The sequence below is a fragment of the Vitis vinifera genome, chromosome 4 (genome assembly GCF_030704535.1).
Source record: "Vitis vinifera cultivar Pinot Noir 40024 chromosome 4, ASM3070453v1".
Taxonomy (NCBI): domain Eukaryota; kingdom Viridiplantae; phylum Streptophyta; class Magnoliopsida; order Vitales; family Vitaceae; genus Vitis; species Vitis vinifera.
The window spans coordinates 8,485,062-8,557,150 of NC_081808.1; the positions used below are offsets into that span (position 1 = coordinate 8,485,062).

At 34.1% G+C, this 72,089-nt stretch overlaps 4 protein-coding genes across 4 annotated transcripts; 3 read left to right on the top strand and 1 right to left on the bottom strand.

The window, feature by feature from the left end:
• Positions 1-2,668: 2,668 nt before the first annotated feature.
• LOC100243515 (glutamate receptor 2.7) lies at positions 2,669-7,452 on the bottom strand. The gene is made up of 4 exons (XM_002270900.5): positions 7,043-7,452; positions 3,843-5,158; positions 3,391-3,703; positions 2,669-3,169 (listed from the first exon to the last, which is right to left on the bottom strand). Exons 1-4 carry the CDS (start codon positions 7,311-7,313, stop codon positions 2,946-2,948), a joined length of 2,124 nt encoding a protein of 707 aa, XP_002270936.2. The 5' UTR covers positions 7,314-7,452; the 3' UTR covers positions 2,669-2,945.
• A 5,717-nt stretch (positions 7,453-13,169) lies between these two features.
• On the top strand, positions 13,170-17,620 carry LOC100265839 (glutamate receptor 2.7). The gene is made up of 5 exons (XM_002270939.4): positions 13,170-13,367; positions 14,347-15,665; positions 15,841-16,153; positions 16,419-16,825; positions 16,895-17,620. The coding sequence occupies exons 1-5, from the start codon at positions 13,175-13,177 to the stop codon at positions 17,441-17,443; spliced, it is 2,781 nt and encodes a 926-aa protein (XP_002270975.3). The 5' UTR covers positions 13,170-13,174; the 3' UTR covers positions 17,444-17,620.
• Positions 17,621-38,010: 20,390 nt separating this feature from the next.
• LOC100260624 (glutamate receptor 2.8-like) lies at positions 38,011-42,085 on the top strand. Its single transcript, XM_019219290.2, has 5 exons — positions 38,011-38,221; positions 39,043-40,358; positions 40,553-40,865; positions 41,156-41,565; positions 41,633-42,085. The coding sequence occupies exons 1-5, from the start codon at positions 38,023-38,025 to the stop codon at positions 42,083-42,085; spliced, it is 2,691 nt and encodes an 896-aa protein (XP_019074835.1). The 5' UTR covers positions 38,011-38,022.
• Positions 42,086-42,311: 226 nt separating this feature from the next.
• On the top strand, positions 42,312-43,155 carry LOC109122492 (uncharacterized). The gene is made up of 2 exons (XM_019219361.2): positions 42,312-42,538; positions 42,611-43,155. The coding sequence occupies exons 1-2, from the start codon at positions 42,397-42,399 to the stop codon at positions 42,886-42,888; spliced, it is 420 nt and encodes a 139-aa protein (XP_019074906.1). The 5' UTR covers positions 42,312-42,396; the 3' UTR covers positions 42,889-43,155.
• Positions 43,156-72,089: the final 28,934 nt, after the last annotated feature.

Genomic DNA, 72,089 nt, shown 5'->3' on the forward strand with positions numbered 1-72,089 from the left:
GCATCCAATAGCTCAACTAGTAGAATGGTGCATCCAACACCCTTGGAAAAATTTTGGTGCTCGAGCGTTCATGACGATTGATGTTGTAAGGAACCCCATAGCTCTCCATTCCCTATCCAAGATTAAGTTATGTACATGAAAATTTTTGGTGCATGAAAATCTTCCTAAGGCTTTCTAAATCCTATTCACAACGGAAAAATAACATTTTTTAAAAACTAAATAGGATTTAGAATGTGCAACAGAAAACGATAACTTAGATTTGGATATTTCCAAATTTGTCAAAAATAAACTTGAATCCAAAGGTTTCTAAATATTAAAATTTAATTTAGATTTTAAAATTTTAATTAAAATATTTTTTTTTTAAGTGATTGATTTAATTTTTATATTTAAATAGCTAAATGTAAAATGTTTCTACATTTTTGCTATCAAAAACTTTATTTTGTTAGGTGTGGCTATATGGGAAAAATTAGTCACCAAATTTAGATTTGTCTTAGATAAATATAATGCAGAAAATGCTACTTATATTTACTTGTTCCATAATTTATTTTTTTCCATACTGTTATTCCATAGTTTATTTTTTTTCCCATATTGTTACGGAACAAATTAGTGAATGCCATTAACTTTTTTGTATTAATAATGTAAGTTATTAAATTGCAAAATATTATAAAAACATACTTGCCCCAAGAAATATAATGATTAAATTTTATTTTTTTCAATAATATAAACTTTGGGCCCAAAAATTTTAAATAACCAGTTTACTAGAAATATATATATATATATATATATATCCTACTTAAAAGTGATTTTGATTTAAAAAAAAATATATATTTACTACAAATGTATGTGACTGTTAAATGCCATCTATTTGCTATGAACAACAATTCATCACTGAAAAATTGTTTTCCTATGAAATAAAATGTTATTGCAAAAAGCCATTTCCTCCTATAAAAATATCTTCTTGGCTTAAAGCGTTACGGAAAATGGAGAAAATTGTTTTAATGAATTATCGAAAAGCTTGCCGGATCAGTTTGATCCAAGATCGGATTGAAAAGGATGATCGATTTTTTTTACAGGACATAGGTGACTACCTTAAATTCCGTCAAATTCACGAATTTATTGCTGCCTAACACAACAGGTCAACTTCCTGTGTCTTATCTGTATATTTAACATGATAAATATACCTTATCATGTTAAAACAAACACACACCTTAAATTGTTATTATCATTATTCTTCCGTATATTAATAATACTCTTAAGAGTCTAACTCTTATTTGAAGTTGAATCATGGTGTTGATTGCATCCCTGAAAATGTTGAAGAGTTCACCATGGACTATGAGGTACTGTATCGTGGATGTGAAGATGATGTGGGTGTTGATTATTGCAAGACCTTTGGGAGAAGCATCTAGCCCAGGTAAATCTCTGTACTTATTCTTTTAGAATTAATAAATTTATTCTATGATCAATTAAATGCAAGAATTTTACATTCATAGAGTTTCTAGTATATTCTATATGCGGTTTTCCATGTACATCACATGGGCATGTATGATTGAATTTTATTTTGATATTTGATTATCGCATATTCATTACAAAAATTTATAAATAGGAAAAGAAAAATAAAAATTTTGGGTTTAAATCTTAAGACTTCTTATTTACCACTCTATAAGTAGTTTCAAGATTCAAGATATATAAGAAGTTTCAAATTACATTGATTAATCCATTGATTAAAAGTAAACTTCCATACAACTTTCAAATGGTAGAATTCACTTGATATGGACTAAGGAGGTCATTGTCTACAAACGCAAGTAGCACTGGTCACTGTTCATATGCTCTCTCTTTTAATACTTTTTTCTTTTGAAAGAGAAATACTTCTAATTATTGCTATTATTTTAACTTCAATTTGGTATTTGAGTGATACAAGCAGCTAGCTTTTTAGGTACTAGAGGTAACAATTCCATCTCAGCAATTACAATTGATTAATGAAATTCATGTAAAAAAAAGCATTCAAAGAAACTTATCAAGCATTCTTTACTAGAAAATGTTCAACACAAAAAGGCCCTTTTCCCCCTCATTTTTCTTAATTTTGCTATGTTTCTCATTTTATAGATTTTGTCTTAAACCTATATTTTTACTTTTCTATCTATATATACACAATACTCAAAATAAAAAATTAATATGGGAATTTGAGGAAACAAACAAACTTCCTCTTTGGGGTGGTAAATTGCTCACTTGTTTTGGACACAGGCTTATCTGTATCTATCATAAAAAAACTTCTGTTTGAAAAAAGAATCATTTCCACTAGGTTTGAAAGAAGATAACGGAAAAGGGCAAAAACCGAATCTTTTTTCTTCCTTACTTGTACTTAAGAGAGTTCTTCATATGTGAGGGAGGATTTTTGATAGGGTTGTTTCTATCATTTGAAAATTTATAAAATTTTTGAAGCTATCTTGGTAATAAACTTTAATTGGATTATGGGGGCGATCTTTTTGGGCTTAATAAATAAATCTTCGGCCATAACTTTTGGGCCGGGTCAAAAGAGGAGTGCGCTCTCTTCAATAGTTTTTTTTTTTTTTTTTTTTAAATATAAATGTAAGATATTTTAAATTGTCTGTGCCAGTGTCATAGCTTGGGATTATACCATGGGGGCACTAAAAAACCAAAATTCTGGGAAAATAATAATAATAATTGGGCTACGAATATATGAATATGATGTATTGGTATCAGCACATCAGTACCGGCCATCATCCTTAAGTAATTTTTTCCCTTGATCATCTACGTTAAGTCATACAGGCACAGATCCTTTATAAGATGCACATGGAGTTGACGTCAATTCAACACGTCAACTGAATTGGGCCAGAGTCATGGTGCTACTTTTCTATGAAATACAGAGTTGGGTATAATCAGTTATTCACATCAACTACTTCAGGTGCTCCTTTCGGCTCTTGATTTCAATTGGCAAGCTCGATACCAAATGCTGTCTCAGGAGATGTCTGCCCATTTGGACTCATTGGATCACCATATTCGGTAACAGGTCTGGAGAAAGCAAAATTACTCTGTGTTTGGACTGAAAGGCTTGATGGACTCGGCGGGTAGTTTGTGGCTGGAGAGGCAGTCACCACAAAAAACCATATGATCATCACGAACCGAGCCAAGTTGCTGACAATTCTCTCCCCTATAAATATGATTTAATTAATTTAGAATGCAAAAGAAAATCAACAAGAAAACATCAATTTTAAGATTGGCATACGTATGGAGTGTTTTCCAAAATTGAAGGAATTGGTTCAGTTATGTTTTCCAATCTTATTATAAAATTCCAAAATCTAATTGGCATTTCTCAACATGCTACATATATATATTGTGCATTTAAATTCAAGGAGGTGGAAGAGAAATTACTCTGAGCAAACACCAATGTTGAGAAGGAGAACCAGAAGATTGTGCCAACTTGATGTGAACGAGGCCCTCTGAAATCTTCATTTATTCGATGTTCAAGAGTCCAAATCACAAAGCCAATGAAGACAAAGAAACAAGCGCTTGTCACCCAAAGGTCCCAAGTTAATGGCTTCAGAAAGACCCATGCATTTTTACTTCTGTTATTGATGATGGGCACGATCATTGATACGCCAGACTCGGTGTAAGGTAGTGTAAAGTCTACATAGAAGGACCTGTTCGCTAGAATAGTAATATCTCCCACCACAGCGTCATACTTCTGTTCATGATAAAAGTAGAGCTAAAATTGGTGAGATATTTCATTGCAAAAGGATGGCAGTTTCCCTCTATTTGACAGTTGATGACCATAGTTGAATGAAAATCGTTGTGTATTAAGGAATCTAAAAGTCATGGCTAACCTGAAAATATACTTGAGATATCAATTCATCATAGCTACCAGCAGCCTTTCCATCAGGTGTCTCGAAGGGAACGTATTCGTAAGGAACAGCATATGGTAATGTTTCCATTACGTTTTCGAAGATAGCGATAGAGTAACCAGTGATCTTTGTTGTATTAGTGATAGGATCTCGCGTCACCTTCACAAATTCACTAAAACCCTCCTTCACTGGAACTCCTATCTTCAACTTCTTTCCGTTGGTAGGAAGCACCCAACCTTTAGGAACAGAAGGAGATTCTCCTGGCCATGTAATGGCTCTTAGATTGGCCTTAGAAGTAGAATTCGATCTTCTTACAATTCCATTCTCTGGTGTCCAAAATCCAACCCCTCTTTCCCCTTCACCAATCACATTAACTATATGGAAAGCTGATGTGCGTAGTTGCCCATCTCCAATTTGAAAATCTCCGCTAAGGCCTCTAAATCGAGTACTTAATAGTGAATGGAGAATATTTGGACCAACCGGGGAAACTCTAATACTCTCAAAACCGGTTGAATCTCTGGAAATGTTAGTCTTTTGGAGGCTGAAGTTTCCCGCGCCAAGTTTTTCAACTGCCATGGCTAGTGCACAAGCAGCATCGTAGGCCCAGAGTCCAAAAATATTCAGCTCAGAGATTTCATTGGTTGGATATTCTTCTTGTATTTTCTTTTTCCATCTGATTTTAAAACTTTCAAGCTCTTTGGTTCTTGGAACATGGGGCTTGACGCCCAACACCCCTTGCATCGAATCAATGGCTGAAGCGTTCAAAGTACTCAAGAAGTCGGTTATCCCATCAGTTAGTATCCAAACATAGCCTTCTTCCATCATTCCAGCCTCATTTGCTTTGGTAAAAAGCCGGTAGCCAAGAGGCGTAAGCATATGCACAATGAAAACTCTAGTTGGTATCCTCATCAACTTGTGAAGTTCTTCAACAAGTTGATCGTCAGTTACTGATGGATGAATGGGGCTCCAGTAGGTCACATGGGCGTCCACCTCCAGGAAGGCACTAGTCAGAGACGGTATGACTCCATTGCCATACTCGTTGTCAACGTAAATAAGCACAACTTCTCTCCATCCAAAGGTCTGGACTATTGCCCTAATTGCCGGTACTTGAGCTGAGTCATTTAGGGTAGCTCGGATAAAATATTGACTCTGAAGCGAAGAAAGAGAGGGACTTGTTGCAGAAAATGAAATGATGGGCACCCGAGCTTTACTTCCAAGACCGATCATGAAGTTGGCCTGCATCGATGATCCCGGCCCTATTATGGCTTCCACTTCCTCATTTTGCAAGAGGTCAACAGCTGAGTTCAGGAGCATGCATGTTCAAACGATAAACAAGCATTAAAATGAATTAATAAATTTTTACACTAAAGTGAGCAATCAAACTTTAACCAACTGCAATCAACTGTATAGATATTGTCCATTATAGACCAAAAAGGGTGTTTGTCCGTTTGGTCTCGTAATCTCATGAGAAAAGGCTGTTTGTGATATCTCATATTGAATAAAGGAGAAAGTTTTTGACATTGTATATGTATAAGTTCTTTAATCATATAGACGTATTTTAAAGTCATGAGAGTTTTTTGGGCTTAAAATTGATAATATTTACACGGTTGGATATGAATAATTACACAAATAGGGTACAAAAACCTTGTTTATCATATTTTTTGTCCTAATATAATAGTAAAATATGATATGATATTATAATTTAAGATGAAAATGACCCATTTATTGTATGCTCAACAAGATATATACAACTTTCAATCATTTAATAAAATAGGATCATTTGGGTTAGAAGTCATCAATAATCCATTTAATCCCTGTTATCACCTACTTTAACACAATTAAGGTTTATTTAAATTATTTTAAATTTTAAATTTATCTTAATTATATGTTAGCTTATTTTTGAAAATAATTTGCCAAAAGTATAATACAGTTATTATAATTTATTAATAAAAGTCCCATTAAAAAAATTAAAATCTATAAATCAGCATGAATATGAAAACAAGCACTCACCGTTAACCTAATTCCACTAATTTCATATCGTTTTCGACTTATGTTCACAAATAATGTCAAAATTGACGCCATTATAGTTTTTTAACACTGTTTACTACCCCTTAAATATCATGTGGTGAATATGAAAACCTCTTGGTCATTTCCCCAAGATATGTTATCTAGTTGAAACAATAAAACAAATAAACATGGCACAATTAATTGAGACTCTTTTGCAATAATTCTTGGTCATATCTGTTCTCGTTGAGATATTTTCTTAATTAATAAATCACGAGTGTAGTACTATAATCACAAGTGTAATACCATATATCTTGTGGGTTCTAAATTTTCAATTTTTTTTCTTTTTTTTTTAATTTTTTTTGGATCACTCTAAGTTGATATAAACAATGTTTTGAAAATCAGATATCAAACTATTGATGGAAGCTTGGTCCAACCTTTAGATTGGAGAACCCGTTGAGCCGACCTTGAAACGGACAGACCATTGAGCTGGTGAAATATGCTATCAGTTCTAGGTTGGCCAAACTTTTTTTTTTTCTCTCAACAAAAGCCTAGCCCACAGTGGAGGGGTGGAAGCCCAACTCAAAGTCAAGGAGTGGCTCTGTTGTGGGCCTTGTGGCAATTATGATTGACGAGGATGAAAGAAATTGAGTTATTGAAAAATCCAAAATTCTTAGAATTTGGGGATTTGAGCCATGGACCATCAGCTCGTGGATGGGCTATAACCACTCATTTAATAAAATTTAAAATATTAAAATATTTATATTTATTTTTATAATATTAAATATGAAAAATAAATATTATTATTTTTAATTTTACTTTTAATTTTATATATATATTAAAATTTTATAATTACTTTTAATTGTAATAATATATTCATTATATATTTATAATATTATCAGTAAATTAATAACTTTTCTGATTTATGTACCGGTTACGAAAATATTGAGGAAACATAAAAAATAAACTCTAATATTTTAGAGTATTCTTGCGCTTTCCTGAGAGAATACTGAAAGCAAATATCTTTTACTGTGCTAGTTAAACTGCTCTCAATTAAGTTTATTAGTTCTAAGAGAGATAAGACCAGCGAACTTCCTCGAAACCCAAATGGCTTGACTTCTAAAATTATTTAGACTGATGAGTTTAACACTTAAAGAAGAAGATCTAAGGGATAGTACCTGCTGCAGCTGCACCAACAACATCTCTTTTGGAATCTCTGACTTTTGTAACCACCCTGGTTTTGTAGTGGCCATGAGAGGCATAGAAGTCTGAGAGGGCCATGGAGATGCAGCTCAACCCCATCTTCCCAACCCATGTATCCAAGTCCAGAACCACTCCCACTTTAACTGGTATTGTTGTGTTCTGTGCCATGCCCTTTTCTATGAAGAAAATCGTGGGAAAGAGAAAGAACAAGAGAGAGGCAAGGAGTTGGGTAGGGTGCCTTCTCATCTTTGAACTCGTTGGAAGCTATGGTAGTCATAATATTGGAGAGAAACTAAGAGATTATTTATAGGACTTAGAATTTTGAATTTTGAAACCAGAAGCCAGCTGGAATCAGGACTACTCTGCAGTCAACTTGAGAAGGACGCCCAACTGGACTCTCGTCTCTTTATCGACAGCATGCAAGGAAACTGCTGTCGATATATTCTATGTTTTGAGAGATATTTAGTTTTTAATTAACTTCTTACTTTGTAATATAATTTATATTTTATGGTATTAAAATAATCATTTCATTTACTCTTTTTATTTTTTAACCCATAAAAACTCTTCTATGTGGATTTGACATGACTTGGAAATTCCTTTCCTGAACTTGATCATATTGTATTTAAGACCAGATATATTAATAGATGGATTTAATATGAATTGCTTTACATCTCATCCAAGTGTATTGTTACTTAAAAATATGAACCTCAATGTGTATAAAACCCACATAGTGGTGAAAAAAAAACATTTAGGAAACAAAATGATGATTTTAATAAATCTTTTAATAACTATTTTTTCACACTATTATTATTAAGAGTGTATTTGAAAGTGATTTTAAAAAACGTTTTTAACATTTTTAAGACTTATTACTTGCAAATCTCATTATAATGTTGAATAAACATACATTGGAAAGCGAGATTAATTAAATAGATCATATCACACACATAGACACCATCATATATATATTTGTAGACCCGCATTTTTCTTATGCATCCCCACTCGATGACGAAACTCGTTTTTTATTTATTTGTGAAATTTTGATTTTTAGAAAAAGACTTGGAGTCACCATTATTTTTGTTTTATTTTTTAAATATATTTGTAGACCCGCATTTTTCTTATGCATCCCCACTCGATGACGAAACTCGTTTTTTATTTATTTGTGAAATTTTGATTTTTAGAAAAAAACTTGGAGTCACCATTTATTTTTGTTTTATTTTTTAAAGTGAAAATAAAATAAGAAAAAAAAACTCTGTGTGACTTCTTATTTGAAAAAAAACATGTCTGCAAAAATCAAGTCTGAATTTGGAGTCAGGTTACCTATTGAGAAAATATAATGGTGAGCTGTAGCACCCCTCTAAACTTGTATACCTACTATCTCTACTAAACGAATCAAGAGAATTGTGACAATTAATTAATTAATAATGTATATTAAGATTAAAAGAACAAATTAATACACAAAAATTGGGATAAAATCTAATTACAAGAATTCACAAAATAAATGACAAGAGAATGATGCAAAATGATTTATTGAACTAAATAAAATAAAATAAAAAATTCAAAAGAATTAGTTCTCGAGAAATTTTAAAGGATTTTATTAAAAACAATTTTGAATTAATGATTTCAATTTATTTATTTACCAAAAAGAGTCAATTTATTTTCTCAATTTTATTTGTATTCAATTTTCAAAAAAGTTATTTACACTTATTGTATGAAAAGAATTTATTACAAAATTTCAATTTGGGCATAAAAATTATTTTTACTTACTTTTACTAAAAATGAATAAATTTTTACAATTTTATTTAAAAGGTATTTTGATTTATTTTCATTTAAGAAAAGTGACTTATACAAATTAAAAAAAAACTTTATTTGCAAAATAATAATAATACTAATAATAATAATAATTAAAAAGAAAAAATTAAATCCCCTATTTTTAAAAATTACTTTTAATCCCATTTTAATTAAGAAAAAATAATTTATTTTAAAAAAAAACATTTTTTTTGACAATTTTATTAAAAATTAATTTTTGGGACAACTTTATTTACAAAACGATTTTTGGACAATTTTTATTAAACAAAGAAAATTTTGGACAATTATTATTAAAAAATAAAATTTCAAATTCTATTAAAAACAATTTTTTTCGATTTTTCTAAAAGAATTTTTCTAAATTTTTATTAATAAAAAACTTTATTTTATTAAGAATAATATTTTCTAAACTATTATTTTGTTAAAACATGTTTACTGAATTGTTCCTCTTATTCAAATAAAATTTCTTATTTGTTCGATATTCAATTATGTACACAACAAGTAAGTATATATAAACAAATATTTATAGAAACCAATAAAAATAAAACAAAATAGTAGTAGGAAATAAAATGTATACCCAATAAGCTTACAACAATCTTAATATCTTCCTACAATTTTTCGAGTCTTACTTTCTTTCATGAAATTTCATACTCCACATGTCATACTTCACATGTCATGAATCCATACTCAGCCAATAAAATTATAGAATGGGTCCATACAAAAACAAAAATAGTCCAAATGTAAATATCCAGAATTACACAAAGTTCAAAACAAATATTCAAGTCCAAATTCAAACTTCAAATTAATCTAATAAATTTCATTAATCAAAATGAGTCCAAATTATCAATATATACTCCAACAAAAATATCTCATATGTCATAGCCCTATTCAAAATTTTCAAATTAATAACCAAAGTATAAGTTCAATTAATCAAACCCAAAATATGATAAATTAAAATCAATTTCATTAGGCCTAAACTTAATATCCCATAATTCCAACCTAATTTAATATGCAAATTTAAATCCACAATCAAAATAAAACCTGATTTATACTAATCCCAATTTACAATTAAAATCAAATACAATTTAATAAATAAATAACTAAATAAATTAAGCAAACTTAAAACATCCAAACCACTAAATCAAACAATAATAAAAATAAAAATTTTAACTCGCGTTTTAGAGCCGATTTGAGTGTTGTAGGAAAAAAAGAAAATGGGAGAAAAGTGGGAGATGAGGGAGATGGTCACCGGCTAGTAGTGGCTGGACGAAGATGATTGGTCGGTGGTCCTGTCAGTGGCAATAAGGAGTGATAGATTTTTGGAAAACAAAAATTAAATAAATAAATAAAAAAGAAAAAGAAAAGGAAGAGTAGAAATGTGCGCAAAAATAATGGGAGAAGATAAGAGGGAGAGAAGGTTGTGGGGCAATGTGGAGGAAAAAGAGGAAGAGCGGTTGGGAGAAGAAAATGGAGAAAAAAAAAAGGGTCGGTTGGTGTGTGCTCTCTGAGGTGTGGTGAGTGGGAAAGAAAAAAAATGGAGCTAAAAAAAATGGGACCGACCACCAAAATGGGAAGAAAAACTAAAAGAAAAAGGGAAATGAGAAGAAAGAGAAGAGACCTGCAAAAACATATTTTTCTCAAAATTTCCTCCACTTTCCTGCAAAAACATGAAAAGAAAAAAAATAGAAAGAAAATTGCCCATCATCCTCTTCCTTCATTTTCCTATACTTTTTTAGGTTAAAATTAACTAAGCTAAGTATTGATTTATACTCTAACAATGAGTCAATGCCCCTGCATCTCATAATATGAGACCTGCAACTTCCTTCCAACACTAAATTAAGCTTCTGTTCAATTTCTTCTTGAGAAAGGAATTCAAATTCAATTCCAGACGTCATGCCGTGGCTTTGCCTCCAGTTATCTCAAATTCGTATGTTTGGAAGACCATATGCTCCATCATCTGGACTTCTTATTCAAATATTCTTGCTGCACCACAATACTAGAATTCAAAGGCATTGACTTCTCAATTCCATGTTTATTATTTAGAGGTCAATTTGTGTTGTACAAAAGAAAAATAAAAAGAAATCAATTTTCCTATTGTTGACTCAGTCTGCCCTAAGCGCCTACTCTTCATCAAAGCCAAAATTAAGGAAATGCAGGGAAACACCTCTGAATATTTGCTGCCAACTAACATACAGATGTCATGGCGGAAGCTGGGGACTGGGTTTGACTGTATGGTATAGAGGTAAGCACCTCCACCGGGTATGAAGATCGAAGACACAGTCAATCCTTGAAGCAACAAGGAAGCTAGGACATATTTTACCATGAAGGACTGATGCTCTTGATGTATCCTTGTAAGTTATCCTGTGATTCTTAATAATTGGAAAAACAATAGCCAATATTTTATCCTATAATATCTTTTAATGACTAAGATAAGATGGCTTTGGAACTTAGCTAGGTTTTCGCAAAATTAAAAAGATTTGATTGGCTAAGATGGAAGATTTGATTGGCTAAGATGGCTTAATTTGAGTTTCATTGATAAATAAGCCCGCTTGAAAAATGAAGTGCTGACTGAGATATATTTCTTATTTTTTGTTTTTAAAAAATATAAAATTAGTTTTTAAATAAAATATAATGATGTATATTATATCTTTAAAAATTATTTTTAAAATTTGAATATCTTGTCTTTTTTTAAAAAAAAAAATTTAAATAGTTATTTTTTGAAGGTAAGTTTCAAAAAAAATTTTATATTTTAAACAAAAGAGTTTTGGAGTATTTTGAATTCATACAAATAATTTTTTGAACTTTTTATGTAAAGATAAGCAAATCTTTTAAAAAGGAAAAATACTTTAATAATTTTTTTTAAAAAAGAAATGTTATCACACGAATGAATTGCTCTTATAAAATTGTTGAATTATTATTATTATTATTATTATTTTAAAAAAGTCAACTGATGTTGCTGCATACTCTCTCGTTAAAAATGTAAATTATTTGGAGAATCAACTCAAAAGAAGAATTTTGCCATTATTTAGTGGTAATACGTGTACTTGGCAAGTGGTGGAATAGTTTATTGTCAAATCCTTTATTAAAGGTTACAAGATCCATTATTTAATTACAAGTTCGTTTGACAGGATCCATTGTGAGTTTCTTGAGGAGTTTGATGTTGCAAGAAGCATAATCTTTAATAGAGTGACACAACGTGAAACCCAGTGGTTGGGTCAGGATGATAGTCTCTCAACCTCAATCAAAGAATCACATCTATCATTATCACCCTAGTTGAACTTCATTTATATAATTCAAGTTGTCAATTTATGCTTGAACTAATATTTTTTTAACAAGCTCGAATTGAAATTTAGTTAAGTTTAGGTTGGTTAAGTTATATATATAAAAAAAAATGAACAGATTAAGCTTGACTTGAACAGGTTTAGTGATCATATCAAAGTTTGGTTAACTCAAATTAGAAAAAAATAAAAAGTGTTAAAACTCGGGTTGAATTAGATTAGGTTAAATTAGAGGAAAAATAACATATTAGCACATCAAAATGAGTTTTGTTCGTGAAAGTTTTCATCTTACCATATGCACGAATAAACCATATTTATTACTTTCATCAACATTAAATCCATTAACTTAATACAACAATTTGGTATAAGATAAACAATATAGTTTTAATAGATAAGAAGTTGATCTATCTAATTCTACATAAGAATTTAATTAATATTTAAATATCAATAATTAAAGAATATAGCATAAAATTTAATTATTTATTATATGCAATATAATTTCTAATTAAAATTATTAAATACTCGGTTCAAGTCATATTGTTTGGCAATTTGAATTAGGTACTCAACCCAAATTAAATTAGAAAAGGGGCTGTCCAAACCAGCACAAATTCGGGTTAGCTTCCTTGGGATTGGGTTGGAATGTGTTTAATCCGTACAAGTTGCAGTCCTAAGAGTGGGTCTGGCTCCACCAAACTATTTTGATTTGGTCAAGGTAAACAAATTAAATAAGAAAAATGCTGTCACAAAGAGTGATGCAACCCTATAAACAAGACTAAATATTATATAGCTGCGTTGCTTTCTCAAAAGTCCAGTTGGGTCCTTTTTGCTTACCCTGCAGAGGAGTCTTTCTTCAAGGCTGCTGATTCCTACCTCACAGTCTAAATCCTATAAATAATCTCTCTCTCGCCACGTTATGAATCTTAAAGCGTCCCCAGAAAAGGTTGAAAGATGAGAAAGAACCTTACCCAACTCGCTTTATATCTCTTCTGCTGTCTCTCTCTCTGGATTTTCTTCATAGAAACGGCCATGCCACAGAACACAAAGATTCCAGTTAAAGTGGGAGTGGTTCTCGACATGGATACCTGGCTAGGGAAGATGGGATTGAGCTGCATCTCCATGGCACTCTCAGACTTCTATGCCTCTCATGGGCACTACAAGACTAGGCTGGTTCCGGAAATTAGAAACTCCAAACGAGATGTCGTTGGTGCAGCTGCAGCTGGTACTCTCTCCCTCTCTCTCTCTCTCTCTCAATACTCTCACACATAATGATTAGATTATTAATCTATTTAGAAAATTGAATTGTATTACCGAGAAAACTGTAAGCACATATTGAATCTATGGTTAACTTAACTTAACATGCCGTACTAATTTTAAAATAAGAGATGCTATTTTATCATTTTCTATTTTTTTTATGCTTATTTTGAGTGTATCTCTCAAACAACAGATCAATGTATGATATTTGGGTTCTTTTTCTTTTAGAGATCCCATAATTGAGACCTATAACTGGACTAATTACCAATAAAAATACGATTGTCTTTAGCTAATTTGGATTTTTTTTTAATTATCACCTTATTGGCAGATGGTGATTAAAAGAGACAAAATATGTATCTATGTTTTTTATTTACATTTCTTCTTCTGTCTGTTGACATTTACAGCCTTTCTAACATGGTAAAAGAAGTAGTAAAGCTATTAATTAAGCAAAGTTGTTGATGGAAAAGAGTCCTCATGTTTAACCACACTGTCATATCCATTAAAGATGGCAAATTAAGAGTCTCTATAAATTGGAATCAAAGATTATGCAAAAGGTCTTCATAAGTTTTCCTGTTTTTTTTATAAAAGTCAACTCCGGTATTGTGGCCAAGAGCCATGAGAATATTCGAGTTGGAGTTAATAAATATGTGTCTATTTTTAGGGGAGAATGGGAAGTAGTTACCGAAATGAGATGCCAGTTGCTTGGGATTATGATTATCAGCGGCTGTTTGGTAGAAAAGCTAGTTCGTCATGAAAATATGTACTATTATGTCTCAATTAATACAATATCAACTAAGTTCTTTTATTCATGCAACCAAGGATGATTTTTATTTCTATTTCTACCTTGTTTAATTGCTAATAATATACTCCAAAGATATAATGAAATTTTGGAATCTTTAAATCTGATAAAGTATTTGATTATGTTTCGAACCTCCTGTGAAATTCAGCTCTAGACTTGTTGCAAAATGAGGACGTTCAAGCCATCATAGGACCAGCATCTTCCATGCAGGCCAACTTCCTGATTGGTCTCGGAGACAAAACTCATGTGCCCATCATTTCATTTTCTGCAACAAGCCCTTCTCTTTCTTCACTTCAGAGTCAATATTTTATCCGAGCCACCCTAAATGACTCAGCTCAAGTACCAGCAATAAGGGCAATTGTCCAAGCCTTTGGATGGAGAGAAGTTGTGCTTATTTACGTGGGCAATGAGTATGGGAATGGCGTTATACCATATCTTACCGATGCCTTGCAAGAGATTGACACCCGTATCGCCTACAGGTACGTCATTCCTCCATTAGCCACTGATGATCAAATTGTCAAAGAACTTTACAAGCTGATGACAATGTCAACCAGAGTTTTCATTGTACACATGTCTACACCTCTTGGGCCTCGGCTTTTCACCAAAGCAAATAAGGTGGGAATGATGGATGAAGGCTATGTTTGGATACTGACTGATGGGATGGCTGATATGTTGAGTACTTTGGATGAGTCGGTCATTGATTCGATGCAAGGAGTGTTGGGTGTAAAGCCTCATGTTCCTAGATCTAAAGAGCTTAAAAGTTTTGAAATCAGATGGAAAAGAAAAATCCAGCAAGAATATCCAACCAATGAAAGCTATGAGTTGAACATATTTGGCCTCTGGGCTTATGATGCTGCTTCTGGGTTAGCCATGGCAGTTGAACAACTTGGGACAACAAACTTCAGCTTCCAAAATTCTAATATTTCCAGAAATTCAACCGGTCTTGGGACTATACAAGTCTCCAAAACTGGTCCATATCTTCTCCAATCACTTCTAAGTACTAAATTCAGAGGCCTCAGTGGAGATTTTCAAATTGTTGATGGGCAACTACGTTCATCAGCCTTTCAGATAGTCAATGTGATCGGTAAAGGGGAAAGAGGGGTGGCACTTTGGACACCGGAGAATGGGATTGTAAGAAATTCAAATCCTACTTATAAGGCTGATCTAAGAACCATCATATGGCCGGGAGACTCTCCTTCGGTTCCTAAAGGTTGGGTGCTTCCCACAAACGGCATGAAGTCCTTGAGAATAGGAGTACCAGTGAAAGAGGGGTTTAGTGAATTTGTAAAGGTGACACGAGATCCTATCACTAACATTACAAAGGTCACTGGATACTGCATAGCTATCTTCGATGCTGTGATGGCAGCATTGCCATATTCTGTTCCTTACGAGTACATTCCGTTCGAGACCTCTGATGGCAAGCCTGCTGGCAATTACAATGATTTGATATATCAAGTATATCTTCAGGTTAGTTCATGAACTCCTTGACTTTCCAAGCAGATAGAACTAACTCTAGCTTAACTCCAGTTATAAAACCAACTGCAATCCTTTCATGTTATTCTTTGTGTGCATAGAAGACGAGCAAACCAGAAATTCCAACCAAATGTATTAACAGATTGGTCCAAAATTCTATTGTGAACAGAAGTATGATGCTGTTGTGGGAGATACTACTATCGTAGCGAACAGGTCCTTATATGTAGACTTTACGCTGCCTTACACGGAATCTGGGGTGTCAATGATTGTGCCCGTCATAGATAAAAGAAGTAAAAATGCATGGGTTTTCTTGAAGCCACTGACTTGGGACCTTTGGGTGACAAGCGCTTGTTTCTTTGTCTTCATTGGTTTTGTGATTTGGGTTCTGGAACATCGTATAAATGAAGATTTTAGAGGACCTCGTTCAAATCAAGTTGGCACGATCCTCTGGTTTTCATTCTCGACCATGGTGTTTGCCCAGAGTAATTGCTCTTCCACCTCCTCGAATATACGTGGCAATGAAAAAACTACATGATAGTAATTTAGAACACTGCATATTTCCATGCTGTCAGAACCTTAATATGATAACACTCAAAACACAACTGAAACCAACTATTAATATATGGACATTCCATACAATATGCAAGTAAAGTTCAGGATATATTTTTATGTTTCAAAATTTATATTTGACTTGATATTGATGTTCTGAAGCTGATCTTCCTTTCCATTCTTAAATTATGTTTATAGAGGAGAGAGTTGTGAGTAACTTGGCTCGGTTCGTGGTGATCATATGGTTTTTCGTGGTGCTGATTCTTACTCAAAGTTATACTGCCAGCTTGACTTCAATGTTAACAGTTCAACAGCTGAAGCCGACTATCACAGACATAAATGAGCTCATAAAGAATGGGGAGCGTGTGGGTTACCAGACGGGCTCTTTTGTTCATGAATTCTTGAAGTGGATGAAATTTGATGAAACCAAGCTTGTAATCTATGAGTCTCCAGAAGGGCTGGATGAATTATTTTCAAACAGGAGTTCAGATGGTGGAATTGCTGCTGCTTTTGAGGAAATCCCTTACATGAAGCTTTTCCTTGCAAAATATTGCTCCAAATACACTGCAGTTCAACCAACTTACAAGTTTGATGGGTTTGGATTTGTGAGTCTCTCTCACGTACTTGTGCATAAATTTCAAACTGTATTTGGTTTCTTATTTTGTAATTTTCAGGTCTTCCCAAAGCGATCACCTCTCATACCTGATGTTTCAATGCAAGTCTTAAATGTGACTGAGGGAGCTAAAATGGTTCAATTTGAGAAAGCATGGTTTGGGCAGACACCCAGTTGTCCAGAGCTCACCAGCTCAGTTTCTTCAAACAGCATCGGCCTTAATAGCTTTTGGGGCCTATTCCTCATTGCTGGAGTCGCTTCATTTGTAGCTCTCATCATATGCATCACCACTTTCTTGTATGAAAATAGAGATACTTTAGTACACTTGGATCCCCCAGCTTCAGTATGGAGAAAAATTAAAGCCATGGCGACACGCTTTGATCACAAAGACCTCAGCTCGCATACTTTCAGGAAAAGTGAAATGGTAGATAGAAGTGGCATCAATGGTATGGATGCAGTTACAGCCTCGCCAGCTACCAACTGCCCCCCAAGTCCATCAAGCCTTTCCATCCAAACAGAGAGTAATTTTGCTTTCTTCAGAGACCAAGAAACGCCTTCTTCTGAATATGGCGATCCATTCAGTCCAAATAGGCAGACATCTCCACAGTAGTATTTGATATTAATTAATCTTACTAATACAAATCAAGTGCAAATGATTCCGCCTCAAGTAGCAGCTGCGAATGACTGATTCATTTTCCTTTTGTAATTTAAGCCAGTGGAACCATTATCCACAAATGTGGAATATTTCATGAAAAAGTAGCACTGTAGCTATAGCAAATTTGGTTAAAATATTTGAGGATATATCTCAATGATGAACTACACCGAGAGGAGGAGAGGGGCTGAATAGGTGTTTTTAAATAAATTCGAAAAGTTCTCCCAACATATATATATTGCTTTCTTCCAACGTCTATTCAACAAAGAATAAAATACGCAAGCAAACAACCTCCTATAAGGCCACTAAACAAATTTACTGACTTCATAGTGGATAGAGCAATGCAGGATTACTTCTTAGTCCACCAAGTAATAGTGACACCATTGAGTAAAAAACATATCTCATAGTGGATTTGCACTCATCTCAATCACTAACCCAATCTGTATTATAATATCCTCTTAATCTCAAGTCTCCACCTCGATAGCAAAGGACAAAATCTCTACATCCTTGGAGGTGGCGAAAAATCCTCTTAATTGCTCGCCAATGAATGGGGTATGGGTTACTTTGGTAACGATTGACCAATTGAACTACGAAGCATATGTAGGGTCAAGTACACAACATAACATATATCATACTTCCAATTGCACTCACATAAGGAACTCTTACCATATGTTTCCTTTCTTCATCATTCTTAGGGCATTGATCAAGGCTTAGGCTGTAACCCTTCTCAATAGGGGTGTTAATAGGTTTGCAATTTTGCATTCAAAACTACTCTAGAATATTCTTAATATAAGTCTCTCTTGAGACAAACCAAGAAGTCTTCTTGAGTGATCCCTTAGGATCTTAACTCCGAGCAAAAAATTTGCTTCCCCATGTCCTTCATATCAAACGTGGAGGACAACCATCCTTTGGTAGCAACAATTATGTCCATGTCACTTCTAGTTAATAGAATGTTATTGACATACAAAGATAAAATGAGGAAGTCTTTCCCTAATCATTTGACATATACACAATGGTTCTCTAAATAATATTTCAAAACCATTAGACATAATTGTCTCATGAAATCTAAAGTACTACTATCTAAATGACTATTTTAGGCCATAAATGGAATGCTTGAGATGACATACTTTGCACTCTTGTCCCTCAACCTCAAAATGAATAAGTTGATCCATATAGATCTCCTCATTTAGTTTTCCATTGAGAAATATAGTCTTCACATCTATTTGGAAGATCTCTAAGTTCAAATGTTCAACTATAGCTGGAATAAGGCAAATAGATGCAAATCTCACCACTAAGGAGAATGTCTCTTCATAATATATATCCTTTCTTTGGGTATATCCTTTCACCATTAAATGAGCCTTAGATTTGTTGATTGAACCATTTGTCTTGTGTTTAATTTCAAACCCATTTATTTCCAATGCTCTTATGCTCGGGTGTAAGATCAACTAACTCCCAAAGATAATTCATTGCCATGGAATTCATTTCTTTCCTCATAGTAGCCATCCATTATACTGATTTAGATAAAGTCAAAGCTTCTTCCCAAGAAGCAGATTTATCAAGATCTAACTATGTACACATGTAGGTTTCCCTTTTAACCTCAAAATGATGTTGGGGAATTTGACCACGTTTGCTTCTTTGTAACTCAAGACCTTGTGAAGATCGTCTAGTGACACATTCCCACCAGGAGATAAGCACTCCCACTATCTTTGGTGATTTCAAGATGGGCTTGTAATTCCCTAGCCTCACTCAAATATTATGTTGCTTCCTCTTGCAACTCATAGAGTTCAAGACTCTTCTTTACTTCACCAACAGTAGGAAAATCATTTTCTATAAAATCAACATTGTGTGACTTTGTTTCAGTCAACATTGTGTGACTCTATTTCAGTCAATCCTCTAACCCTTTAAGTAGTCAAAGTATCTTATAAAGACATTTTTATTTGCTCTAGGGTCTAACTTCTTACATCTATGAGAAGTGTTATGAACATAACCTATACAACCCCAAGGTCATAAATTCTCCAAATTTGGTTTTGCATCATCCCATAGCACATATGGAGTTGGAGGGACTGATTTAGAAGACACTCGGTTAAGGATTAAGGTAGTAATCAAAAGAGCATCCCCCTAAAAAGATATTGGGAGGTTAGCTTGCACCAACTGTGGACCCACATTTCTCATGTGCGCCTCCACTCAATCGGCGAGACTTACTTTTATTTGGTGAAAAGTTAGTTTTAAAAAAGTTGAAGTTGTGACTTATTTTATTTTTATTTTAAAGGGAAAATAAAACAAGAAAGAAAACCCTAAAAAGTGACTCCACAATTTTTGAAAAACCCGAATCTAGGTCTGGGGATCAGGTTACTTATTGGAAAGGTAGCTCTAGGAGGTAGCACCCCTCTAAGCCCTATAAAGGTCTCTACTGACTAAGTTGAGGGAATTGAGGCAATTAATTGGTTAATTATAGATACCTAAGTAGGTTAGGTGATTTAAAAAATAAGCATGTCTAACAAGAAGGTTTGATCATAAGAGAGAGTCATAGTGCGTACCTAAACGACTTCTTAAGCGCTATCATGAAACATAAAAGTTAGTATAGAAATATATCACACAACATGTGTTTTATCCACGCAAATCAAGTATACACCTAAGCACACAAGAATCACATCAAGTATGGATATAGTTATCAGTAGCATATGTGTCCATAGAATTCTCAAGGGTAGGTGTGGAGGAGCGTACCTGGATAGCAAGCTAGTACTCCTCTATGGGAAACAGAGTTAGTCCAATAACAAATTCAAAGTAGTCTCAAAACCAATTCTCAAACCTGATCCATGTATTAGTGGATACTCATCCGTAAAACTGACTGCATAACTAAAACCGACAAACCTCTATCAAACAATTGGGAACAAATTGGGGACCTTCATCATATATAAAACTCCAAATGCTTCCTCAAAATTGGTAATGGAGAAATATGGGCAGAATCAGGTGGAGAATCGGAGGGATTACATCTCAAAGTATTCACACAACTTTAATTTCCAGTCTTCAGGGACTTACAAGAGATAGTATACTAAATAACCAGAAAATGGCATAAAAAATTTGGATAGTTAGATATGGGAATTCCATCCAAACTCATCGTTCGAATGTAAGCAATTCTGCTGGGATCATCCCTAGCAAAACCATGTCACAAGGAATTGTCTCATTTGCACAGATCTTCACCACTTCGCCAACTTGTATCTTTTTTCATTTTTTTTTTCTGAAAGTGACCAGCATAAAGCACTATAGCCTCATGACAACCCGACTCTTGGTAGCTTGGCATGTAAGGGTATCAACAAAATTTATACCTAACGTCCTTACACTAAAGTAGCAAAGCTACTATAGCATAGTGGCTCTAGGATCGAACACTGGGAAGGGTTTTTACTTTAACTGATGAAGTTCGGAGGATGGAGTGAACTTTTCTTAATAAAGATTAGGTTAAGATGAAAACATAAAAAGATGAAGGTGTTGTAAACTAAACTAACATGAAAATAGGTTAAAAGATGGAAAAAGAAGTTTCTCAAAGCTTTGGATAGCCATGCTTAACTCACTGTGTAAAAATGGAGATTTTGGAACTTTTCACCTCGAGTTGGGGAAGCAACTAAGGTGATGCTTACTTCCCGAACCGGTATGAGTTTAACAACTGAGTTTTAGTCCTTGAAAACTTACAAAAGGGTAGCTGAACCTCATAAATGCCCTTTTAATGATATAGGTCATCTCCTCGACTTGCAATACAATGGCTCGTAGGAGATAACTAATGAACGTCAGTGGATCTAACAATAAGAATCCACTGAGACCAAAAGATTATCAAGTATTGGCCATTCAAAGCAAGTCAGAGGGATTAAAAGCTTTACTTTGAATGAAAACATTTATGACGCTCAGCTACTTACATTCATGGCTTGGAAATCTCCATCTTGACACGGGAGCTTCACATGGCATCCATTACTTCAAGAAACTAAAAGGTTTTAGCCTCTCATCCTTGGGGATTTCATCCTCCAAGGATGTTTGGCTACTAAGAAAATAGAAAATAGAAGAGAGAAAAAGAAAGCAAAAGATACTCTGTATTTAGCTAAGTGTAAAATTTACATAAGTTCGTCTCCTGGGGAAAGTTCCCCGACGTCATAAAATGAAAATTACAAAACAATATATAACAGGTTGTTTACCCCTGTATTCTTGCTTAACAACTAAGGAATCATCTAATTGGTGGATTACAAGGAGAGAATTGGGATTTAGACAACAAATATCTGAAGAAAAATATCAAAAAACGTTGGTCGCAAATATCTGGAAGCACTCAGGAGAATTTCGCAGGCGCACAAAATGGCTGCGAAATTTCGCAGCCAAAGGCTGATTTCGCAGCCCTGCGAAATTGGCCTTCAGCTTGGAGTGATCTGCTTCCATTGGCTCTAACTTCTTCATTTCAACTCTGATTTGCGAACCGTTTGAAGCATTGGATTGTTGACTTCCCGATCTTCGAAACGACATAAAGCATGCATAAATTGGACTTTAGGAAGTACTCCAAAAGTGGCTGAAATTACTGTCATCAAGGATGCTTCAAGGTAGATTCTCTCTTTACTTCTCCTCCTTGCATTCCGGATTGGTTATGGCAAAGGACTTTAAGGCTTCAAAGCTCTGATTCTTCATGTTTCTGAGCTTTCCATTGCTTTGCCATGGATTCCAAATAACTCTCCTCCATCTTGGATTGCCTTGGTGATCAAATTACTAACAAAAACACCAAAACTTACACAAAGTGATTAGAAGTGATTGCAAAGGTCCTTAATATGTTAATTGGGTTAAAAGGCAATAATTACTACTCAAAAGTGTTTAAAAGAGTTAATTACAAGCTATCAAATAGCCCTTTTTGAGTAGTAATCACTCCCCCCAACCGACATATTGCTAGTCCCTTAGCAATGAAGGAGAGAAAAATAAAAATAAACATTACTATAATTTACAACATCATGCTGATCAAAAAACAATTCTCAAGTGGCATGATGATCTAACTCTCACATGGAACATTAAAGAAATAAAACTCAAACTTCAACAAGAGTTATCAAATAACTTGTCTAATCACAATTCATAAAGAGAAGGCATTATGCAAATTTAAGCTTTTGAAAGAGTTTCCACTCCCAAAGGGTCAAACCTTACTCTTCCACAAAAATCTAAGTGTTACTTATTAGTTTCCGAATATAGTATGTTGAACTAATCTCTCCCCCCAACCTAGTTATTTTTCAAAGCTTAGCAAACTGATCAACCTCCAATAGGTTAAGAACGCACCTCTTTTTTCACAATTTTTTCATTGTAGGAGTACAAGGCTTAAAGGTATTATTTTTTAAATTGTCCATGTAACGGGGGTCCATCGATGACTCCCAACCAATTAAGGTTTAGGGCATCAAGCTTTAAGGATCTTTCAACCACTAACTCCTCGGATTTTACCCCGGACTTTTGAGAATATATTTTTAATACCCAAGCACCTACAGTATGTTAAACTCCACCTATTCACCCTTGTAACGAGCATTGAGGTCGGTGACTCCCAACCAATTAAGGCTTAGGGCACCAGGTTTTAAAGATTTGCACCATATACCCCTTAGACCTTGCTCGGGTTTCAAGGCAAGCAAACATTTTTTTTTTTTTTTTTTTTTTTTTTTTTCTTTTTTCCAAAGACTCATTAGCCTTTTACAAGGTGTCTCAACACTATTAAATAAGGTCAAAGGTACCAAGTCTAAAATTTTCCTAAGTCAAGAGGGAAATAGTTTTTCATCTTATAATCGGAACCTATTGTGCACAGTGTGTGAATAGCTTAAAGTGGAAGACATAAGCTTGAATTCAATAGAAACTTCAACAATTCATCAACTTTAATAAACATAATACAAACTCTAAGTCAAGTAAAAAGACAAAAATTCAATTTCTCCCTTTTCATTTATTGAGAATTTTTCCTTAATAACCATGGAGAGTAGAGAAAAAAAAACTAAAAAAATTTAAAAATTAAGCGAAAAGCAACTAAATTACCAAAATAACTTATCATTATTAACAATACTTACTTCCTCAACTCTCCCCCCAACCAAGCTGAACATTGTCCTCAATGTGACAAAAGCGATTGAAAAATAGGGGGGAAGTGATACCTCCTGAGTGACATGGAGTTTGAGTCGTATAGGAGAAACCACATGTTTCAAAGAAAACATAAGAGTTAGTGAGTAGAGGAAATAGAAAAATGCTAAGTTTAAACAAAAATGATGTCTATATATGATGTATCATCAGTAATACATCCAATCCCAGAATATAAGACATCAAAATATGAAATTATTTACACTAATATAATATGTAAATACAAAAAATAAAAAGATGATCAAGTAGTGGTAGGGTCATGTGGAGCTGATGCGTCAGTGGTGGCCTCTTGAATGGGTTGGATCAGGACTTTGGCCTCTATTCTGGTAGTCTCCTTGGGTAGCATAGTCTCCTCAGCTGAAGCTATGGGCTCTGATGGTTTAAGGAGGTCAGAAATAGAGTGAGAGGCTTTGTGTGTGATCTCAGTGAAAGGGCTCTCCTCTTTAGATGCATGGTTGCGGGGCTCTCTTTGCATTTTCACAACTTCCCTTGGCTTTGCAAAGTGTTTTCGCAAACCTCTCTTCATTTTGCAAGTCATTTTTATAGCCTGGAGGTCATTTTGTATCTTGGAGATCATCTTGCAGCCAAAGGGAAAAAAAGAAAAACATTTTCGCAGCCCATGGAAAAAATAGAAACATTTTCGCAGCCCATTTTGAAGCTTGAAAATCATTTCATAGCCATTTGGAAGCTTGGAGATTATTTCATAGCCATTTGGAAGTTTGAAAATCATTTGGTAGCAAAAGGCCATTTTCGCAGCACATGGAGGATTTGGCAGGGGGTAGCTATGGGGCTGCGAAAACATTTCGCAGCCAAATGGGATTTTCGCAGCCGGGTGCCATTTTCGCAGCCCATTTCGCAGCTGCGAAATGGGGTTGGGCGGCTGCGAAATGGCACTCGTGTGCCAAAGGGGTGTTTCGCAGCTGCGAAACACCCTGCGAAATGAGGCTATGGCTGCGAAATTTCCGTTGGTGCTTTGCGCGTTCGTCTTCAAACGGCCATAACTTCTTCGTTTCAAATCCAAATCGCATACCGTTTGAAGCACTGGACTCCTGACTTCCTAAGCTTTAAAACAAGATATAGTATGAAAAATTTGAGCTCCAGGAAGTGCTTCAAAAATGTGTCCAATGGGGTGCGGATGCGACATTTCAGCTCATTGTTTGCACAGTCTTCAAACGACCATAACTTCTTTGTTTCAACTCCAAATTGAGCACCGTTTGAAGTTATGGAATCCTGACTTCCCAAGCTTTGAAACGAGATATGGTATGAATGAAATGGACTTCAGGAAGTACTTCGAAATGTGTCCAACAGGGGTGCGGCTTCAGGGTGTGTGCGCTGAAGGAATAGGGTATCAACAAAATTTATACCTAACGTCCTTACACTAAAGTAGCAAAGCTACTATAGCATAGTGGCTCTAGGATCGAACACTGGGAAGGGTTTTTACTTTAACTGATGAAGTTCGGAGGATGGAGTGAACTTTTCTTAATAAAGATTAGGTTAAGATGAAAACATAAAAAGATGAAGGTGTTGTAAACTAAACTAACATGAAAATAGGTTAAAAGATGGAAAAAGAAGTTTCTCAAAGCTTTGGATAGCCATGCTTAACTCACTGTGTAAAAATGGAGATTTTGGAACTTTTCACCTCGAGTTGGGGAAGCAACTAAGGTGATGCTTACTTCCCGAACCGGTATGAGTTTAACAACTGAGTTTTAGTCCTTGAAAACTTACAAAAGGGTAGCTGAACCTCATAAATGCCCTTTTAATGATATAGGTCATCTCCTCGACTTGCAATACAATGGCTCGTAGGAGATAACTAATGAACGTCAGTGGATCTAACAATAAGAATCCACTGAGACCAAAAGATTATCAAGTATTGGCCATTCAAAGCAAGTCAGAGGGATTAAAAGCTTTACTTTGAATGAAAACATTTATGACGCTCAGCTACTTACATTCATGGCTTGGAAATCTCCATCTTGACACGGGAGCTTCACATGGCATCCATTACTTCAAGAAACTAAAAGGTTTTAGCCTCTCATCCTTGGGGATTTCATCCTCCAAGGATGTTTGGCTACTAAGAAAATAGAAAATAGAAGAGAGAAAAAGAAAGCAAAAGATACTCTGTATTTAGCTAAGTGTAAAATTTACATAAGTTCGTCTCCTGGGGAAAGTTCCCCGACGTCATAAAATGAAAATTACAAAACAATATATAACAGGTTGTTTACCCCTGTATTCTTGCTTAACAACTAAGGAATCATCTAATTGGTGGATTACAAGGAGAGAATTGGGATTTAGACAACAAATATCTGAAGAAAAATATCAAAAAACGTTGGTCGCAAATATCTGGAAGCACTCAGGAGAATTTCGCAGGCGCACAAAATGGCTGCGAAATTTCGCAGCCAAAGGCTGATTTCGCAGCCCTGCGAAATTGGCCTTCAGCTTGGAGTGATCTGCTTCCATTGGCTCTAACTTCTTCATTTCAACTCTGATTTGCGAACCGTTTGAAGCATTGGATTGTTGACTTCCCGATCTTCGAAACGACATAAAGCATGCATAAATTGGACTTTAGGAAGTACTCCAAAAGTGGCTGAAATTACTGTCATCAAGGATGCTTCAAGGTAGATTCTCTCTTTACTTCTCCTCCTTGCATTCCGGATTGGTTATGGCAAAGGACTTTAAGGCTTCAAAGCTCTGATTCTTCATGTTTCTGAGCTTTCCATTGCTTTGCCATGGATTCCAAATAACTCTCCTCCATCTTGGATTGCCTTGGTGATCAAATTACTAACAAAAACACCAAAACTTACACAAAGTGATTAGAAGTGATTGCAAAGGTCCTTAATATGTTAATTGGGTTAAAAGGCAATAATTACTACTCAAAAGTGTTTAAAAGAGTTAATTACAAGCTATCAAATAGCCCTTTTTGAGTAGTAATCACCTCACGATTGTTCTCCACTTCATTATTCTAAATTAGTCTAAGATGCCTCCCAATCTACAGAAAATCACGATGGTATTCAACTTCCCATTCCTTCTCTCAGCGATCTCAATTTCCTTCGAAGTCTGGTATGTGCCTTTCAGCTATTACATGAACACCATTTAAATAATTCAACGACCAAAAAGCTCAATAATCCAAGAGGATTACATCAGCAACATCACCCTTACATGAAACCCAGATCACACAGCGGAGCACACTGACTTAGGAGAATACCCAGTAGATATGCAAATTGTCGTGTAGTAAGGAAGGGGTGCCAGAGAAATAGGAAAATATGCAAATAGAAAGAAAGAAACGAAAAAACAGAGAAAAGATAGGCATAGTGTAAATCATCAAACAAAGCCACATTCCATAACTTCGTCAATGGGCTTAAAAATAGGCTTCAATAGCTGAGAGCAATGGCTTGATTTTAAAATCATCCAATTCAAGAACGAGCCACTCATCAATTGAAGGGAGTAGTCATAAAATCAAAACAAAATATGCAAAGAAAAAGAACTCTGATTCATCATAACAACCAAGTGACCACAAGCGTCCACATCAAGTAACAAAAATAAATCTTTAGAGACAGCCAAGGAATGAGGTGAAATCGAAATTAAATGACAATATAGTAAATATTTGGAAGCATACCTGCACGATCTCCCCTCCAATTGCTTGGCTTTGGGCTACTGCCCCTTTCTTAGACTAGGAAATCTTCTCTAAGACTGGAATCTGCCCACCTATCTCCTGTTCTTCCTCTCTCCCCACCGTTCTCAATGTGTGCTGCCAATTCCCTCTTTTCTCTATGCATGCTATCTGTACTCCTTTTCAAAAACCTTCCCCCTTTTCTTCCCTCCAATCTTTTCTTTTATTCTATCTCCATTTTTCCAAAAGGAAACTTTCCTTTCTCCTACCAAAAAAAATTTGCCACTTTCATTTCTCCAAAATTCTGGTGATCTTCCTTCCAAGTAGATGGCAGCATGTTTTCTCATGCCTAATAAGCCAAGAAATATGATTTAGAAAACTCATAATAAAATAAAATAAAATCAAAATCAAATCAAATCAAATCAAATCAAAATAATAAAGAAAGTCATGCAAGCCACATAAGTCATGTAGGTCATGCAATAATGTAAGTCATATAAGAAGTGAGTCTAAAAGTTCCTAAGTGGGCCTAAGTGTCCTAGATGGGCCTAAAGTGGTGCCTAATGGGCCAAGTGTGCCTAAGTGTCTAAGTGGGCCTAAGGTGGTGTCTAAGTCTAAATTAGGGTTACCAAAGGTACAATGAGGGGTCAGATAAATCCTTCAACTAAAGTCTCTGAGGTGGCTCAAAAAAAGGTAAGTAGTATGAGTAGCAATAGGCCACCAAAGACCTACTATGGAGCACTGGAAGTGAACTTAAAGACATGTGCTAAATGGATAAAATTGAAGGTCTACACCAACATTGACTTAACCATATCTAGTAAAGAATGATTTCTTCTTTCCGCTATACTATTTTGTTGTGAAGTGTTAAGAATTGTTAACAATCTACATATCCCTTTGTCTTCACATAGTTTCTGAAACTGATATGACACGTATTACTGACCTTTGTCAGTTTGAAGAATATTTAAATTATGATTCTCAACCTCTACCAAAAAACACTTGAAACAATTCAATGCTTCAAAGTGATGAAGCATTAATGAATGTGAGAAAATAAGAGGAGTCATGGTGTACCTTTACATTCATAGGTCCATAGATATCTTAATAGACTAACTCTAAAGGGTAAGAGGCCCTAGGTGCCTTTCCAAAAGGCTTCTTATAGGCTATTCTTGCTTGACAAGACTCTACCTAGTCTAATCATTCTTTTTTTACTTATGTGTTCTAATATAGAATGTCAATTCAAAGAATCAACTGTATTACCACAAGCTGCATAAGAAGATGAAGAATCTAAATTCAACATGAATATACCATTAGATAAAAAAATCTTGTTCATATAGGGCCTTATTTAAATAGAAATCAACTTTTATCCTAATAAAATGAAATTTAAAACCTAATTCAAGTAGTGTTATTACTGAAAGTATATTATAATGGACACTAAGTGTATATAACACATCATGAAGAAGTAATGTATGCCTCGTTTGAGTTGGTATGTTCCAACCCCTAAAACATCTACCCTTGATTCGTTACCTAGAGTAACATAGTGTCTTCCAATAGGTATCCTTTTTTAATCTTTGAATCCCACTTGATCCCTTGTAGTGTTATTATTTAAATAGAATTCAACTTTTATCCTAATAAAATGAAATTTAAAACCTAATTCAAGTAGTGTTATTACTGAAAGTATATTATAATGGACACTAAGTGTATATAACACATCATGAAGAAGTAATGTATGCCTCGTTTGAGTTGGTATGTTCCAACCCCTAAAACATCTACCCTTGATTCGTTACCTAGAGTAACATAGTGTCTTCCAATAAGTATCCTTTTGTAATCTTTGAATCCCATTTGATCCCCTGTTATATGATTTATTCTTTGAATCCCAAGAAGAGAATGAAAAATTAATTCATGTGTACAAGCATATGAAAAGAGACTATTAAGATTTGGGTATACCTTCTTTGGCTTAGTGCACTCATGAGCAAAGTAGCCTAACTTTCCATAGTTGTAGCATTTCATTTTGGCCATATCCTTGTCTGCAGCTCACTTACTTCTCTAGTTTTTTTTTTTTTTTTTTTCCTTTTGTTGGCCCTAGATTTCCTACTGTACCACCATGTGTTCCTTATCCCTTATGCTTAAACTTATTAGCCTATTGTTGCCCCACATGAGTGGCAATTGTGGTGTGTTGCACCCCTAAATGCTCCATTTTCAATTCAATGTGGTGAGAAATATCAGTAAAAGTTTTAATATTCTCTTTGTCTGTGAGCACTAGTTTTCCTTATGATTCAAGCAAAGAGCATATAACAACTATGACTTGCTACTTGTTAGTCAGGTTATTATCGACTACATTTAAGTCACAAATTATAGCTAAAATTTCCCTCAAATGTTCAGCCATGGTGTGTTTAGGGTCCATAATATATTGCTCAGATTTCAAAGTGAGCACTCACAACCTAGTTATAAATGTTAAATAATAACCAATCTTCAGCTTATTCTACATGTCTTAGGGAATGGGGCAATTCTCAAACTCCCATTTTAAGTCATTATGCATGCTACGAAACACAGTGAAACATGCACAAAGGTCTCTTTTAACCTAATAATAATAAGCTTCCATATCATAGTAGCAGTGGGCTAGATTCCTTTCTTCAAGTTGAACCATGATATTAAGGTCTCTAAGACCTCTTGTTCATTTAACAGGTATTGGATTTTTCTATGCCACATATCATAATTATTATCATCTAATTTTTTTCCTTTTATCAAATTAACAACGTTTTTAGTAACCTTTTCACTATATTTATTATGTAGGACACATTAGCATACATTTATCAATTTCAACTTAGTCTATGATATTCTTGTTAACATAATGAGATCGAAAATTTTGTAATGCTCATAACTCTCATTAAATGTGAACTAGATCATTATAACTAATTTAAAATTTTAATTTTTTAAAAAGATACCAATATTCCTTAAAAAACACTATTAGCCTAATGGTTTTTCTAATCTCATTTTAATAATAACAAATCATAGTTAGTTTGCTAATGAGTTAAAATTAAGATAAGTTTTAGGTAATAATTATGAAAAAAAAAATCAAATAGAAAATCAATATAATCATCAAGGGATCAATGAAGAGCAAGACTGAGTGTGCATGAAGGTCATTCAAGCTTAGAAATCCTATGTAAGATGTTCACTTGGGTGCAGTTAGGGGTTTAAATTTATCCATGCATTGTTTTCATATTGGGTTTTAAGCTTTAAAAGTAAAATTTTTATAAACTTGAGTTTTAATTCAAAACCATAGGCAAAAACCTCTCAACTAGTTTTTATAAAAGTGTTTAAAGTTGTTGTCTAAGTGTTAGAAAGAATTGAAATTGAAAAAGATAGGTTTTCGAGAAAAAAAAAATGGTCAATCAATCAAGAGCTATCTCAACGACTCAATTGATTAGGAAACCGATTGACCAATTACCCTTTTATGGTCAAGGCTTAGTCAACAAGCACAACAAATCTTCTCTCTCTTCTAGAAGGGTTTCTTTGTTGATCAAGAAAAACATTTTCCCAACCGAGGTCTAGTCAAGCCCCTAATGGTCACCTGCCAAACATTTAATATCCAACGACTAGTTAATCGATCAATCGAAGCTCGATCGGGAAAGGCTTGTTGGAGCACTTTTTGGTGTCCAAGGTTGAAAACTTATAAATTGAGAGCTCTCATTCTTTTATTGCATAGAGAACACTTGCATTAAACTTCTTACCTACTAGTTTCTCACATTCAATGCTTTCTTTCTTTCTTTCTTGATGCATTAAATCTCTCACTTGCAAACCCATCTAGTGCACCCTTGTTGTTCATCCTAATTGCCTTTTATTTCCTCATTAATTGTGCTAGGATTGAGTGATCTTAAACTCTCATTTATTGAAGTAAGGTTGAGTTTTAAGCTTCAAGTTTGAGGATAAGACTTGAATGATTGCTTATAGTGCCCATTGGAGCCAAAGAATCCAATTGTAAAAACTTGGGAGCTAAGTTGAAGCTTCAAATTAGTGGAATCCTCATTTAGGAAGAACTTGAGGAGAGTGATGATTACTACTCAAAAAGTGCTATTTGATAGTTTGTAATTAATCCTTTTAAACACTTTTGAGTAGTAGTTATTTCCTTTTAACTCAATTAACATGTTAAGGACCCTTGCAATCATTTCTAATCAAATTGTGTAAGTTTTGGTGTTTTTGTTAGTAATTTGATCACCAAAACAATCTAAGATTGAGGAGAGTTATTTGGAATCCATGGAAAAGCAATGAAGAGCTCAAATTCATGAAGAACCAAGCTTTGGAGCTCCCTAGCCCTTTGCCAAAGTCGTTCAAAGTATGCAAGGAGAGAAGCAAGGAGAGAGGAAAAACAGAGTGAAGAAAACAGAGGACAGCAGCTGTAGTCTTCTTTCGCACTTTTGGAGCACTTCCCGAAGTCCATTTTCTACATGCTATATACCATTTCAAAGCTCAGGAAGTCAAGAATCCAACGCTTCAAACCGTGTACGATTTGGAGCTGAAATGAGGAAGTTACAGCCTTTGGAAGATGACTGCTCCAAGCTGAAGGAAGGATTCAGCAAAGTGTTGCGAAATCACCCTTTTGTTGCGGAATGATTTCGCAGCCTTTTTGCACAGTGCTTTGGATTTCCCTTGAAGTTTCACGCCGCGATGGAAGCCAAACACCACAAGATGAAAGCCAACTTCGCAGCGGTGCGGAATCAGCCTTTTGCTGCGAAGTAATTTCGCAGCCCTTTGTGGATGTCTGCGAAATCTCGCATACCTCATTTTCACCTGCGAAATGGTCCTTAGTCTGCGAAATGGTCCTTAGTGCTTCCCGATATTTGTGACCGACACTTTAAGATATTTTTCTTCAGATTGTTGTGTCTAAATTTCCATTTTCTCCTTGTATTCAACCACTCATGTAATTCCTTAGCTAAGAAGTATCCAAGGAAGGGTAAATTACCTTCCTATATAAACTCCCTTGCATCCACTGTAATCAGGGGATGTAATATGATGTAATCCAAATCGATCAATATATAGAATATACAGAGCCTTGCTCTGTTTTTTCCTTCTCTTTCATTTTTCATTTCTTTTTATTTCTAGCCAACCAAACTTTGAGGATTTTTCCTCAGAGGATGAAAGGCTAAGCTTTTTGTCTCTTGGAGTGAGGAAAGCCGAGTAAGTTTCCACATGCATAATTTGGAAGTTTTGTTGTTTTAGTTTTTAATGAAGAGAAAGTGTAACCCATTAATGGTTTTTATCTTTTTAGTTAACTTAAAACGCCTTTAAATCACCTGGGCCAACACTTGGTAAGGCAAGTGATCTCCGTCCATGGAGATGCACTAGTTTACCCCTTGCGAGCCTTTAGTAGGTGGTTTGAAGGTAGGATTTTCTAGAATTGCCAACACTTGGTAAGCTTTTGGACTCTAAGGAGACATCCATTAGTTATCTCTTGCGAGCTTTTGACGGGTAATCCAAGGTTAAAGATCACCTTGAATGGCAAGTGCTAGGTGAGAGGTATGAGCCATTGCAAGGTGCATCAGTGAGAGGGATTTAGTGTTTGAACCCATTAATGGGAAGCATTTGTACAACACCGGTTAGAGAATTAACTATATGTTAATTCTCTAATGCGAGGAAAAGAAACAAGTGACCGGAACTCTCTTTTTTGTATGAGGAATCTGAGCCTAGTGATCTGAAACTCCAAGAAACATTTTTCTTTGTAAGTAAAATCAATTACTATTTTTGGTTAGTTTAAATCTAAACCTTTTTCATTCAAACATCTTTATGTTTTCTTTTAAAGTTAACCTTGAAATGAAAAGAATCCAATTCAGCTTTGAATTAATATCATTTGCAAAGTGAAAACCCATCCCAGTGAACGATCTTAGAGCCGCTATGCTATAGTAGCTTTGTCTTTGCTACCCTAGTATATGGTGTAATAGGTTATAAATTTTGTTGATTACTCCCTCAATCAAGGAGCACCAGTTGGACACGAATCAGCTGAGACACCAATTGGGCATGAATCAAATGGCGCCGTTGCCGGGGATCGAACCTCGAATCAAATGGTGTCGTTGCCACTACCGCTGCTAGGGACGAATCAAGTGACATAGGCAAAATTGACCGAGCCACTATAAAATCAGTGTTTGCAACCTCTCTATGTCTTATCTCTTTATTTTTATTATTTTTTTTTGTTATTGCTTGAGAATAATTGTCCAAAAAGTTTTTAAAACCCAATTCTCCCCCCTCTTGGGTGTTTTTATTAAGTTAATTAGCCTATATATAAGTTCAATTTAAATGGTATTGGACAAAAAAAAAAAACTTACATAAACAATTCATATGCAAATAAACATTGTATACATTAAAAAAAAAAAAAAAAGTAATCCATAAATTCAATAACCTTATTACCAAAATTCTTTTAATGAATAGTGTAGCAACTTGAGCTGAAGTGCACTTTGTAGTAGCATGTTTAGGCCTATATTTTTGGATTAAACTTGTGCTTTTGGGCAATCCATTTTTTTGTGTTTGCATGTTTGAGCACGCACTTTTGGATTGGACATGCACTCTTGGATAACCCATTTTTGTATTTGCATGCTTAAGCCTACACTTTTGGATTGAACATGTGCTTCTAGGCAGTCTATTTTTGTGTTTGCCTACTTAGGCCTATACTTTTAGATTGAACCTACGCTTTTGGATAACCTTTTTATTATTATTATAAACAAAAATAAAAACTCTTCAATTAATGGACACAAATATTTATTTATTTCAAACAAATAAATACAAATAGAGACAAAAACAAGCTTGATCTAGCTATGATACCAATATAAGATAAAAAATTAAAACTATAATCCAAAAAACATACTTATGGAAGATCTTTGTAGCTTGAATTGTACTCTCTAATATTGATAATTGCTTTAGTGAGGTTGTTGTGATTGTGATGGAGAAGATTAGATCGGTCCAACGAAAAACTAGCTATTCTGCCTATGCAGTTAACTATGCTTCACATCTTTTCTCTATCCTCTACTAACACTAGTTATGTCGCACTTATTCGATCCCCAGCTCAGTTTGTATCCCTTACTACTATTATTGTATGCCCAGTCCAAACAGTACCTTGGATATGTAGGTTTGGATGTCACAGCTCTTTTATAGGAGTCCAGGATATATACCTCCAGTCAGTCTCCTTGCATTAACAAACAAAGAAAAAGAAAATACCCATATTCCTTTTCTCATACTCTCTCTCTCTCTCTCTCTCTTTCTCTTAAGTATAATTAATTAATCTAACATACGATATACGATCAATGCCCTACCAAGACCAAGCCAAGTGAATATTATTTCCAGTTTCTTTTCTCTGAATGAAACTCAAGTTCAACACTTGGATCTCAACCACGATATTTTATCGAAAGTTCATGAGTTTCATAGAACGTATGCTTCATCATCTGGACTATCCAATACAATATTACATGAATTCAAAGATAATGAACCCCCAATTCCATGCTTATATATAGACGTCAACTTGTGTTATGTAGAAATATTAATATTCCAAGTTGATATGTTTACACTGGGCTTTTGAGTTTTGAGTTTTGACTGGCTCTGCCTGAAATGCAGGAAATGCAGGGAAATATTTGCTTTCATGGTTGTACATTTGGTACAAAAATGTTGAAATTTCCTACCAGCTAATACGTGGTTCTCATGCCAGAAGCTGGAGATAGAGATTCATAGAGATTCAACCCTATATTATACAACAGCTAAGCACCTCCACTAGTTATGGAGATTGAAGAAAAAGTCAATTTTTGACGCGACAAGGAAGCTATGACATGAGTTTCCATGAAGGATACCTATGATTTTTCGTTGTAAGCTACTCTTTGTCTCTTAATTATCAAGGAAACAATAGCTAATACTTCATCATATCATACTGTATTCTTTTGAAGTCAATGGTACAAGGGAAAAAAAATGCAAAACTTAGAGTCTCAGCGTCTACAATAAAGTTTCAACTCTCTTTTAAGTGCTGACTTTTCACTGCAATTAAATAAAATGAAAGAGAAAAGAAAATTGATAAACTAAAATTATAAACTATAGTGTTATATATATATTTGTGAATAATCAGACACACTTAAAATATAATGTTAAAAGAAAATTTACAATTTAAAAATTATTGTTACTTTTTAAAAAAAAGTCTACTAATTTTAATGTATTATTTATTGCTAAAAAGTTAATTGATCTACTTCAAATATGTTTACAAGAAAAAAAATCGGCATTATTTACTTATAATTTGCTTGGCAAGTGGGTGGAATATATACTTTCTTGCAAAGGCTTAATTAAAATGACAAGACTATTGTTTAATCGCCTGTTAGGTTTGGTTTGATGGGATTGACTACGACTTTCTTCAGAAATTTGTTGTGAAAGGAGCATCATCTTCTATATGGTTTGTAGCATGATGTGAGTCCCACAAAACATACTTTGATTTTGTCAAGGTAACTAAATTCAACATGAGAAATCATGACCAGTTATACACTTTCCACTCCTACGGACCACGCTAAATATGATATTATATGGCTGCTTTTGCTTCTAGGACATGCAAGTTATATGGATATTTGGTGCAATCGTTATGGACTCGGAACATCCCCAATAAGAACTTTTCAAAGTTGCAACTTTACATGGTTAATCTAAATTTATAAATCATGAAGTAGTTGAAATATTTAGAGTTTTAGAATCGTTTTGGGAAAAATGAAAAGAAGAAAATGATTTCCCTTTAATATTTGACAAGAATTAGAGTTTCTTTTTTATGTGAAATATATCGGAATAAATTTGAACTCCAATTAAATTTGAATGAAGATGAAAGTTGCAATTTTCAAAGTTTCTTTTATATATATATATATATATTTGTTTGAATTTGATTTATGTCAAAATAAAGCTTAACATTATCGAGCATTTAGACAATTTATTTTTTATTAATGTGTAAATACTATTAAATGTTGAGTTGCATGTTCTTATTAATGTTTGCATACTATTAAGCATTAATTAATTCTATTTCTTTTTACACATTAAAAATATTTATAAAAATAATTATTATGTTTCGTTTTATTTTACATAATTAAGATAAAATATTTAAAAATTAACTAAGAAATTAGTCATTGAATAATAATTAAGATTTTGGATATTTTAAAATCAATTAAAAATTGCTAATTGAATAATAAGTAGGATTTTTAATAGTGTTTGATTGCTAAGAAAATATTAAAATGTTTTTAGGTTAAGTTTCATTAATAACTCTTTAATTTATATATGGTATTCCTCAAATTAATGAATTTGTAATTAAAAAGATGAGGTTCTTCACTTGGTAACATTGATATTAAGAATAATGATTATACACTTAACTTGGATATAAAGTGGTTGAATCAACTACCATGATCCTACTTGCATAGTCTAAGGGCTAAATATAAAAGGTATGCTAACATTGCCATAGGGTTAAATAAGACAAGACCAATTTGAGAGGGTTTTTGCCCGGTAATAATATCATAACCAATCCAATATAAGCTTGATTCTTATAATACTAGGATATCTTACCAAAGACATATAGTCCTAAGAGTTCTACATTTTGCTAAATTCATATGGTTTATTTTATTGTGAATGCTCAATTATTAATACATGTTTAACTTCTTTATAACAATCATGTAATATAATCCAATCACTCTCATGCTTACCAGTAATAAATTGGTTAAGCTTAACTACATGGATTGAAAAATAAATCTAAACATTTTCTCACATAAGAGGAGTTAAAATGGGTGGTAACTTAAAATTTTGCTCCAAATACCTCTAATAAACTATCCTCACTAGAAGAGAGAGATGCTTATCATAGATGACATAAGGTGGATCAAAAGGCTAGGTGTATCATACTCGGGTCTTTAGATAACATGTTGGAACAGCAATATGTGTCTCATGCCATGACTTATGATATTCTCTTCATTTTACAATAGATCTTTGATGACAAGGGTAAGTCAACTAGAAAAGTTGCTTTAAAGACTATCATGAACATTAGGATGATAAAAGGAACTCTCATTAAAAATCATATGGTATATATGATTAGGCTCTTTAATGAGATAAAGATCCTTGTAGCTAAGATTGATAGAAAAACCAAGGTTAATTTGATCTTAGAGACCTTGTCAAATTCCTTTGAAAATTTTGAGTTAAACTATTCTATTTATGAGTGATTGTGAAACTTGTCAGAGCTTATGAGGGAGCTTGAGATGGATGGCCGAGAGGATTCTAAAAGATAAAAGGTAATTACTTTAAAAATTGTTCAAAATTTTGAGGTATAAAAAGTTTTACTATCTCAAATTTTAAAATTTTACATCCTCACTCTTGTTTGTTATTTTTTATTTAATTCAAAATTTTATTCTTGGTCCACTAAGTAAAATATATTGAAAGATCCATTAAAAATTACTTATTGTAGCATTATTATTTTGATTTAGATATGATTCCATTTATTTTTTTTAAAATATAAACCATAAAAAGAAATTGTACGATAGTCGGCAGATAGGAGTGACTTTCTTCCATCTAAAGGAGCATAAAAGTTCCAAGCATTGACGGTGTACTCAAGAAGTATTCCTTTGTATTCAACAGTTAGTCGGGTCCTTTCTGCTAACGTTGTGTGGTGTGGTCTTTCTTGGATGCTGCCGATTCCTACTTTTCAAGTTCTAAATACTATAAATAATATCATTATTCTCCCAAACATTATGAATCCCAAAGCCTCCCATAAAACTTCAGAATGAGAAACAACCTTACCCAACTCCCTTTATTTCTCCTCTGCTGTCTGTCTTTATGGATTTTCTTCATAGAGATGGCCATGTCACAGAACACAACAATACCAGTTAAAGTGGGAGTGGTTCTTGACATGGATACATGGCTGGGTAAGATGGGTTTGAGCTGCATCACCATGGCCCTCTCAGACTTCTATGCCTCTCATGGGCACTACAAGACTAGGCTGGTTCTGGAAATCAGAGATTCCAAAAGAGATGTTGTGGGTGCAGCTGCAGCAGGTACTCTCGTTTCATAAAACTTAGAATACATTTAGAAAACAATTGCATTATAGAGACATATAGAAGCAAAAGTTTAAACTTGCCCTCTTATTTTCAAACAATTAGATATTTTTATTGCCCTTTTAGATGAGCAATTGATTATTAACAGAACTTTTATCATTTTTAATCACAACTTGCCACAGAAATACGAGATTAGAAAAATTGATAAATGGTGTAAATGTTAAGCGTTTAACTAATAGATCGAATTGGATGAAACAAAATTATATTCCTTCTTCTGCCATATCACCATTTCCAACCTCATATCAAAGTTCAAGTTCTTCCTAATTAACATGGTAAAATTGTAGTGAAGACATTAAATAAGAAAAGTTTTTGAGGAAAAAGAGTCATGAAGTTGAACCAAGATTAGCATGCCCATCAAAGATGGCAAAAAGTCTCGTTAAATTGTAGCACGTGTTTTCAACTAAGCAACATTTCTTGCCTCGGAAGATGTTTCTTTGTTAACCACACGATGCTTCAAAGATGAAAAAAGTCTTCATAAATTTGATTTCCTCCTTGTTTTAAAAGTCACTCTAATATTGTGGTCATGTTCCAAAACCGATGCCTATGATCTATGTTATTGAGAAATAATGTGATGCAGAAGTATATAAAAAAGATTGATAATTTGTTATAATAAGAAGATTGATAGGTTGTTAACAAATTCCAGTATCCATCGGACCAAGGGGATGTATTTTCCATTTTTGTACCTTGTTTGATTGTTGATAATATAGTAGAAATTGAATGAAACTTCCGAATTATTATATTTTAATCATTGTGAAATTCAGCTCTAGATTTATTACAAAATGAGGAAGTTCAAGCCATCATAGGACCAGCATCCTCCATGCAGGCCAACTTTGTGATTGGCCTCGGAGACAAGGCTCATGTGCCCATCATTTCATTTTCTGCAACTAGTCCTTCTCTTTCTTCAATCCGGAGTCCATATTTTGTCCGAGCCACACTGAATGACTCAGCACAAGTACCAGCTATAAGGGCAATTGTCCAAGCCTTTGGGTGGAGACAAGTTGTGCTCATTTACTTGGACAACGAGTACGGAAATGGAGTTATACCGTATCTTACTGATGCCTTGCAAGAGATTGACACCCGTATCTCCTACAGGAGCGTCATTCATCCATTAGCCACAGATGATCAAATCCTCGAAGAGCTTTACAAGTTGATGACAATGCCAACCAGAGTTTTCATTGTACACATGTTTACACCTCTAGGCCCACGACTTTTTGGCAGAGCGAACGAGATTGGAATGATGGAAGAAGGTTTTGTATGGATTCTAACTGATGGGTTAACTGATATCTTGAGTACTTTGGATCCATCTGTCATTGATTCAATGCAAGGAGTGTTGGGGGTGAAGCCTCATGTTCCAAGATCGAAAGAGCTTGAAAGTTTTAAAATCAGATGGAAAAGGGAAATCCAACAAGAATATCCGACCAATGAAAGCTTTGAGCTGAACATTTTTGGACTCTGGGCTTATGATGCCGCTTCTGGGTTAGCCATGGCAGTTGAAAAACTTGGGGCAACAAACTTCAGCTTCCAAAAGTCTCATATTTCCAGAAATTCAACCGATCTTGATACTGTAGGAGTCTCCCTAATTGGTCCAAAACTCCTCCAGTCACTATTAAATACTAGATTTAGAGGCCTCAGTGGGGATTTTCAAATTGTTAACAGACAACTACACTCATCAGCTTTTCAGGTAGTCAATGTGATACGCAAGGGGGAAAGAGGGGTAGGATTTTGGACACCAGAGAATGGAACTGTAAGAAAGTTGGATTCTACTTCCAAGCCCAATCTAGGAACAATCGTATGGCCAGGAGAATCTCCCTCCGTCCCTAAAGGTTGGGTCCTTCCAACCAATGAGAAGAAATTGAGAATAGGAGTACCAGTCGGCCAAGGTTATAGTGAATTTGTAAAGGTGACGCGAGATCCTAGCAGTAACACAACGGAGGTCACTGGATTTTCCATAGCAGTCTTCGATGCAGCGATGGTAGCATTACCATATGTTGTTCCTTATGAGTACATTCCCTTCGAGGGGCCTGATGGCAAACAAGCCGGTGATTACAACGATTTGATATATCAAGTATATCTCCAGGTCAGTTGAACTCTTTACCCTTCCTAGCACATAGAGACAACTCTTGGTTGGCTTCAATTATAATGAATTTTGTCAAACTAAAAAGCTATTGCAGTTCCCCGTTGTTGGCTTTTGAGTACATAGGAAACAACCAAACTTGCAGCAAATTTTCCTGCAGTGCATAACAGAATGGCCCCATTGTTTATTGTTAACAGAAGTATGATGCTGTGGTGGGAGATACTACTATTCTAGCGAACAGGTCCTTGTATGTAGACTTTACACTACCTTACACAGATTCTGGGTTGTCAATGGTCGTGCCCACTATAGATAAAAGAAAAAAAAATGCATGGGTTTTCTTGAAGCCACTTACTTGGGACCTTTGGGTGACAAGCTTTTGTTTCTTCGTATTCACTGGCTTTGTGATTTGGGTTCTTGAACATCGAGTAAATAAAGACTTCAGAGGGCCTCGTTCACATCAAGTTGGCACTATCTTCTGGTTTTCATTCTCAACATTGGTGTTTACTCAGAGTAATTTCTCTTCCACCTCCTTGAATTTTATCTAGCAATTTATCTACTTATGTAATATTCAAATACAAAGCATAGTGAGCACATCTCAAACACAATCGAAACTAACTTCTAGTATATATGGCCTGCTTGCTTGTTTCCCATGACTGTAACCTCTATTAATATATGGACATTCCATACAATATGCAAGTAAATTTCAAAATAATTTTTATGTTTCAGAAATTATATATATTTGACTTTATATTGATTTTCTGGATTGGATTTTCTTTTTCTTTCTTAAATTATGTTAACAGAGGAGAGAATTGTCAGCAACTTGGCTCGGATCGTGATGATCATATGGTTTTTTGTGGTGCTGATTCTTACTCAAAGTTACACAGCCAGCTTGGCTTCAATGTTAACAGTTCAACAACTCAACCCGACTATCACTGATATAAATGAGCTCATAAAGAAGGGGGAGCCTGTAGGTTGCCAAAATGACTCTTTCGTTTGTGAATTCTTGATCGAGTCGATGAAATTTGATGAGTCCAAGCTTGTAAAATATGAGTCCCCAGAAGAACTGGATGAATTATTTTCAAACAAGAGTTCAAAAGGTGGAATTGCTGCTGCATTTGATGAAATCCCTTACATGAAGATTTTCCTTGCAAAATATTGCTCCAAATACACAGCAGTCGGACCAACATACAAGTTTGATGGGTTTGGATTTGTAAGCGTTCTCTCTTAAAGTGTATAGATTTTCATGCAGTGGTTTCTGATTTTTGATCATTTTTCAGGTGTTTCCAAAGGGTTCACCCCTTGTAGCTGATGTTTCAAGGGAAGTCTTAAACGTGACAGAGGGAGCTAAAATGCTACAATTCGAGAAGGCATGGTTTGGGCAAACACCCAGTTGTCCAGAGCTCACCAGCTCAGTTTCTTCGAACAGCATCGGCCTTAATAGCTTTTGGGGCCTATTCCTCATTGCTGGAGTCGCTTCATGCGTAGCTCTCACCACATGCATCACCATGTTCCTTTATGAAAATAGAGATATCTTAATAAACTTGAATCCCTCATCTTCCATATGGGGAAAAATTAAAGCCATGGCAACACGCTTTGAAGACAAAGATCTCAGGTCCCATACCTTTAGAAATAGTGATCTCAGTTCAAATCGGCCGATGCATCCACATATATTGTTTGAATATGAGCTTGCTAATATAAATCATGAGCAAACAAGATGTCATGCCCCGTGACCCGCTCCAAGGGCATGACAATCATTTCACATGTCAAGCCCGAAAGCTCAAAGTGTAAATTAAACATTATCTAGAATAATTCTAGAAGCTTCTCTTAGCCTCACATGTAAAGCACCAGCTCACCAACTCCACACCAAATGCAGTTGTAACAGAGAATTGGGTTGTACACTCTCATATATAAATATTTGTAAAAAAAGATAAGAGGTTTATTCTAGGCAATATTTTTTTCATTATGTTCTTCTCTGCCCCTCTATTTTCTCTCTCAAAAACTCCTCTGATTCAATCCTTTTTTTTTTTTTTTTAATTCAATCATGGTATCAGAGCTCCATGAGACTTACGTCACCACTCCTACCATGTCCACCACTACAACTGCAACCATAACTACGAATCCAGCAATGGCGTCTTCCTTTTTTATTAATCTCAACTTCACTCTGTCGATCAAGTTGGAAAGAGGTAATTACCTTATTTGGAAGTCACAAATTCTTCCTATTCTTAGAGGTCATGGTCCTGATGGTTTTGTTACAGGAATGAAACCTTGCCCGAATGAGTTTATCAACGTTGCAGGTGATTCATTTGGCCTTAATCAAATGGTAAATCAAATGGCAAAGACAAGATCAGTTGATCCTTGGGTGGATGATTGCTTCAATGTCAGAAGGTGTTGTTGGTCAGATTGTAGGTTGTACCACTTCTTAGCAAGTCTGAGCAGCTCTGGAGCATCTTTTTGCCTCACCTTTGAAGGCAAGATTACTTCAGTTGTGAATAGAAATGCAGACAACCAAGAAAGGCTCTCTCTCAATGATTGATTACATTAGCAAAATGAAGTCTATTGTAGATAATCTAATAGCATCTAGAGCACCTCTTACTGATGAAAATCTTATAATGAATTTGTAGACTGGTGTTAGAGTAGAATATGATCCAGTATTTGTCATTATTGCAACACGACCAGAACTCTTCACTCTATCAGAAGTGTGTGCACTGTTGCAGAATCATGAAACCCGTATTAAGCAACTGAATTCTTGCACACAAATTGTCTCCAAAATGTCTCTGCTAATTTTACAGTAGGTGGTTCTTCCAAGGATGGTCGTGGTTGTAGAAATACTCATGGGAATGACAGGGCACATACTAGAGGTCATAACAGTTTTCATTGCAGTCAGTATTTTGGTCTAGGGCGTGGTAGTTGTGGTAGAGGTAATGGATTGCGCCCAACTTGCCAAGTTTGTGGTCGACAAGGACACATTGCTATAAACTGTTACCATAGATTTGATCGGGCTTTTCAATCTCCCCCAAGTAATTCATTAACTGTTATGGTTGCCCTTCCTAATACAATAGCGGATCCTTCTTGGTACTTTGATAGTGGTGCATCAACCCATGTGACCAATAATCCAGACAACTTGAGCTTCAAATCTTACTATAATGGTCATGATAAGGTTACTGTGGGCAATGGTCAAGGTTTGTGCATTCAAAATGTTGGTTATTCTTCCCTACCTTTTTTTCTCAAAACCTTGCATCTCATAAATATTTTGCAGCCCAAAAATTACTAAAAATCTCTTGAGGATTTCTAGGTTCACTATAGATAATAATGTTTATGTTGAGTTTCACTAAAATCATTGCTTTGTGAAAGACAAGAGCTCAGGGAATGTTTTGTTCCAATGATCAATTAAAGATGGCCTTTATTGTCTGATACCACCTCAGAATCCTCTATTCCATTGTTTCCAGTTCTACCACAGTCACTCCAAGGGATACTTCATTTTTTTGCCCATGTTTCCTCTGCTGATAATCACACTTTTAGTCCAGTTTTGTAGTCTCTTAAATATAATAAACTTGAGGTTTGGCACCAAAGGTTGGGCAAAATGAAAACTTATCCCCAAGTTTGTACTCAAGTCTGTTTTGAAGTCTTGTATCTTTTCTTTACACAATGAAAACTTATCTCCAAGTTTTTGTAATTCTTGTTAGTTTAGCAAAAACCATGCTCTTCTTTTTACTACAACCATGGCACCTCTTCAATTGGTTCACACTGATTTGTGGGGGCCTTCTCCTGTCAAGTCCAGTGTTGGTTTTCTCTATTATATTTATTTTATCGATGACTATACTTGGTTTACCTGAATTTATCCATTGAAAGCTAAATCTAATGCTCTAAATGTATTTTTTTCTTTTCAAAGTGTTTTGTGGAAAATCAATTCGGCTTGTGTATTAAAGCCTTACAATCCAACTGGGGTAGCGAGTACAGACCTTTTCTTCCTATTCTTCTTAAACATGGAATTCATTTTCGCCATCCTTGCCCACATGTCACTACAAGAAAAAAGGTCATTGTTGACATATATTATCTTGATTTAAGGTGATATGTGTCAATATTGCCTATTTAAATGAACAACTATGACATATACAACTTGTTTAAACCAATAATGACATATATAAAATTTGTTGAATTCTTTCATGACTTATATAATAGAATCTTGACATATAATTTATAAGTCAATGTATTCAAGGTACTTAAATAAAAGTAATAATGATAATAATTTGTTTGATATTTGTATATCTAATTTACTTACTAAGTATTATAAATTGAAGTGACAACAATCAATTTTGATTAAGGAAGTCAATGTTTATTTAATAAATTTTTTCAGTAATGTTAAGATCAATTTTCATTTTTTTTATCAAATTGATTAAATGATTTTTTAGTCTATATCAATAGCACTAAAATAAATTTTTATAAATAATTTTTTATTCACTAATTTTAGTGAAATAAAATTTGCTACATTATGGTTTTTTTAATAATTGGATGTAAATAAAATCAATACTAATAAACTATTTTTTTATTCATTGATGTTAATGATTTTTTTTTTTTTTTTGAGTTTGCATTAATATAATCTTTTTTTTCATGAACTATTTTAACTATTTTTCATTATTTTTAAATTAGTAATTAAATTGTATTTGATTTAAAATAATTAATAAATTTGAGTAAGCTTGAAAATTAAGATATTTATAATTTTGATCTGTCAATTGTTCGACATAATATCAGGTTTCAAAATTTTATTTTTTAAGTTAACTCGTACAAATTTAGACATTAGGAAAGAAGAAAATTAATTATGGTAAATTGAAATTATAAAAGTTATAAATATATTCCATAAATTGATTCTCATAAAGTTGACTCATAGAAAAAGAATTTAAATTTTGGTGTGATAAGATTAATGTTGGTGTTTATTTTCTAATCTCATTTCTACCATTCATTTCAAAGAACCCTAAGAGATCACATTTTTCTCTCCCACTTCTCTGCCACCGCCACTCTCCATTTTCTTTTTTTTTTTCTTCTTTCCTCCCTCATGTTTCTTTCCCCGTTCGCTCTCCATACCCATGCGCCTCATCCATCTCAACAATATCGCGACTATCAATCGTCACCGGCAGTGATGCTACCGATCGACGTTGTTTCTCTCTCTCTCCCTTATTTTTTTGTTCCTCTTTTTCATTCTTTCTTTCTCTCTCTCTCTCACCATGCCATCCCTCGTCGTCGGCTATGCCATGGTGTGTTATGGTATGCCATGGTGAGTTCGTCGAACCAGAACTGAAGCATGGAGGCTCACTCCCTCCTCAAGAAGCAAGGATTCAACGTGTCATCCTATGGGACGGGGGTGCACGTCAAGCTCCCTAAACCTTCCCTCAGAGAACCAAACATCTACGAGTTCGGAACCCTCTATAAGCACATGTTCAATGATCTCAGCTACAAAGATCCTGACCTGTATCTTCTTTCTTCCATTTCTAGGTTTTTCCTATTTGCTTCCGGAGAAAAAAAACATTAGCGAGGGAAAGAGAAGGAATTATTTATTTATTTAACCAAATGGGTCATGTGGTGGTTCTTTAGAGGAGGTTGAAAGATATTTGGATCATGACTATGATATTTTTTTTTTTTAAAAATATTTGCCTACATTTTCTCACTATCCAAACAAGGAATTTTATAGATGTTTGATGCATTGCTCTATGTGTATTTTTGTTTGGTTAATTTTTGCATTTTTGTGAAAGACTACCTAATGTGGACCATGTTAAAGGCTATGGACAATGTAAATTTGCCTTGTCCTCTATTTGATAGTCGAGAAGATGAGGGAAAAATTGTTTTAAATGGTTTCTTTTGGTTTTCTTTTTTGGTCTCCACCAAAGGGGGAAATTGAAAACTTGCAATTAGACTAGATAATTGTGTTAAGCTTAATTGAAAGTGATGCAAAACCTAAAACAAATCATTCAGTTAGGTTATGAATCTAAAACTCAAAATTTAGCATGTTTTCTTGCTAACTGAACAAAGCATTTGAGTATTTGTTTTATATTGAAATTTGTGTAAAGTTCCTGAGTAGAACCTTAAACCCTTTTGATTGACAAAATATGGTTATATTGGGGTTTGTTGTTAATGTTCATATTGGAGACTAGGGCAAACCAGAAACTAAAGGAAACTCTTAATTGTTGTATAGAAATCAATACTATTTATTATTATTATTATTATTATTTAAATTCTTGCTGATGATTATTTGATTTGCCTAGAACCTTAAAACAAAATGCAACCTTAATGACAACACAACTACAAGCGTAATGGCATCCTACCAATGCTTAAAAGGAATTCATTAGTCAAAACCACACCTCAACGCTAGCAAGATAATGCTACTGATGGGCCATTCGATGTGGTATTCACATTTGAAAAAAAGGTTTTCGATATGGTTGTTGAAGGTTAATGTTTGCATTTTTGTTTTGTTTCTGACGCATCATACATTATAGATAGGTTATTGAGCAATCTTAAAAATATTTGATTGTAGTTAGATATCTAATTTCTCAATTTGAGCTTTTTGTTTTGTTAACGTCGTTTGTTTTTTCTATCATAGGTTTGAGATAGAGGTATTGGCAATTTCAGGGTCTTTCTAGAGGGCGGTGTTTGAAGATTAATGCTAGAGATATGGTATCTATAAATTGCATATATGTTTGATGTATTCTTGCAATTGAAAATACCTTATAATTTGAAATTTTCTATTTTGATACTTGTTACTTACTTTTCTATTAACGTGTGTCTATCATACTAGGTATTCAAGAAATATAACAAAAAAGAAGAAGATGATGAAGAATTAGTGACCACCTGTTACGAAGATAGTATTGTACTTTTCAATTTAAGTTTGTATATTATCTTAATTGAATGTTTGTAGTTAGTTTTTTTTTTTTTTTTTTGTATATAGAAAATAGAGAGTAAGTAGAAAAAGATTTATTCCATTGTGTTTTTAATATTCAAATGTATCTATAATAATTTTTTCCCTTGAGTAATAGTTTATTTACATTGTTTTAGGACTTAGTTATTATTATCATAAGTAAATATGTATCAAATTTAATTTGGAAACAAGTTTCATATGGCAACAAGTTTCTTTTCCATTAAAACTAAGAATTATAGTAAAATAATATTAAATTTGTCATAGGCAACCTTGACAGATGGCCAATGCCCAACATTGACATTGCAATAGCTAGAAACCTTGACATATTATACTTATCCTTGACATTTGTTGTAGTAACCTTAATAGAAGATCAAGTTAACATTGACATAAGATCAAAAAATCTTGACATATGTTGAATCCAACCTTGACAAAAGTGAAAGAAACATTGACATATGTCATACTAACAAAGATTCGATCATTGGTAGAAATAGAAAAAACCTTGACATATGTAAATGTCAAGGTAGTTTTGAACTTTTCTTGACACTGGCATAGATGACATATATAAATAGTAACATACCTTGATAGATATACCCTACCTTGATGGTGAAAAACTGTCAACGAAAGGCTTTTTTCTTGTAGTGTGTTCACCAACAACATGGTCATGCTGAGCATAAACATCGACATGTAGTTGAGTGTGGTCTCACTTTATTAGCACAGACACAGTTACCTCTCTATTTCTAGTGGGAAGCTATTCATATTGCTACCTTTCTTATCAACAAGTTGCCCACTCCTGTCCTCCATATCTCCATATAAAAAACTCTTTGGCACCCGTCTTGATTATGCTATCCTCAAAACTTTTGATTGCACTTGTTTTCCTAACATTCATGCTTATAACACCCATAAGTTTGCTTTTCACACTAATTGTGTATTCATTGGGTATATTGATGTTCATAATGGGTACAAATGTCTTGATTCTTTTGGTTGTGTTTATATTACTTGACATGTTGTGTTTAATGAAATGGACACTACAAGAAAACATGTTTTTCCCAATGAAAATTTAGGGACATATTAAAATTCATCTCTAAAACTAATTTTTCCAGACGAAATTCTAAATATTGTCACTAACACCAATTTCTTAACAACTTTTCATGATGAAATTGAAATTTTCGTCACCAAAATTTCTATAGAAATAATAACCTAATAACATGTTATTACAATTTCCCTTGATTAAAATTAAGCTTAGAAATTTCCTTGGTAGCTTCCATGCACATTTAATTTTCATATTAACATGTTGAAATTGTAATGTTGTTAAATTAATTAATTACAAGTCAAATTTAGGAAATGTCTTAAAATAAGGGAGATTATGTCAAAAGTTTTATAGAATTTTTAACTTAGCCATTTGTTATTATAACTTTCTTTACTTAAAATTAAGTTAATTTGAGATTATTGATACTTGTAAAGTATTATTATGTATATATATGCTAGATTTTTATTTCAACTTTTATGTTTATTGTGTGATGTCAAGTTTGGACTCTTCCTAGGTATTATCCTTGAAATAAATTTTAGTTTGGTTATTGATAATTTTAAATTTCTTTGTTATTAAATTGATTATATAGTATATAAAATTTTAGAAAAGGTTAAGAAATAAATAAGGTTTTCTACATTCTTAAATTAAAAACATTGTAGGTAAAATTTTGGAAATGACTAAAAAATAGAAGGGTTTATACAAAAACTTAAATAATATATAACTTTTTTTTATAACTTTCCTTGCATAAGATTAAATTGGGATTCTTTGCTTTTGAAGTGTTATCTTTTAGTATGTATACTAGATTCTCATTTAAATTTTAATATTATTAACTATGTGATGAAAAGCTTATATATATATATATCCTTCGGTACTTGAACTAAAATTTAGTGTTGGTATTGACCAATTTGAAATTTTAATTTTATCACATTGAGTGTATAACTAATAAAATTTTGGAAATGACTAAGAAATAAAAGGGACTATGCTGAAATTTTATAGGAATTTTAATTTTCTAATTTGCTATAGTTATGACTACTTTTCTTGCTTAAAATTAATTTTGGGATTATGACTCCTTCCAAAGTGTTACAATGTTAGCATATAAATATTGTATTCTTGTTTGAAACTTTATACTATTTTTGGTGTAATGAAAATTTTAGGCCTTAGAAATTTCCTTGCACACTAAAATTTAATTAGTCATTGACTAATTTGAGATTTCAATGGTAAATTGATTATGTAGTTGATAAAAACTATAAAAAAAAATGTCTAAGAAATATGAGAGATCATACCAAAATTTTGATAGAAATTTTAATTTATTAAGCTATCATATTTGGTTCTTTTTTATTTTTGTTTTGTTTTATTTTTCATTTTTTATTTTTATTTTTTGCATTTATAGGAGAAAATGTTGGAGCTCCAATGCCAACCAATAGTAGATGGAGCTATGGCCATGACTAAGGTAGAAATTTGTGAGAATGTTTTAGGGCAATGATTAGGATATGTTAATGGCCTTGGTTTTGGCCCCAAACCAACTTCTGCTTATCATCTTCTCAATGCGAGGTAGAGTTGGAGTATAGACTTTCTGAGACTCAAGCACTTGTGGAAGCTCAACAACAACAGCTTGATACCCAACAAGAGCAGATTGACCACTTGAAGGCCTTATTGCAGCAACGAGATCAACAACAATTTGGAGAAATCTTGTGTCATCTACGATCGAGCCAAGGGTCCTTATGATGTCTCCTTTAGGTTACACATTTGATGGATCCTCATCCTTCTTTACTCATGTTGACTAGTTTTGTAACTAAGATTTTATTAAACTAATACTTTGTTTTATTATGTAGTTATAACATATATATTTTGATGTTATGATCACTAAGTATGGCTTGTTTTATATTATCAATGAAATTGTGTAGTATATATTTTTATTTTTGAAAGCATGTTTTAAAATGAAAATTTTCATTATATTATTTTCATCAGGTTCAGATGGCAACAAAAAATATATAATTATAATATGAAAAATAAAAATTGTAAATATCTTTCCTGATGAAAGAATTTAATCCCTAAAGATATTTCTCAACGAAATTTTTTTGTTACAACAAATTTTCATATCATCTACATGAAATTTATAATTCATTAATAATATGTTTTAGGGACAAAATTATTTTGTTAGTAAAAAGATTTGGTAACAAAATAAATTTGTTAGCAAAGACTTATGGGTAAAATTTTGTCTTGTTCATTGCTAAAAAAACGTAATTTTGTCTTGTTCACTAATAAAGAAACGTAATTTTTCCAACAAAATATTTCGTTAGGAAAAACCTTTAATAACAAATTTTTATTTTATCTAGGAAAATTTTTTGTTACGAAATGAGACTTTTTTTGGGAGTAATAATGAGCATAGGGAGACGAAATTATTTTGTTAGAAAAAATATTTATCAATGAAAATAATTTCATCATTATTAATTATTGACGACTTTTGAGACAAAATTTGTATTTTTAGAGATAAAAAATATTACTTTTACTGATGAAATATTTTGCTGGGAAAAACCTTCAATGACGAAATTTTATTTTATCAAGAAAAACTTTGGGCGACGAAGTGGGGAATTTCATCAAGACACTTTTAGCAATGGGTCTAGGGCGACGAACATGACACAAAATAGTTTTTGTTGGGAAATGTTTTTACAAACAAAATTAAAACTTTTAGTGACAAAATATTTTATTGCTAAAAGCCTATTTTCTTGTAGTGAGAGTTACTTTTTTTCCTCTAATTCTTAGTTTTAGCATTGTCATATCAATGTGTCTACTATTTTCCCTTCTTCTCTTTACCTGTACTTTCCCCACCCACTTCCCATACTACTCTTCAGTCTCCTTCTCTAGGCTCTTCCTTGATTGATCGTGGTGCAGGCCAGGTTTCCCCAATTTCCACTACTTCTTCACCTTGTCTTCCTACTTCCTATGTATCTTCTAACCTAGCTTTCCCCTCTCACACCCCACATTCTCTTACAAATTCTCTCTCCCTTCCTCCATTCCTTGTGTCATCATTTTTTTCATCTAATTCCCATCCTATGCAAACTCATTCCAAGTCAGGCATATTTAAACCCAAACTTTCCTATCTCACTACTCCTTCATGTTTTTTCCTTTTCACCTAAACCTTCTTATTTTGCCAAGGTCTTATCTCATCCTCTATGGAAGCAAGCAATGTAGTCAGAATTTTATGCCTTAACTTAGAACCAAACTTGGTCTCTTGTTCCTTACGCTCCTCAAAAGAAAGTCATTGGGAGTAAGTGGGTTTTTAAGTTGAAGCTTAATCCAGATGGTTCTATCAAGTGCCACAAGGCAAGGCTTGTGGCAAAGGGGTTTCATCAAACACCTAGGGTTGACTTCTCTACCACTTTTGGCCCTATCATCAAGCCTTCTACCATTCGCATTATCTTAAGCCTTGTTATTACTTGTGGTTGGGACATTTAACAATTAGATGTCAATAATGTTTTCCTTCATGGGTGTCTCTATAAATATGTTTTTATGCAATCTGAAGGGTTTGTTGATGTCCCCAAGCCCACCCATGTTTGTCAACTTCAAAAAGCCTTATATGGCCTTAAACAAGCCCTAATGCTTGGTGTGAACGATTGTAGAATTGTCTTCTTCTATTTGGTTTTCGAAACTCCCAAGCTAGCACATCTTTGTTCATTCTTCACAAGGGCTCCTTATTGATTCTTCCTTTTGTTTATGTTAATAACATTCTTATCATTAGCAATCATCCCTCTGTCATCAACACCTTCATTGATCATCTACGTCAACAGTTCTCTTTGAAATGGTCTGGCTCCCTCCATTATTTTCTTAGTATCCAAGCTCTTTAAACATCTTCTGACCTTCAGTTATGTCAATCCTGATACATCCATGATCTGTAGCAATGCACTAAAATGTTTGGTGCCAAGCCTACTTCCACTCCAACCAGCCCCAAATAGAAATTGAGTTGTAATAATAGGGCTACTTTTGATAATCCTACTATTTATCATAGTACAATCGGTGCTCTCTAATATGTCACCATCACCAAGCCTAAACTTTCCTATATTGTCAATAAACTTAAACAATATCTCCAACAACCTACTTTGTTCCACAGGCAAGCTTTCAAGCGTGTATTGCATTATCTGAAAGGCACTTCCACTTTTGGTCTTTTCTTTCACCCAGCTCCTTCTCTTGATCTCATTACCTATTCAGATGATGATTAGGGGAGTGATACTGATTATCAACGTTCCATTGGTGGCTACTCCATATTTTTTTGTGCTAATTTGATTTCATGGGCTTCCAAAAACCAAAGAGTTGTGGCTTGTTCAAGTATTGCTTCTGAATATAGAGCTTTAGCTCAAGTAATAGTAAAAGTCACTTAGTTGCGAGCCTTGTTACTTTGGGCATATCACTACCATAAAGTGCAGTTGTCTGGTGTGACAATCTTGGAGCAACAACTCTAGTTGAGAATCTCATGTATCATTATCAGACAAAACATATAGAGATTGATGTACACTTCAATAGGAAAATGTGGCTCATAAAGAACTTGAGGTGATATTTGTACTCATTATTGATTAGATTGTTGATGTGCTCACAAAACCAATTTCACAAACTTGATTTGAAATACTAAGGTCAAAGCATATTGTATGTGATTGACAGTTGAGCTTACGGGGAAACGTTAAGAATAATTCTAGAAGCTTCTTTTAGCCTCACATGTAAAGCACCAACTCACCAGTTCCATGCCAAATGCAATTACAATAGAAAAAATTGGGTTGCACACTCTCATATACAAATATATGTAAAAGAAATAAAAGGTTTATTCTGGGCATTATTTTTTTCATTTTGTCCTTCTCTACACACTACTTTATGTTTTCTCTCTCAAAAACTCTTCTTTATTTCTATCTTTTTTTTTTTTTTTAATTCAATCAAACATTCATCTTGTAATTGGAAGTTACCAATTACCAAATTCCTATTCAAAGTAGTGGAACAAAATTGTATGATCTTTAAATCTCAACTTTAAAGCTAACACATCAATTAAAGTGTTATTATCCAAACAACTTCAAACTTAAACAATTCAAAAAGTCATTAAATTCTAACTTTTAAACAATGCCCAAAAAATAAGGTTTAAACCAAAAGTCTTAATAATGTCAAAATCTCATCCTAACCATCATTCTTCGCCTGAACTAAAAGTGTCCAAAAAATTGTTAGCGAAAGGGAATGAGCTCAAAGCCTAATAAGGAATGTTAATATAGTTTCATGGATAAAATATTTTCAATTATGATTGTAAATAGGAGATATAATATATAATCATTTTCATAAAAAAAAAATTTAGTTCAAACATGCTAATACATTCAAAACTTCTCAACCAAACATTTTCATATTTATTTCAAAACAATTTCATATCAATTCCAAAATAAATGCATTCAAAATATTTTTACTTTGGTTATAATCAAATATCAAATGGTGCCCAGTTAGGTAGGACTTTACAAATGGGTGACTAGCCTCAAATTTTTTCCTTTTAATGGGTGGCTAGTAACCTCTAACCAAACCCATAGAGGCTAAGGTCCAAATCAATTACATTCTCCACCACAAAATGTAAAGGTTAACTATAATATCTCGTTGACAATGGTTAAAAAGTCAAATATTCTATCTTATTAACTAGGACAAAAAGGTCAACTATTACACCCATTTGATTATGGTGAAACAAACTAGAGTCAAATACTTTATTTTATTTATTCAAACTTACAAAAACATATAATTTTTTTTTATTTACAAAATTTGCATTAATTTCCCTTATCTCAAAGAAGCACTCAAAGACCTTAAAGAAATTAATCTTAAAGAATTTCGTCCTAAAGAACCTATTTCACACCTAACAAAAATAAATAAATAAACAATTATATATTAATATTGATTATTTATCTAAATTTATAGGTTTGAGAATCCTAATAATTTCTTATGTTATATCACCTATATTATTTTTAACTTCCTAATCAATAACAATTTAATAAGTGAGTTTCCATATTTTTTTTAAAAGTTGTGTTCTTTACAAAAGTTTGTTTCTAAAAATCTTCCATGTTTTCTTTTTTGCTTAAACTAAATTTCCCCAAAACTTATTCCTTTTAGTGAAACAAATATCTTTTCCTATTATTATTGTTATCATATTTTATTGTCTTTCTAAACATTTTAGAATCATAAACATCTTAAGCATTTTGGATGTAAAACTCAACTAATTCTAAATTTCTTTCCATTATATATATATATATAAAACATGGAATTTTCCTTCTTTTTATTTTTTGTCTTTGGCACACAGTACCATTCTAACTTACCCTTTCTACAATCACAAGCAATGTCATTTTTTTTCCTCCACAAAGTCAATATCAAAGCATTTTTCTTTCTTTTTTTTCTTTTTTTTTTGTCACACTCTATTGCAAGCAACCTTGTGATTTTTTTTCCCACCATGAAGGCATGTACTACCACAAAACCTTTTTTTCTTTTTTCTTTTTTCTTATTTTCAACTCTCAAAACCCTCAACCTCCATACTCATGGGTATTATTTATTTATTTATTTATTATTTTTCACATCTGAAACTATAATTTTTTTTCTATTTATTTATTTATTTAACTAGAACTATTCATTTGAATAATACAAAATTTTCAATCTCCATTAATAAATCAAACTATGTTAATAAATTTCCAATCTTTCTAAAACTTAATTTAACAAACCCTAATTTAGATTGAGATCTTCTAAAGAATATCTAAAATATCCAAAACTAATTAACAAATATAAAATACTAATCTAAAGGTTAAAATCTTACCTAGAAAATTAATCTTCAAATCCTAAACCCCAAAATCTTCAACCCTACATTGCCCTGCATTCTCCAATCTCTCTAATCTCCATGTAAAAGGGTTTTTTTTTTTTTTTAATAAAGAGGACAAGAGAAATATAATTTATACCTAGGGCTTTTAAGCACCGAATGACCTTTCTACCCCTATTAAATTAATTTAATTTATTTATTTATTTTTAAATTACGTTTTTTACCCTTAAATTGGGTTTGGTGTCACACAAGACCACTTGTAATTGAATAATTGATTGATCAATTCATTTTCCTATGTACTTTATGTTGATGGCATCATTACCCACAACCATGAATTTCAAAAAATTAAAAGAACAAAATATGTAGTTGTACTATAGCCATATGCATTTCAGTTAACACAATAATGTACATTCAATTTGTGTCTGTATAAATAGGGAGAATTGTGCTTTCAGGTGAAATGGGCCTAAAAATTGACCCAATATCCTCATATTGCTCATAATTAATGATAAGGATAAGAAATGGTGATAGACAAAAATACTGATTTGACTTATCACATGCTCATGCTGGTGTTTGTGGGATCCATCATTTATATGGATGGTAATGAGGTGGGTTTTTTTGGATACCCGCCTTGCCCCGCCCCTAATAGAATGGGTTTCCATTTTAATTAAATGGGTTTGGGAAATTTTTTTTAAACTTGGGGCGGGTTTGAGTATTGCCTTGTCCCATCCCATCCCGTCCCACCCCACCTCGCCCCAATTATATATAAATTAATTTTGTGTTATTTGGTTAAAGAGGTCAAAATAACCCCCATATTTGCAAATATACCCCGCCGGTTAAAAAGCAAAACAAAATTATTGATTGAGACAAGAATGCCCTTCTTCTTTTTTTCTCTCTAACACTTACAACTTCTCATCTTTTACTTCATTTACAGAACGACTCCTCATATTTTCCAAAAAAATTCTCTCATCATTTTCTTCTACTTCATTATCTTCCTTTGGTGCACAAAACGGAAAGCTCATCTCCTCTTCCGCTTCATTTACAAAACGAGTCCTCGTCTTCATTATCTTATTTTATTTCATTATCTTCCTTTGATGCAAAACGAAAATCTCATCTCTCCTTCAAAAACCCTAGAAAATTTCTCGTATATCCTCTCATCCTCTCATCCTCTATTTCATTCTGAATCCTTGGAAAAATTTCTTATTCTACTTTTTTCAAGTTATCTCATATTGTATCTTCAAGCACGAAGGAAACAATGAGTTCATTGAAGAGTGATAAAAGAAAAAGATTTTAAAAAAAAGTGGCAAAAAAAAAAATGTCAATTGCAAACAGAAAAAAAAAAGGTGAAGCAAAGGAAAGCGAAACTACTAAACAAAAATCCCAATTACCAATAGAAGAGGCAAGTGATTCTACTAAACCAGTGAGTGTAGTCTTCACATTTGATAAATTATTGAAATTTTTAGAGATGTTATACAATTATATTTGAGTATGGTTAAGTTTATTAGTTAAATGTTTTTAAAAATTTAGGATTTATTAAATTGTCTTCAAAGTATAAAATTGTTATATTTATAATTCTTTTTTTAGTTATCCATTGTTACCAGTTATGTATTTGAGTGAATAAATTTAGGTTTATTAGTTGATGTTTGAAAATATTTGGGAACTATTACAATGTGTTGAAAAATAATAAATTGCATATTAATATTGTTTTAGTTTTCTGTATTATTATCAATCATGTGTTTAGAGTGAATTAGATATATTCAATGTAATAGCATCTAATTAGGGATAATTTTGCAGAGAATTTATAAAATTTTAGGGATTTTTGAAAATTTTAGGGGTATTATACAATGGTGTTTGAGTAGGTCTATGTTCTTTACTTGATACTTTTAAAATTTTGGGAACTATTGAATTGATTTCAAAATAACATATGGTATATTTATAATTTTTGTAGTTATATATTGTTGTCAATTATGTATGTAGAGTGAATAAAAAATATATAATGATTTCATGCAATGACATGTGATTAAGGATAAGTTTTTAAAGAATTTATGAAATTTTAGGATTTTTGAACTTTTTAGGGATGTTATGTAATGACATTTGAGTAGTGTTAAATTTGTTAGTTAATAATGTTTTTAAAATTTTGGGAACTACTGGAGTGTGTTAATCAGTTATTGTATAATATTATAATTTTGTATTAAATCTTTACTAACTTAATTTTGTTTAATTTATAGACTACTACTCCCTCGACATGTTTTAAAGTTAAAATACCTATAAAAGAGCACTTCCCATCAAAGGCTGCATGTCTATCACACCTGAGTATAATAGAAAATATTAAAAAGAAGCTCAATAAGGAACAATTGGAGAGGTTCAAGGATTCTTGCTTTAGATATTTTTTGCTTATGCCAAAACTTAAATTTTCAGCTCAAATTGTGCACCCCCTATTATTACGTCAATGTCTTATAAAGAAGAATGATGAAATGTGGTTTTTAGTAAATTCAAAGGGATTAAGATTTGGTGAAGATGAGTTTGGATTAATCACTAGTTTAAGTTCTGGTCCCATTCCTCGGCATAATGAAACGTCAATGAGAATAAGGGATGTTTACTTTAATAGTGAAAACAAAGTGCGTAATGATCATTAAGAGAAAGTTTTTCTTTCTTTTGGTGAAGTGAAAACAAAAAAAAATGCAAAAGAAAAATATTGATAATCTTAAAGATGAAGACATGGTGAAATTAGCCTTATTGTACTTTCTTGAGCATGTTTTACTTGGGAAAGAAGGGAAAATTTTAATAGACATGCAATGGGTTGGTCTTGTTGATTGTTTGGAAGTTTTTAATAAGTATCCATGGGGGTGGGATTTGTTATGAAAGAACAATTTATAGGTTGCAACAAGTCTTGGAGAACAGGGTGTCAAAATACCAAGGTAAAAAACAACAAAAGGGTAATATAGCACATGAGGCATATAGTCTAGTTGGATTTCCATATGACTTCCAAGTTTGGGTGTATGAGACTATTCTGATTATCGGAATGAAATATGCTAATCATTTTGCTAAGAGTTGCCCACGAATTTTAAATTGGAGTGTTACTTCCACACCGAGGTTCATTAAGCTCCAACAAATCTTTTTGGACTCCAATGTGAGTAATTTTTTTACCATATATTTTGATAGTGTTGTCACTTACATATTTGTATATGTCTATGTTTGTTAATTAAATTACTTAACTTGAATTCAATAGTTATCTTTGTGTTCGCTGCTTAAACCTACTCTGGAGGAATGTCAACAAGATTATTACAAGTATTTGAATAAGTTAGGGTTAGTGAATGGTGTTCCTCCAAAAATTTTAAGCCAACCAACAACCCCAGAACATGATACTATGGGTGACCTAAAAGATGAAGATCACCAGGTTGAAGCTAATGCATATGTTGTTGCTACTGCTACAATGGAAAACAAGAAGAAAAATGATTATTCTATCCCACCTTCAATTGAAGTAACTCCACTATCACACATTTATCTATAAATGTCATTTTTAATGTTTCAATTGTAATACAAAGTTCAAACAAAAATTCAAATTGAAAACTTAACCTTGGTTAAGTTAATTATCAATTAAACTTACCCATGGTCAAGTGAAGGTTACTTTGAAAAACATAACATAACTATCATAAGTACACATCAATTTTTTAAAATTATGACTATAATTTTGGTGTACTATGATGTATGAGGAATTAAAGTTTCATTTGTTTATAACATGTGCAGAATCTATGGATAGAGTTCATGAAGCATATAGAAAAGTCTGAATCAAATTTCAATTATTTGAATAAAGAACTTAAGGAAGTGAACAGAAAGATTGACAACTTAAGACAACTTTTATTGGATGTTAGTGATATATTTATTGAATTTTATATTTTATTCAATGAAATTATGTATTTTATTTCTATATTTCTACTATCTTATTGTATGGTGCATATCTTATTTTAGGTGAAGGGGCAAAATGAGTCATGTGCTACAGATAATACAAAATTTTCAAAATTTGGTACAAAAGGAAAAGATATTGGCATGGATTTTAATTCATGGGATGACAAGTTTGAGAGTGTGATGCAAGATAAGGAGTATGAGAACCATGGCCATATAGATGTGAAGACAAATACAAAAGAAATAACAGATATTGTAGTTGCAGAAAAACACATAATAGGGATGGAGAAAGATGATGATGTGATTTTTAATCCAATTATTGATATTGCCAAATTATTTGATACCCCTACCGTATCAGGCAACTTTTCGGTTTATGTATTTCCAAAGCAACTGGCCTCCACTATATTTAAGCGAATATGTGAGTTGAAAAAATCCTATTTTTTGCAACCTCCTTTCATAGACAAAGAGAAGGAAAATTAGAAAGGAAGGGGAAACAACATCTGACTTTAATCCTTTGCAATCTATTTCTAAGGAAGCAAGAGAAGTCTTTCATAAGTGGTTGAGTCTTCAACAAGGGTAATTATCTTTGCTTTAAACTTGTAATAGTTTCTTTTTGGCAACTTCTTTGCTTGACCATGGTTTTTTGATATATTATGATAATAAGGTTTAAGGTTGATATTGATTACTTGCATGCGGACAAAGAATGGTTTGAGTCACTAGTTCAGCATGGTTCATGGCTCAAAGACATGGTTTGTAAATGTTCTTATTGTGTTTGCTTTTACTTATTAGTATATTGTTATTATGATGAAATAGTATAACTAATGTTTGTTTTTTCGTATATGTTGTCTAGCATATTGATGTTGCTTTCTACTTTTTCCATAAGCGGATAATAGAAAAGCCCCATGCATTTTCTTAAAATTTTACCACTACAGATACAATGTTTTGGGTATGTATAGTTTCTTTTTACTATTGACCCTCATAATACTAATTAAATTATGGTAGTTTAACTATTCTTTTTTACCTTTTCTTATATAGAAAAATGTGAAAGCAAGGTGGGAGAAGCATGCTAAAAAGTGGAATCAATTCCAAATGCAAGCAGATGATATTCTTGTTGACTATATTAATGGGCTTCACCTAATTCCTTCTATGAAATGGTTTGAGGTGGACTTTATTTATGTCTCTATTAATTTTCAAAGTATGCATTGGGGATTGGGAGTAGTTCACCTTGTCAGAGGAGAATATTTGTGTATGACTCATTGATAGGCATTAATAGTGATAATCGACTAAAAGGTGTCATAATACCTTTAGCTAAGGTGTTACCAGGTATTTGATTCGTGTCCAATTGGTGTCTTAGTTGATTCATGTCTAGCCGGTGCTCCTTGTTTGAGGGAGTAATCAACAAAATTTATAACCTATTACACCATATACTAGGGTAGCAAAGAAAAAGCTACTATAGTATAGTGACTCTAGGATCGTTCACTGGGAAGGGTTTCCAAATTACAAATGATACCAATTCAAAGTGAATTGGTACTTTTTCATTTCAAGGTTAGCTCACGAAATAAAACAAAAACTTTGATTGGTAAAGATTTAGATTTAAAATGACTACAAAGCAAGTGATGGAAATTACTTAGGAAGAAAAACATTCCTTGGAGAGTCAGGTTCACTGGGGTGGTTCCTCATGCAAAAGACATAGCTCAGGTCAATTGGTTCATTTTCTCGCGTGAGAGAATCAACATATAGTCAATTCTCTAACCGGTGTTGTACAGATACATCCTTTAATTAGATTTCAGCTTTAATTCCCTCTCACTGATGCAACTTGCTATGGTTCATGCCTCTCACTAAGCCTTAACCATTCAAGGTGATCTTTAACCTTAGACTTCCCTTCTCAAGCTCACAAGAGATAACTAATGGATGTCTCCTTGGAGTCCAAAAGCTTACCAAGTGTTGGCAATTCCAGAAAATCCTACCTTCAAGTCACCTCCCAGAGGCTCGCAAGGGGTAAACTAGTGCATCTCCATGGTTGGAGATCACTTGCCTTACCAAGTGTTGGCCCAGGTGACTCTAAGGTGTTTTAAGTTAACTAAAAACATAGAAATCACTAAAGGATTTCACTTCCTCTTCATTCATGGCTGAAACCATAAAGCTTTGCATTCTTGCAATTGGAACCTTCCCCGGCAACCTTAGCTCCAAGGAACTAAAGGTTTAGTTACTCATTCTCTGGGAAAAATTCCTCAGAGAGTGCATAACTTCGTAAGAAATAAAAAAATACAAAGTGAGAAGGTAAGGCAAAACAAAGGACCTGAACTTTACTTGCTTTTCCAAAACTTTACAAAAGGTCTCCTCTCTCTGAGAACAGGCTCCCGAGAGGTATTTATATGAACATAATATAAAACTAATTATTACATGGATATTTTCTCTTTTTACTAACTTAAAAGCTAAGGAATCTTGTAATTGGTGGCTTACAAGGAGTATTTTGGGATTTAGACAACAAAAATCTGATGGAAAATATCTCCCAATGTCAGTAGCAAACATCGGGAAGCACTACGGACCATTTCGCAAGAGAAAATGATGTCTGCGAGATTTCGCAGACACTCAAAAAGGGCTGCGAAATCACTTTGCAACAAAAGGATATTCTCACAGGGCTGCGAAGTTGGCTTCCATCTTGAGGTTCTCAGCTTCCAACTTGTCGCATTTATTGGGAAACTTCAGGAGGAAATCCACCACACTGTACAAAAAGGCTGCGAAATCACTTCGCAACAAAAGGGTGATTTCGCAACACTTTGCAAAATGCTTCCTTCAGCTTAGAGTGATTGACTTGAAATGGCTGTAACTTCTTCGTTTCAACTCCGAATTGCACACCGTTTGAAGCATTGGATTGTTAACTTCCTGAGCTTTGAAATGGTATATATCATGCATCAATTGGACTTCAGAAAGTGCTCCAAAAGTGGCTGCCACGACTGTCATCAAGAATATGCTTCATGGCAGATTCTCTTTACTTTTTCTCCTTGCATTCCGGATCAACTCTTGGAAAAGGGCTTCAAAGCTTTAGTTCTTCATGTTTCTGAGCTTCCAATTGCTTTGCCCCAGATTCCAAAGAACTCTCCTCAATCTTGGATTGCTTTGGTGATCAAATTACTAACAAAAACACCAAAACTTAACACAATTTAATTAGAAACAATTGCAAGGGTCCTTATCATGCCAATTGAGTTAAAAGGCCAAAACTACTACTCAAAAGTGTTTAAAAGGATTAATTACAAGCTATCAAATAGCACTTTTTGAGTAGTAATCACTCCCCCCAACCGACATATTGCTAGTTGTGGACCCGCATTTTACACGTGCGTCCCCACTCGATCGGCAAGACTCGCTTTTTATTGTGAAAAATTAATTTTAAAAAAAAAGTTGGAGTCGCCACTTATTTTATTTTTATTTTTGAAGGGAAAATAAAACAAGAAATAAAACCCTAAAAAAATGACTCCATAATTTTTGGAAAAGCGTGTCTTTGAAAACCCAAGTCTTGGTTCGGGGATCAGGTTACTTATTGGGAAGGTACCTCTAGGAGGTAGCACCCCTCTAAGCCCTAAAGAGGTCTCTACTGACTAAGTTAAGGGAAGCGTGGCAATTAAATGGTTGATCTCGGATACCTAAGTAGGCTAGGTGATTCCAAAAAAAAAAAAAAAAAAAAAAAAAAAAACATAACATATCAAACAAAATCGAATCACAATTAAGGAGAGTTAAAAATGCGTACCTGGACGGCTTCCCAAGCGCTATCATAAAACATAAGAGATTAGTTTGGAGATACATCACACAACATTTGTTTTATCAAAGATAATCAAACAATCATCAAATGTATATCAAGGCAATTAAAGAGGATAGCAAGCATGGGCATACATATTCATAGGGTTTAGAAAGTGGATATTAGGGAACGTACCTGGATAGCATATTTAACTCTTAATGCACTCCCACAAAACATGAGAGGTTAGATAACAAACAATAAAATAAGAAGTCCTAGCATGCTTGTTATCTAATTAGCATAACAAAAATTGTCAAAGTATATGAAAACAATAATTATCACACTCATCCTGAGTATAATTCCTAAAAAAAGATAGACATAATTTCAACAAGTGACAAAAATGGCAACAAAAATAATTTTTGAAAAGATTTTCTTATGTAGGGGTTTCACCAATCCCCAAATTAATATACACAAATTTAGCCCAGAATTATCCCATTATTTGGGACCACAAGCTTTGATTCGTGTTTTTGTTCGAAACTAAACTTTTTGTTAGAAACCGAGAAGGATGCAAACCGAACTAAATATGGTTGCATATTATTTTTTTAAAATTAAAATAAAAATAAAATAAATAAATAAAAAAGATTTTGATCCTGAGGACTCTAAATGAGTTTTTGAAATAGATTTTTAAAATGATTTTTTTGAGGAAAGTATTTTATTTTAAAAGGAATTAATTTGGAAAAAATAAAATACCAAACAAAACAAAAATGAAACCTCAAAGTAAAATTTTTTAGTAATTAACAAAAATGATAATGGTGATGGTAGAGGCCAATCTTCATGATTTTCCAATGGCCTCTAAAAGCCAAATTTAATAAATATTCACCAAAGCAACAAACCAAACGACTTTTAGATCAAATAAAACTAACGAAATATTAATCGGGAATTTATAAGGATCAATCAAACACATAAATTGAGATAAACAATCAAGAACTAATTTAAAATCAACCAAACACATAAACATGTAATTATAATAATGTGAATATAGTAACATAAGCACATAGAATTCTAAGACATATTAACTAATCAACAACTAGACATTAATAACTTCCAAAACAAAAACAAAACTAAGTAACAAGGGATTAAGCAAAATGATAACCAAAATTTAAAAAAAGGACACATCAACTAAGTAGAAAAGCTAAATTTAACTACTTTTAATACATAAGTATAATAACATGGGATGAAACTAATTAACTAAAATTTTGAAAAAAAAACTATAAACTAGGACAAGATCAGTCAAAAATCAAAATTAACAAACTTTTTTTTAAAACATGAGCATCGATTAAACTAATTAACTAAAACTAAAAAAAAACACACGTACTAAAATTAGGTCAATCAAGAATTAAAATTAACAAACTTACAACATGAGAAAAGTAACTTCTAAATTAAATATCTAAAACTCTAAAAAAAACACATAAAATAAAATTGGATCAATCGAGAATTAAAACGAACAAGCTCAAAACGTGGATATAATGACATGAGAAAGTAATAGACTCATCAACTAAAAATCTAAAACACATAAACTAAATAGGGTCAATCAAAGACTAAAGTTAACAATTTTAAACATGGAATTAATCACATGGGCTCAATAGGAATAATAAACTAAAATTCTAAAAACACATAAGCTAGATAAGATCAATCAAAACTAAAGTTAAAAAATTAAAACATGGATTTAATCAAGTGGTTCAATAGGAATAATAAACTATAATTCTAAAAACATAACAACCTAGAAAAATCAAAACTTGGAATCAAGACAATGAATCAAAATCAAACTAACTACATTCTAACCTTTTCATCCGATTAAAAAATCAAAATTAATACATAAAAAATCTAACTTTCAATCCAATAAAAAAATTAAAACTAAAATCCTTAGAAATTCTAACTTACCTTTTCCAGAATGCCTCTATGGTGGTGCGGCTGCTGCTCTCTTCCTTCACCGTCCTTCAGACCTCTCTTTGTTCCCAGAAAAAATCCTGTCCCTTCTCTGCTCGTTTCTTTCTTATATGGCAGCCGCACATTGTATGGAATATTTTGTTTCTTTTTTTCAGTGCATTTAGACATATGGAAAGTGATTACGTGTGGTTCATATTGGAGACTTTTTCAAAGATTCTGCCCTGTACCCTGTTTGGTAAGTGATTAGATGAGTGGACTTTTCTTTCTAAAAAAAAAAACCAAAAGGAATCTCCCTTTGCAGCCCACCATATGCGTGTTGTGCACAAAGTGGCCATCTTCTTTCCTATTTTCATGCTATTTTCCACGTGATGCATGCTCAAGATGCAGCCATGCCTTCCAAAAAAATTGAGTGGTGCGTGGAGGAGATCCCCTCGGGATGGTGCGGCCTGTGGGAATCAAAATCTGGATGTCTTGTGGGCCCCTCAATTGTGGCTGATTTCCTTAAGAATCATGGTTGGTGTGGACTGATCATGGTTCCATATCTCCTATATAGGCTTCCTTCCTTGGATGCGTGCTGTTGGAGATCTTTCATTGCGGGCTGTGCGTGGAATCTTCCATTGTGGGCTGTGCGTGGGATCTTTCACTAACATGGTAAAAATCTGGGAGATAATCCTCACTGCAACTGTCCAACATTTCTCCAGAAAATTAAAAAAAGAATGGATCTTTGAAAATCCATTTTGGAAAACATGCAAGAGGAATTAAGGGCTGAGACATGTTGGCTTTAAAATAATGTACAAAAGGGGTGGCCATGCAAGCCATGTGAGAGTGGGCTTGGGGTCCAATCCGAAGTGCGCCATCTTTAAGTGGCAAGGATCCCATCTATCTTCTGATTCCAAGGGCTCCAAAACGTGCACTCCACTGTCGGTCAATCTCAGGGTGCAATTGTGCGGAAGGATGACCTTTAATAAAACGAAATGCACCGAGACTTGCAGAAACAGTGAATCTCGAACGCGTTTGGAATTGAGAGAGGGTTTTGGGTTCGAGGAATACACCATATGACAGTAATATATTGTTGGAAGTGTGATTATCCATTCTTCTCCTCATTCTCTGGACATCACCTTTCCTTCCTGTGCATCTTGCCACGGAAGTCTGTTCCGTCTTCCAGATATGCAACTATGTGATCTCCAAAACTACAGCCCATGGAAGATTGTAGCCGTGCCTATGGATCCTCTCCAATGTGTGCGTTCAAATCTCATGCCAAAATAAAATACCAATTAAAATCAGTAAAAGTCATGAAATTGAAAATTAAAACCAACTAAAATTATGCAATTAAAAACATTATGTCTATCATAGGTATACAAAAAATAATTAAGACATTAGTCTACAAAATTAATCATCAATTTCATGCAATATTCTATAAAATAAATAAATAAAAGCAAATAACTAACCAAATAATTATAAATAAATAAGTAAATGAATAAATAAAATAAATAGAAATAAGACATCAAGTACATGCCAACGTTAAAAATGCAGATCATGCAAATTATACAAGTCACGTAGGAATTACCTAAAAGGTAACATAGGTGGGCTAGGATGCCTACGTGGACTTAAAGTGAGTGTGTGTAAACTGTAAGGTGCCTCAGTACGAGTCAAGGTGAATCTAGGTGGGCCTAGGGTGCCTAAATGGGTCAACTGTGTCTAAAAAAAAAAGTTATCCTAAAAAGAATAACAAAAGCCTAAGTCTAAATTAGGGTTGCCAAGGGTCACAATAAAGGATCAAATAATCCCTCAACCAAAATCTCTGAGGTGACTCAGAAAAAGGTAAGTGGTATGAGTAGCCATGGGCCACCAAGGAACTGTCGTGGAGCACTGGAATTGAATTTAAAGACATGTGCTAAAGAGACAAAATTGAGGGTCTACAAATATGCCCCTCTTCGGTATAGATCACGAGTGTAGAGAATGTGAGTAAAAATACGAGTAATGAGCAGAATGAAGTGAACTATACCGAAGAATTAAAGAAGGACCAGAGATTTTGTCCTAGCACATGAAGAGGTAAGATCTAAACACGGGGACGCAATCACAAAAAGGGAATAACTTCAGGTCGTGAGCTCAAAGCTTTGCACAGAAAGAATGACTCTGGGTCATAAGTGAAAAATCGACACTGGGTCAAGAGCTCTAGGCTCTAAATGGAACAGAAATGACTCTAGGTCATAAATGAAAAACGACTCTGGGTCGAGAACTCTAGGCTCTAAATGGAAAATCGACTCTGGGTCGAGAGCTTTGGGCTCTAAATGGAAAAGAAATGACTTTAGGTCAAGAGCTTTGGGCTCGAAATGGAAAATCGACTCCGGGTCGAGAGCTCTGGGCTCTAAATGGAAAAGAAATGACTCTGGGTCAAGAGCTCTGGGCTCGAAATGGAAAATCGACTCTGGGTCGAGAGCTCTGGGCTCTAAATGGAAAACCGACTCTGAGTCGAGAGCTCTGGGCTCTAAATGGAAAATCGACTCTGGGTCGAGAGCTCTAGGCTCTAAGATAGGAAATAATGACTCTGGGTCGAAATGGAAAGTGACTCAGGGTCGAGAGCTCCGGGCTCTAAAATAGGAAATAATGACTCTGGGTCGAAATGGAAAGTGACTCTGGGTCGAGAGCTCCGGGCTCTAAAATAGGAAACAATGACTCTGGGTCGAAATGGAAAGTGACTCTGGGTCGAGAGCTCCGGGCTCTAAAATAGGAAATAATGACTCTGGGTCGAAATGGAAAGTGACTCTGGGTCAAGAGCTCCGGGCTCTAAATAGATAGCCGATCAGGATACTTTCCGACTCAAGATGTCGGGTCGAGGCCACTCACTAGTGGCTAGAATGATGAAAACGAAACATCTCAGGGATGTGAATAATGCAAATGACTCCGGGTCGTGAGCTCAGGGCTCGGGGTGCTATAAATGACTCTGGGTCAAGATGGAAAATGACTCTGGGTCGAGAGCTCTGGGCTCTAACTAGGAAAGAATGACTCTGGGTCAAGATGGAAAATGACTCTGGGTCGATGAATAGCTCTGGGCTATGAGCTCCGGGCTCTATGACTGATCGGCTAGAAGGAGAATGCGATACGCAAACTCCAGGTCAAACCACTCATGGGCGACCAAGTGATGAAAGCTCAGCTAAGAGCTGGAAAGACTCTGGGTCTATAGGAAATGATAGCTCAGGGCTAGCGGGCTCAGGGCCTAAGAGAAAAAAGATAGCTCAGGGCTATAAGACTCAGGGTCTAGAAGGAATGGATAACTCATGGCTACGAGGCTCAGGGCCTAAAAAAAGGATAGCTCAGGGCTAGCGGGCTCAGGGCCTAAGGGAAAAAGGATGCTCAAGGCTATAAGACTCGGGGTCTAGAAGGAATGAATAACTCAAAGCTATGAGGCTCAGGGCCTAGAAGGGAATAATAGAGAAGACCAACTCGAAAGTGGACACGAAATAAATTGGCTCAAAGCCACATACTCAAGATGTCAAGGGTCGGACTACTGAAACCAAGAAGGGAAATATGCCCCAGTATCCAGGGTGCTCACACTGCCGAAACAACCAGTAAATCAATCATCCGCTGAAATCAATAGGTCAGAAACTGATGCATCGCGACAAACCTCTGAAAAGTCTAAACTGAAGGAACCCTCTATGTCTGAAAAGCTGCTCTGTCGATGAATCTCAAAAGGTAAATCTCAAAGAGTGTATATCATGGCTCATCTAAAAGTAAACCTCAAAGTGTGTAAAATACTGCTCATCTGGATAATCCAATCTACAAGGTAACAATGACGAAAACAAATCTGTCTCATGAACATCTGGCTAAAGGATCCACCCACACTCCTCGGGTGAAACCTGATGCGATCCGTCTCTATCTCAACAAATCCATGTAGGGAGGCCCTGATACAGTCGATCGTCGGAAGCTCTGGGCTAGTGCTCAATCTAAAACCAAGCTGGCCACTGTCTCAATCTCAAGGATACTCAAAGAAAATGGGGGAAATATGCCCCAGTATAAGATCTAACGTCAAAGTCATAAGCTAAACAACCGACAGCAGTCATCCATCCTCATATCACTGCCCAAATAAATCTCGTAATGGAGAGGGGAATATGCCCCAGTATGGATATCGGATGTCGAAGTCGTGAGGCAAACAAACTAACAATGATCATCCATCCTCGTATCGCTGTCCAAACACAATCTCATCAAGGAGAGTGGAATATGCCTCAGTGTGGATAATCTAATGTCGAAGTCGTGAGGTAAACAAACTAACAATGATCATCCATCCTCGTACCGTATACAATAACAGATAAGAATCTCGGAGGAAGGGGGGAATATGCCCCAGTGTGAATATATGATGCATAACCAAAGGATGAATCCGACATCATCAATCAACTATCCTCAGCTCAACAATAATCCGCTAAGAAGTCAGAATGATGTATCGACCAATGCCTCAAGGGAGACACTCTAAATCTAATCTCAAATGAATAGCCAAAATGATGAGGAATGTGGTAATCTCAAAAGTAGAAACATGTCTCTGATGAATCCCTGACTGAATCTGATAGGAATCTGGTAACCTCAAAATGGGGAAATATGCCCCAGTATGCCTGGTCTATACACTGCACTGAAAACTGCCTCCAACTCAGTAATAATCCACTAGTCTATCTCAGAAGTATTCCGGGAATGGAATCACTAGGGGCTCAACGATGCTCCACTAGAACTGATATAGTCTCAACATACCTCACTAGGGATCTCTGATCGGTGAAAATACCCAGACTCAAAGAAAGTGCTCCACTAGGGGCTCATCTCAACCAAATGAAAGGGGAATATGCCCTAGTATGGATATCTGATGTACAACCAAAGGATGAATCTAATATCCTCAATGAACTGTCTCCAAACCCAAAAATCCATCAAACATCAATATGCCAAGCAAGAGAGAGACCAAATTCTTCCAAAAGTATCTTCCATAAAAGAGAACATAGTAACGACCATACTTCAACCAATCTACAAAAGTCTGTCCAAGTGAAGACTGTCAAAGATAATGTCTGATCTCATGGCCTCAGGGTGGTCTTAAGACACGGGACGTAACGTAGGCCAAGGTGATACGGTGAAAGAAATGAAGGGAAACTAGGCTCAAATACCCAATGATCAAACCCGTACCCTCGTGCACAAGATGTAATGCATAGAAAAATCTCATGAGTCATGGACTTAGAAGTAACCAAAGGGAATGTCGATAACGAAATGAGAGAAAGGATGAATGGTCAAGCCATCAATGAAATATGTGAATGATGTCAAGAAGGTATCAAATCAGTAATGGGTATCAATATGTAAGGAATGAATAAAAGGTGGAACAAAGATCTGGAAAGAGGTAATGGGATACAAAAGAAAACAATGGGAAAGTGGAATGAGTGATGATCAACCCATGTTAGTACAATAAAGGAAAGTCATATCACCAATGATGGAATGGTGGGTATAAGACAATGATCCGAAGACCCTAGTAAAAGGTCACTCATCTCTCATACATAATACGTATCAACCATGGTCCAAGAAGCATAGGATACCATAGAACTCTCACATGAACCCTCAACACTCCAAATGCATAACAAGAGTGGCTTAAGGAGTGAAAACTCATATAAAAATCTCACAAGAACCCACAATGACAAATATACCCAGTAAACAGACCTCAAAAGGTGATATAAGTGCCCAATGGAGCAAGATACCATACATAAACATGTCATTGCGTTTTTTTTTTTTTTTCTTTTTCTTTTTCTTTTTTTTCTTCTCTTTTTTTTTTTTTTTTTTTTTTTTTTTTTTTTCTTTTTTTCTGTTTTTTTTTTTTTTTTTTTGGCGCATGCTCTGATCATCAATAAGTCAAACTCCAATGGGAAAGATACAAGAAATGAATAAACTCTCTCAAATCACTGATGAATACATGAACCCCAACCCATGAGACAACCTCTCAAACTAAAATCTCCGAATCAATGCCAAATGATGAGATGAATGGAGTGATATGACTGCCCTCTTTGCACTAAGATGTGAAGAATCATCAGCCCAAGAAAGAGAAGAGATAAAATGAAGCAAATAATGATAAAAGCAAGAAAGAGAATGGAAATGTGATGATAACAAAATAGAACAAACGGGGTGATAAGGAGATGATGACAAGAATGAGAAGATAGGCCTATAAGTCTAAAGCTCATGAGACTTTCATAGCAAAGCATGCATATACACCAAAGGGTCCCAACCCGGGTGTAGAAATGGTAATCAAGGCTATAAGAAAGAAATAAGGCTATAACATACCACGTGAGGCTCAATGGGCTAGCAATGGTTTAATATATCAATAAAGGTGATAAGGTGTAAGGCTAACCGAAATGATGGCCACCCATCCTGCGACCACGGTCTCAAACATAATACTTCTTCAGCTGATCCACATTGGTAGGCTCTGAAAATTGGTTTCCATCTAAGTCTGTCAACCATGCAGCCCCTTCTGGAGTCAACTCTCGGATGACAAGTGGTGTACTCCAAGTAAGTCCCTAGGGTCTCCTGGAATAGACGAATCTCCATAATCATAACTGGGCTAACATCGTCCTCAAACACATCATCAACATAAGCGGAATTCCCCAACATAAATAAATCGAATCTCTCCTGAACTCTCAACAATGAATATCTCAAGCATATCAAGAGAGTGAACCATCTCTGGCTAATCTGTGCTAGTCATCCAACTATCATCCAACACATATATCTCAGGCTCATCATGAAGAAAACCATGTCAATCAAAGCTCCCATCTGAGAAAAACTAACGTCCTCTATAAGAACTCTCATCTGATAAACTTTGACTCATAATCCACTAAACTCATCATATGTACGAAGTCACCCTCAACAATGTCACTGGCTAACTGGGTGGTGGGGGTGGGTGGTAATGAATCATACGACATCTCATCCTGAACTGGATACTATCTACCTCACTGTCCATCAATCATCTGGCTCAAACCTGCTAATGCATCTTGAATAGAGTCATAGTGACTGTAAGTCGATCAACTGTATCATGCTGAGGATCCATACCTGACTGCTTTGAAACCTTGACCAATCTATCTCCAACTCTAATATAAAGAGTCGAATCCAAACTGAAGCGAATAACATTCCCATAAGGTACAAAGGCACGAAAAGATAAATGACATGAAGGAAACTCAGAAAATGTGGAAACACACTAATCACAATGCAGAAAGGTGGCCCAACTGAGACTCAAACATGTACCAATCTCTGAGCACACCAAAAGGAGACCATGAAGAGGATAACTGAACCCAATTGTGACCAAGGCAGCTCTGAAGGTCCACAGATGCACCCACGTGTAGGAATGAAATCTTAATTGGGTCTAGGCTAACCTACAAGGTTGAGGTGGCTCTATAAGATAAGATGGGTGGGTT

Excerpts from the sequence above, each read along its gene's own strand:
- LOC100260624 (XM_019219290.2), top strand. The coding sequence starts at position 38,023 with ATGGCCATGTCACAGAACACAACAATACCAGTTAAAGTGGGAGTGGTT. Across the intron at positions 40,359-40,552 it reads TATATCAAGTATATCTCCAG|AAGTATGATGCTGTGGTGGG; the intron begins GTCAGTTGAACT and ends TATTGTTAACAG. Across the intron at positions 40,866-41,155 it reads AACATTGGTGTTTACTCAGA|AGGAGAGAATTGTCAGCAAC; the intron begins GTAATTTCTCTT and ends TTATGTTAACAG.
- LOC109122492 (XM_019219361.2), top strand. The coding sequence starts at position 42,397 with ATGGTATCAGAGCTCCATGAGACTTACGTCACCACTCCTACCATGTCC. Across the intron at positions 42,539-42,610 it reads GTCGATCAAGTTGGAAAGAG|GAATGAAACCTTGCCCGAAT; the intron begins GTAATTACCTTA and ends GTTTTGTTACAG.
- LOC100243515 (XM_002270900.5), bottom strand. The coding sequence starts at position 7,313 with ATGAGAAGGCACCCTACCCAACTCCTTGCCTCTCTCTTGTTCTTTCTC. Across the intron at positions 5,159-7,042 it reads TGTTGGTGCAGCTGCAGCAG|CTGTTGACCTCTTGCAAAAT; the intron begins GTACTATCCCTT and ends TCCTGAACTCAG. Across the intron at positions 3,704-3,842 it reads TATCTCAAGTATATTTTCAG|AAGTATGACGCTGTGGTGGG; the intron begins GTTAGCCATGAC and ends TATCATGAACAG.
- LOC100265839 (XM_002270939.4), top strand. The coding sequence starts at position 13,175 with ATGCCACAGAACACAAAGATTCCAGTTAAAGTGGGAGTGGTTCTCGAC. Across the intron at positions 13,368-14,346 it reads CGTTGGTGCAGCTGCAGCTG|CTCTAGACTTGTTGCAAAAT; the intron begins GTACTCTCTCCC and ends TGTGAAATTCAG. Across the intron at positions 15,666-15,840 it reads TATATCAAGTATATCTTCAG|AAGTATGATGCTGTTGTGGG; the intron begins GTTAGTTCATGA and ends TATTGTGAACAG.